The sequence below is a fragment of the Dermochelys coriacea genome, chromosome 13 (assembly GCF_009764565.3).
Source record: "Dermochelys coriacea isolate rDerCor1 chromosome 13, rDerCor1.pri.v4, whole genome shotgun sequence".
Classification (NCBI taxonomy): Eukaryota; Metazoa; Chordata; order Testudines; family Dermochelyidae; genus Dermochelys; species Dermochelys coriacea.
In genome coordinates, this window is record NC_050080.1 from 12739823 (window position 1) to 12811911 (window position 72089).

The 72089-nt window shown below is 41.0% G+C and overlaps 1 protein-coding gene and 1 long non-coding RNA gene across 3 annotated transcripts in view; both read left to right on the forward strand.

Moving 5' to 3' along the window:
- The first annotated feature begins 1859 nt into the window (after positions 1–1859).
- Positions 1860–58468, forward strand: BMP7 (bone morphogenetic protein 7). The gene is made up of 7 exons (XM_038369711.2): positions 1860–2721; positions 26879–27071; positions 47212–47360; positions 53538–53735; positions 55563–55639; positions 56318–56428; positions 57855–58468. The coding sequence occupies exons 1-7, from the start codon at positions 2268–2270 to the stop codon at positions 58002–58004; spliced, it is 1332 nt and encodes a 443-aa protein (XP_038225639.1). The 5' UTR covers positions 1860–2267; the 3' UTR covers positions 58005–58468.
- A 12106-nt stretch (positions 58469–70574) lies between these two features.
- LOC119841909 overlaps positions 70575–72089 on the forward strand; it is a 13397-nt gene continuing 11882 nt past the window's right edge. For both annotated transcript variants that reach the window (XR_006275301.1, XR_005288645.2), the window contains exon 1: positions 70575–70704. This is a non-coding gene — a long non-coding RNA (uncharacterized LOC119841909). The remainder of the gene's footprint in view (positions 70705–72089) is intronic.

A 72089-nucleotide genomic window follows, 5' to 3' on the forward strand; every position in this document is an offset into this window, starting at 1 on the left:
CCTGTCCTGTAGTAGGTAACTTCTGGGTACTCTTCTGGCTCTGTCAATCTGTTTCTTCACTTCAGCAGGTGGGTACTGTAGTTGTAAGAAAGCTTGATAGATATCTTGTAGGGGTTTGTCTCTGTCTGAGGGGTTGGAGCCATTTCTTGAGTCCTCTTTGCCAATTTTGATGGTTCGACTATCATGTTTTCCTATTTTTAAGATTTTTTCTTTCCCCTGTTGCTGAGTGAAAGACCCACACACAAACAAGATGGGAACCAACTGGCTATATAAGAGAAACAGCGGAAGTGACATAGTGCTGTCAAATGCACAAAGGAAACAAAATGAAAGGAAAAAAACCACTGTCAAATATATTTCAGTTATACACTTGGCAAGCATTTTCACACAGAAAGGGCCTTATTCTCAGAGGTATTGTGGGTACTCAGCACTTCTTGGGATCAAGCCCAAGATTTGTATAAAAGTTGTTACACAAAATAAAGTTGTGTGTAGTATTGCAGACAGTTGAAATCACAGAGTTAAGTCAAAGCGAAGGGACTCTGGAAGATCAGAAGCAAGAAACAAGCTTTATGTAAATTACCCACTCCTTCCCGCTGCTTGACAGCTGGTTGGCAGTGCTTCTCAGGTAGTATACAAGATTTTGAGAGCTCATTCTTGTTGCCTCCATTGGGCACCCAAAACTCGCATTGATTTAGGCGTTATGAGAAGCAACATGGTCCAGAGGAATGAACACAGCGCTAGGAGTTAGGAATCTTAATTCTGGCTCTATCACATTACTTACTCACTAGGTGACATTGGGGTGATTTACTTCAATTATATGCCTTAGTTTCCTCTTCTATTCAGGCCATCCCCTTCACATAGGCATCTGATGCGAAATAGCTAGTTACTGCTTATATGATGCTTTAAATACACAGAGCTATATAAGTGTTTGTAGATGAAGAAGGTGTAGTGTTCAGGATCAAGTATTGAGACTTTTGTGTATGATAGACTCATCAAGAAACATCAAAGGCATATACTGCCAAAATGAGTGGAACTGACCTACTTTTTTCATTCCCCCTTTCTTCCCAAGAGTGAATTTGAAAGTCAGCATGTACTGTGAATTATTTTCTCTCCTCTCTTTTCAAGTAACTGTTGGGAAGCAGTAGTTAAAGTTGGTGACTAGCTGTTATTTATTTTTTTTATATCACAGTAGATCCCAAAGGGCCCAATCATGGGCCCCAATATGCTAGAGGTTGTAGAGACAGGTAGTAAAAGACAGTCACAGCTCCCTGCTTTTAACACTTGATAATCCAGTTTAAGTCAAGATTCAACAAGTGAGTGTCATAGACAATAGAATGGGAAGGGGTGACAGGAGAGTAGTAAGAAAATATAGTGACATAAACTAGCAATGTGCAGAAGCCCATGGTTCAAAATCATGTAAATGTTATTGTTATTAATTTTAAAGTTTCTCTATCATCCTATAGTCCCCCAGTCTTCCATGACACTTCCTTATTAACCCCCCCTGCTTCCCACTTGCCTGTGGAAAGTGACCCTAGTCTCTCTGCCTATTATATTTATATCATTACATTTTAAATGTATGCATTTATTGTTTTTCGCCTTCTGGACAGTGTTATTATATATATACAAATTGTCTCAAAGGATTGCCCCCCCTTCCCTGTACATAAACCACCCCTTCCCCCTTGGGTGCTTTCTCTTTAATCATGTTTACATTAATTTAACTACTTAGAAATGGCTCACCCTTTTTTCCAATCCAGCAGCTTCCATAAACATCCTGAAAAGCAACCTGATCAGATGTTTCTGCTCTAGGCAGTAACATGGATTTTCTTTTCTAAGCAGTTTGGAGAGAGAGGGAGGGAGAGGGGGAGAGAGAGAGAGTTGTGTGTTGAGTTTTGCTGCCTGCTCCTCCCACAAGATACAACCTCCTGCTGCCAGTGCTGTCTGCAAAGCAGCATTTCAAACAGTACTTAGACAGCTTGTGAGAAGTGAAGAGAAAGAGAGAGAAAGAGATCAGACCCTAAAGGAGAGGGTGGAAAGCAACACTCAGGATTTACCTTTTCCATTTATCTCTTTCATATCACATGGATTTTACAAACTACACAACCTCCCCCAGAGCCAGACTTTTATCATGAGTGCACTGAAGCTGGATCTTCCCTCTCAACCCAAGTGATCAGAACTTTGTGGGGCAGGCACGAGCTGTCTTTAATGGTAAAGTATTTATTCCTGCTCCCCAGCGCACTGGATCTCTTTATCTCCCCTCCACAGGGAGCTGCATGAAGGAGGAGAGGAGAGAGATGCATGTGGTGTGGCTCAGGCAGCCTGCCTCCTGGCTGCTGGTCCTGTGGGCTGCTGCTCCCTTCTTGTGGCTGCGCTGCATCCTGGCTGATTTCACCTTGGACAATGAGGTGCACTCGAGTTTCATCCACAGGAGGCTGCGGAGCCAGGAGCGCCGGGAGATTCAGCGGGAGATCCTCTCCATCCTGGGTTTGCCCCACCGACCCCGGCCCCATCTGCACGGCAAGCAGAACTCTGCCCCCATGTTCATGCTGGATCTCTACAATGCTATGTCGGTGGAGGAGGAGACGGCAGGAGCAGCAGGAGAGGAAGGAGAGGGATTCTCCTACCCTTACAAGCCCATCTTCAGCACGCAGGGGCCACCCCTGGCCAGCCTACAGGACAGCAACTTCCTCACTGAGGCAGACATGGTTATGAGCTTCGTGAACCTGGGTGAGTCTCTAACCCCAGTCCCGGGGAGCTCTGGGATGAGATTTTTTTTTTTTTTTTGCGGGGGAGGGAGTGCCTGAGGTTGGGATTAGTGCCTGGGGGTGAGATGGGGCAGATCTCTTTTATGGGCAAAGGGAGGACAAGAATCTGATGGCACAAGTGTCTCTGATAGGGCCAAGTGTCTCTAATGGTGGGCACAGGTGGCCCTAGTGGCAGGTGGCTCCGATGGTAGGGCAGGGAAAATAAGTAGCCAGAGGAAAAGCTACTTTTTATGTGATATGTAAATGGCAGTAATACTGAAATTCATCTGGGCAAGGCTCAGTCTCTATTTCACATCATTAGGATTTTTAGAAGCTCATTTGTTGTGCTGAATCAGCTCTCACCCTCCATGCCCAATTCTTCCTCCTCCTGATTATTTTCCCTGTCCCAGAGCTGGGGGTCTCCGGGGTGGGTCTTTGCAAGAGCAGGTCTGGCCTGCATATTGAACTGCCAAAGAAGATGTGAAACGAGCACAAGCCCATAAGCTGCCGCTTAGTTCAAAGCACTGGGCTTGGAGGCATGTACAGGATCACAATGGCACCAATGCTGTTGTAAATGTATAGAGCCCAGTGGAGCCGGGAAGACAGAATTAAGTAAATGGAAAGGGCCAAGCTACTGAGAGTCTGTTTTCTTAATTGGCTGAGAGGGATTCAGTGGTAAATCCTTATTTACTCCTGCAGCTCTTTCTATTGACCGCAGTTTTAGGCAGCTAATTTGCCTTCTTTCAGAAGCACATGTGGATGGGTTTATGCAAATGACGTGAAAGTTGTCATGCTGTGCACAGTGCACTAGGCCTCTAATTGGATGCCATGGTCCAAGCTGAGTTCTATTGGTCTGCTGTAGATTGTATGGCCTTTTGGACTAACTGCTCTGGATTTGAATAAAGCACCGTCAGGGCCAGCGTTCTATTTTAAATATATAAGTATAGGTCGGAGTTTGCTGTATCCAATTTTAGCACTCATCACGTGTGGCTCTGAAACCACTGAACGTACAGATTGGGTGCCTAAAAGACAAAATCTGAACCGTAGTTTCAAAACAAGATCAACTCAAACTTTGCCTTAATGAGATGCAAGAGGGATACACCTGATGCATAAAAATACATAAACTGGTACAGATTGAAAGCACCCTTATCTTTAATACTGTAAAAAAAATCCATCGTTGTTTAGGACTTAACAGTTGTCACTATGTTTCACACCATGGCCACCTAGAACTTCATGGTGGCAACAGAAATTGAACTGTAATCCTTCTCCTGGCACTTGACTTAAAGGAGAATCACTAGTAGCAGGATAAGCTCTATGCCACACAGTTGAATAGTTATGATTATATACAGTTACCATTCCATTGCAATCTTGGTGATATCTGGAGATGGAGTATTGTATGCTGGACTTCCAGTTTCCATGAGTCACACATCCATATTAAATACCATGAGCCTCACAGGAGGGCTCTATGAGCTACATTTGGCCAGGGTCTCCACTTTTTTGAAAGTGATAATAGGTTCCATTTAGAATTATAATGCTTGTCTAATCTCTTTTAGATATTTAAACCAATCATCAATAATACATTTTAAAAACAAATATTTGAACATCCAAAATTACAGTTGGTGGTCAAATATTAGATTTAAAAGATAAGAGATCATGTTAACACTGTGCTTTGCTGGTACCTTAGTTTTAAGTATAAAGTACAGCCTAAGGCTGAGAATGCAGGGACACTCAATAAGCTCTAACAGAAAACAAAAGATGTTGAAATAATGAAACTAAAATTCACACTTTTCTTTTTATATTGTAAAAGTAGGATTTTGTGAAAGGGATAAGCAATTAATATGAGTCAACTCCAGATAAAGAAACATTTATCTCCAGGGGAATAATTATATCCTTTATAAAAGACAAAGTTAGTTCCAATATAGCTCTCATAAGTACAGCTCTAGGAACCCAGTCTCATACTCATTATGTAAGGAAAGGTCATCTTGGAAGTCCATGGCAGTTTTATATAAAACATATTAAGGTTCAGGCCTTAAAGTAAATTATATTGCACACAAACATTTTAGCCCAAAGTGTAATTATAGTGAAATTAGTCAACTTATTATACAATATAGAACAATTTTTGGATAGCTCCTGTTCTATAAGAGTATCACAGAACACATCAGAGCGATTGAATATGTGTAAACAGAAGTTACAATGTAACTTTAAGATTATTATGCACTCCATCACAACTCTTGACTTTTGTAGTTAGTTTAGAAAGCATAAAAGTATTCTTCAAGCAAAATGGTCCATTATAGTTTTATTTAATTGCTGTCAGGATGGCCAGTCATTAGTCAGAAGAAGAAAAGCAGTACTTGTGGCACCTTAGAGACTAACAAATTTATTAGAGCATAAGCTTTCGTGAGCTACAGCTCTTCATCGGATGCTCACGAAAGCTTATGCTCTAATAAATTTGTTAGTCTTTAAGGTGCCACAAGTACTCCTTTTCTTTTTGCGAATACAGACTAACACGGCTGCTACTCTGAAACCTGCAATTAGTCAGAAGGTAGGCAATAGTCAATGGTTTTATATAGAAAGGTGGAATTATTACCAACAAGGCACTCTTGAGAGGTTTATCTGTACTGTTTTGTTCCCCTGTCAACAGTGCATGCCAGGACAAGTTTAAAAAGGACATAGATCTGCAATAGCTTTCTTCATCACTGTGCACACCTTTCATCCCATTATAGTCATAGTTCTTTCATCTGTATCGGACAAAGCCTGACTTGTTTATGGGCTTCTTAATGAATTAGACTAGCTACTAGCTCACATTTATAGTCAAACACAACACTGCTTTAGTATGAACAGTTTTCTATGACATACAGTGAAAATTAGATCTATTGTAGACTGATTTTTTTTAAAGCTTTTTACAATGATTCCATTTAAATCAGAGCTGAATTGCTAAATGCAGTCTGTATTAAACTGTGTCCTAGTTTTGTAAGAGATACTCTGTGGGTATTGTATTTCACAGGTAGGGTTTTATTACATTCTAAAGCCAGCACAATGGGGAAGTGTCACCGCATAATAAAATGTACATCTTAGTAATGAGGGAAGTGAGAGTAAGTAGAGAAGTCATTACTAAATCTAAGCTTCAGTAAACAAACTGTGTTATTGCAGATCTGTGTGACTTCCAAAGGTTAGTCTAGTGATATACTTTCTCTCTTTGAACATGTTTCTCCATCCATCTAGAAAGACAGTTTTTGTTGGGCTTAAAAAGCTTTACATATGATAATAAATTACAAGATATGAAAGAGGAGATAAATTCATTGACTTCTGTGGAGTTAAATCAGGGCTGAATTTGCTCAAAGAGTTTACATTTGACCTTAGTGGTTAGGAATCAGAATACAGGTGCTTTATTTCAAGGATAGCTTGAAACAAACTAGGTTTATATTGAGCAAGTAGCATTATTAGAATAGCTTGATAATTAACTAGATATAGTGCTAGATCCAGTTAACTCAAGGGCCAGTTTCTGTTCTCAGTTACACCAGTAGTAAGACGGATGAGGAATGGGGCTGTGTCAGGAATAGGCTTGGATGTAAACAAAAGCAGAATTAAGCCACATAGTCTGAATACCTAATTCAAATAAATAATGACGAGACTTACAAAGGTATTACTATCAATTTTATTCCTCTGGATTTCATTTCAAAGAAAAAGTGTTTTCTTGCACAACCTTAATTTTAAAATTCATAAACAGAAACTTATGAGAAAACACCTCCTAGGCTGCAGAGAGCTTTTTTTCTAAAAATAATTGGATTGTATTTATGTTATAGTCTTGACTTAGTAAATGGTCCTTCCTTGACTTTTTTTTTTTAGTCTCAGCATGAGTGATGAGCAATCAGTTAATTTGTCTCATAGCTGATTATAAAATGGACAAAATTGTTTAATCCTTGAAAAAATGAGATTAAAAAAACAGAAAATTAGTCATTCTTGGAAGAAGCATGTGAAAGTGGCTTTTGTTAATGTAAATCAAGAAGCTGAAGAGCCCCTAAGTTTCATTTTATTTCATACCATCTGGCTATCCTTTTTGTTGACAAGTGTTTGGCATAGAGAACCATCTCTTTGCCCTTTAATAACAGGCTTTAACACTGTAGGGTATTAGAAAAAGATTCTATAACAGTTAAAAAATCTCCTTTGGGGAATACTTTATAAAGTGAGCACGGGCTGCAGGCATTTGCAGCTGTAACCTGGCTTGTGTTAAAATTTGGAAGGGGCTGCCTTACATTCCAGCTCACTACAGGCCTTCACTGGTGTACAGCCAAAGGTTAATATAGATGTCACACGGTTTTGCTTTAGAGAGTCTTAGATATAAAAGTACGTGTACAGCTGTGTTTTTAGTAACCCTTTCATAATCACTTCTTTTAAACCTCATTTTCCTGCTTATATAAATCAAAGATTTTCAAGGATATTTGACCTGGATTTGAACTTTTGATTTTTGCGTATCTCCCACTTGAAACAAAGCAGATTAAATCTTGGTCCTGAATGTCTGCTCATGATCAGATGATTTGGTCCGTATATTAGGCCAAACCATCAGATTCCCCCTTCCCTCCACCGCTGCCCTCTAGTCCTATTACAGTTCTCAAGCCTAAACAGGTATGCCCTCTGATAGTTTCAGACAGTATGGATTTTGCCAATGCTTAGGTGGTGTGGAATTACCTTATGGGGAAAAGTTTGTAGCAAATGACCTCAAACAAAAATAATGAAATATTGTGTCTGTGTAGCAAGGAGCTATCCAGTATTCTTGGACTGTAAAGACCAATCCTGCAGGAAAACACTGAATTTCATTCTAGCTTCCTTGTCTGTAAAATGGGAAATGAGACTAGCAGTTAGTTACCTGCCTCACATGGGAGTTGCTCAGACTGACTCATTATGTAGGGTATGGACTGTAGCTGACTCTGTGAAGTGGGTAGGAAAGGGAACATGAAGGCCTCTCATTCCCTTGTACTTCTGTGCAGGACAAAGTCACAATCCCAGTCCTTGCTCTTCCAATGGCTACACTGGCAAGCCGGAATGGATGGGACTGGAGGACTGGTCCATTATGTCTGATCCTTGTCAAAGGATGTAACTTTGGCCACAGCAGCATACTTTCTTCATTGCTCCCATGCATAGTATCCCTGGAAGCTGAAGCCCGTAACAGGACCTGTAGTTTAAAACAGCCACAATGTAAGGTAAGGTAATTTGAAGAAAACAAGCCCTGAGGACCAGATCTTGTGATCCCACAGTGAGAGGTGGTTGTTTTTTTCCCCTCAGGTAAGGACTACAGTGCCTTGCTTTATAGAAGTGCCAAACACTGTATTATAAACCATTGTTTTAGGATATGCTGCCCCTCTCTTAGGACACCCCCCCCCTTTTGCTTGTGTGAGAATTGTCTCTACCATTCTCTCTTCAGACTAAGTTTAACAGCCTGTTAGCATACATCATGAAAATCAAGCTATAAGTTTTCTTTTGTAAATAAGCTTGAGTACAGTTTGGAACAATTTTGTCGGTGGGGAAGCTTGCACAAATGATTGGAAACATTAATTAAAAAAAAGATTAACTATTAAAGCCTAGTCAGGGCTGTTGACAGGCTTCTTTTAAATAGAACATTGCTATGTTTTAGTTTAATACATTCTGGCAGTGTCACCGGGGTTAAGGCTAATACAAGGATGTGTGGATCCTGTCATGTTATTGTCAGGAGGAATGTGGGGATTAGGTTTAAAAGTGGCAGAGGGTGAGTGGTGCAGCTGTGTACACTTATTATAAAAGATTTAAGTCCCAGTGGTAAAATCAATATATTAAATTGCAAGAGCCTCTGTTTTTAGTTAGGTTAAATCAAACATGTTGGTAGTGCTAATATGGTTTCTATCCTTGGACCAAGTGAAGAAATGCTAATATTTATATAGAAACTGCTAATATGTGGTTAAAATGTAACACATTTAGTTTTACATATCTAAGTTATTCTAAGTTGATGAATACCAGCGAAATACTGAGATGATGGATGAAGTCATCTGAGTGATTGAATAAGTTAAGGAAATATTAATAGTGGCCAGAGAGAGAGGTTACCTGTTGATATACATCATTAGGAGGACATAGTATTTTTAATTCCCTGCCAAATACAGTCAACTTCTTCCAAGCCAGAGTCAAAATATTCAGTTAGATAAAAATACATATTTAAGTTATTAATTGTAAAAAGTATCACCTTTTAAAAGAAATTAGTGGACTGTATGTTTAAAAGTTAGTTTCAGAACTAAGGTTCTGATCTTGTAAATGTCTGAAGTCAGTGGGACTACTCAATGGGACAACTCACATGGATAAAGCTAAGGACAAGCATAAATGTTTATATGATTGGGGCCTAGGCGTAGATTTTTGGCTAGATCTTCAGCCATGTAAATTGTCATAGCTCCATTGGATCTGCCCCCTTACACTCATTTACACCAATGAAAATCTAAAGTAACTACATTAAACTCACTCCAGATTTACACCAGGACAACTGAATTCTGAATCTGGTCAAGCATTCCTATACAGAAATAATCAGCATGCGGTATTTTATTTTGGGGCTTCAAATAGTTTTCTTTCCTAATCTTAGAAATTAGTTGTTTAGAGAAAAGGTTTCCCTTACTGCAAATAATCAAAACATGAACCAGATCCTATTAGTCACTGCTTATCATGATTATTTGAATCCAGGTCGTTGAAATACCATTGAATTCCTTTCTTTGTAACAAGCAGAATTTAACAAAATATTTTGTTTGACAAAAATGTGATATATTTTAATACAAGACATGTTTCATATGGAAAACCCTCAGTGATGAAAGATTACTGGTATCAAAATATCTGAACCTCAGGACAAATGAACAATGTGGTTTAAAGATTGTAGAGCCAAATTCTCTGTTGGCATAACTTGAAGTCAATAGAGTTATGCCATCAGATTATCTGCCACCTAGATTTTTTGTTGTGTAAATGTAAAAACAAGAGGCTTTATCTTTCCTTAAAAAAAAAGTATCTTGACATATTTATGAAAATTCAAGTGGTTATTTTTGAAGCCCATACTCTCAGGATAGAGCTTCAGGACTGTATTCAGGATATGATGCTGATCTGATTTACATTGGTGTAAAAATCAGTGAAACTCCATCAATTTAAGTAGAGATACTCCAGATTTGCACTGAGATCAGAATCAGGTCTATTGACTTCTACAAGAATGCCTGTGAGTAAGAATACAGAATTGGGCCCCAGAGTAACATTCTCATGCTTTTAAACATTTGTGTCAGCTACATGTTGAGTGCAGTGAAAATCCGTTAGAGATCCAGATTGAGTGGATTGAATTAATGGCAACTCTCAGACTACAAGTTTTAGTGTAATTGCTTTATTGTTTTGGAATCAAGATGCTTACAATCTAGTTCCTGTACAAACATATTTAACGTGTGTTAATACGTCTCAAAACCAGACACTCTCCGCAAAATTCTGCTTTTCATTAATTGACATCAGTAGCATGGTACAGTATTTCAAAGTGCTGGCCAAATATAAACTGTGTTTCTAATTTCCTTACTTTCCTGTGTTTGGAATGCCAATGTTAATTTGTTCCCATGGAAGAGTGAGAGCTGCCAACCACATTTTTATACAAATGGCTTTACAGTGCAGAGCTGCCAAAACTAAATGATACTTAGGAATTTTCATGACATTTTGTAGAGAGAGAGAGTGTGAGTGTGAGAGAGATGTATGGGTTGTTGCACAATAGCAACCGATCATCGGGAGAAATGTTTGAAGTGATTTATATTTTGTTTAGCTATCAATTAATGTTCCTTCTCATTTAGGATCTAGTTTTTCTTTCTGTCAAATGTTATACAGCATATTACTTGTGCGCCAAAGATAATCCTTACATAGTGAATTTCGCTGATAGCTATCAAGAGTGATTTTGTGGATGCAATTATTCCTGGCATGCTTTTATTTATTTATTGGCAGCTTAAAAGTGACATTTTTGTTATCTGATCATTATGATACAGATTCTGTCACCTGTACCTGCAATAATAATACCTTACTCCTTGAGTAGCCCCATTCATTTCTCTGAGACTAGCCAGTAAGGTACTGCTCAGCATGAATAAGGATGACAGAATTTGTACATTTAGATTGCCAGTTTGATTAAAAATACCAAGAAAGGGTTTTTGTTTAAAAAATAGGAGTACCTAAACCAAATTATTTGCTTTTTTTTTAATGAAATTAAATCAGAGGTACTCATATTTACTTAACATATGTTGTCTCTTACACAAAAAAGAGGTAAAATTTTGATTAAATGCATCTATTTTATTTTAAATTTAACATGATAAAAACAAGAGTTGGTTTTTTTTCTTTCCAGGAAGGTATTCAAAAAGTACAAACTGTCCATGTTTCAGTACACTTCTGTTAATGAGTGCTATGGTTTTGTATCTTACAAATTTCCCATTTTATTGGAACAGGTGCAGTATTCTACCATCTGTGCCAGTGTTGCACTATACCAACAAACAAAGAGTTGTTTTGGTTCAGTGGATTTAAAAGTCTCCTGAGAGTAAATAAATGAAACAGAAAGAATTTAGAAAGTGCCTAGTGAAGGAAAGGCACTTCAAGTAATGTGCTTTGTCACTCAAGTCTTCTCATAAATTACCTTCAACTATTTCCAAACTGTCTGAAAAATTCTATCTATAGAGTATTAAGTTTCTGTTGCATCTCTGAGATCACATGTTATTCTTTACCATCTTTATCTTCCTGGAACTGCTTCCAAGTTAGATTCTTTTGTTTTCACACTGAATTAAATTTTATGCTGAGTAAAAACTCTGTCTTGTTTTGAAAATAGAAGAGCTGTGAATTTTCAATGTTCAGATTTTGAATTTTGCTGATTCTGCCCTTTTAAAGATGATACAAATATTCCTCAAAGTTTGTAAAAGCTCATTTTGCAATGAGATCAACAAGCTCATACTTAGCTCATGGCTAAAATAACAACCACCACCAGCCTTCTAGGTTCATCTTGAAAGTGTTTAGTCAGTGTGTCTGGAAAGGCTTACAGTTAAAGTGCCTGAAGGGTGGGGATGAGATATTTCAGCATGAAGCCAGTACTATCAGGTCCACCTGGCCTGGAAAACTATGCAGGCTTTGTAGTAGAGAAAAATCCTTTTACTTATATCTTCATGGGAAACTCTTAAAAACCACACACTGCCATCCTCTTTTTTAAAATTAGCATGATCCTCATTTGACTATGTTCCTAGTGAGGGAACAACTTCACATAGACCAAGCCAATTATCATTCCAGGGATTGTTTTTTAAAAAAGGTTGTCTTTCCATTCATAATTGCTTTCAAGTAGGAAAAAGTTTCCTTTTTTTTAGCCTGCGTCTTAACAATGAATCAGATTCTGCTCTGAATTACACCTCCATGCAACCCTGTCAATGTAATCAGGCCAAGATCCTCAGTTAAACTGGAATAGCTCCACCGAAGGCAACGGAGTCAAAACAATTGACAACAGCTGAGGATCTGGCACAGCGTCTTCATCAACTTTGATGGGGTTGTAAATCAGGGCATGATTTAACTCCATGAATGCAGCCACTGGGCTAAATTCTGCCTCCAGTTATCACATCTTGTTGGAGTCAGTGGGATTGTAGACATCCTAACATTTTGCCAATTTGTGGTCTCTACAGCTCAATGGCAGTGAAGTAAATAAATAAAGGACCTGGAAGAAGTACCAAAAATACTTGTAAAATAACATGGCATCAATATTTGTGAGTAGTAATTTAAGTTAAGAGGTAAATTTATTTTACTTGGGGCCTAATTCATGCCTGAAACTCCAATTGACAATGGGAGCTTTGCTTCCAAGTAGAGATGCAAGATCTGGTCTATCATTTTAATAGCATTATACAAGAGCTAAAAATTATAAATAATGAATTCTGTTTCTTACAACTTATTAGGATTTGAATGATTATTTTAATATGTGATTTTTTTCTTATCATATATCTATTATCTATAAAATCCAAAATGGCAAATATTCATAACTAGCAGGAACTGATCACCAGTACCTATTATGCTGGCATACAGGAAGCTAACCAACCCCCTCCCCCCCCAAAAAAAATCTCCCAGTTTTCAAGAAGTTTAAAACTAATTGCTGCTACCATTCAAAAGACTCTGAACATTTCAGTCTTGCTACCTTTATTTATTTATTTATTACTATGCAATAATTATAACCCTAAGGGGACTCTCTAGAGATTAATAAAGAATACTGTCCATCACTTTTCGTGAACCTTGTGTGGTGCTATAAACATTCTGCTGGGTTTAAGTTCCCCTTTCTGAACATAGACTTAAAAATTCAGTAATTGTTAAGAGAAGGGAGGGGTTTTGTTGTTGTTTTAAGAAAAAATGTAACTTTAGCCTCACAGTCTGTTAGCTACATGGAACAATAAATGTTTATTTGAAACCGGGAAAATCCAGGGCTGCTGGTGGTTGGTTGTTTCCTTCTAGAGGAAACAATAAACATGCCCACTTGTATTTTAACTGCTTTACCACTGGGCCCCCTAATGACACAAATATACTTGTACTAAGCTTCAGTAAGGAATAGCTGAAAATAATCACTATTGATCTCAACATCCTTGACAGTGGAAAGAGAAGATTTTGAGTAAACAGCCATTTAATTCTAGGACAGGGTCACTAGAAGATCAAGATCTTTCCATACTTGGGCCCAAGTCGAATCTCTTATCCTACATGGTGAAACACTCTGTCCACCGAGACAGGTGAAAAAGGGATGCTAACCACACATATGGTCAGATCCTGTTCCCATTGAAGCGAAGGAGATTTTGGTAACTGACTATAATAGCTCTTTCAACGCAGTGGCATGGATTATAATAAAAACTGCAGGAATTTTTGACTACATGACCCACAGAAACCGGTCAATGATTGTGCCACATTAAGGCCAACCCAAGGAATGAAGAAACAGGCATGTATTAAAGAATCCAGAATAAAAAATACTCCAGCAGGCCTAAATCTCTTTTAGGTATCAGTAGCCTTTACTTTGCTGATAAATCCATTTCATTATAAATGATGTAGTATACATGATTGCTTATTTAAGTCAGCGTGTCCAAAGTTTTTATGATTTTTTCCCTTTCTTTAGTGATAATTGGCAGTTAAAGTCCTAAGGCAAAGTATTACAGCACTTGAACGTGACATGTTGGCAATAGTCCAAACTGGAGGAGAATGCTCTGTGTTCTGGTCCTATGGGGGACACTTAACTCCCCTTGTGCATAAATCCATTCTTGCACTGTTTTGAATAATGCAACACAATAGAGTGTGAATTATGTTGCATTCATTCATTCATTTCATTCATATCAAATTGACTTGGGGAAACTAGAGTACTACAGCAGCTAATCTAATACAAAAGTACTGCAATCAAAAAAATTGTACCTGAAAAAAATTGCTATTTGTTAGGGATTGACTCCAGGAGACCGCTTTGGTCCAATGTTAGTGAGATCTCGTATATTATGCTAAACTTCTAGCAAATATGTCTCTCCCTATTCCCAGATGACCTTAGTAATAGAGGGTAGGCCAACAAAATCTGAACTCTAAGGGACACATGGCCTAAAAGTATTTCTGAAGTAAAACCCCCAAAATGGCCATCAGCGTGCAAAACCACCATCATTCTGTACAATGCCCCAGTAGACCTATGCATATTTTTGTATTCTTAATTCGCCCATCTCAAAATTCCTGAGCACGTATACTAAATTATTAAAATAGCACTTAATTCGTTGCTCTTTGTCAATGAAAACAATTAATCTTTATTTTAGCTTCCCTTCCCACAAAGGAATAAGCTATATGAATATGCCCAGGTATCATCTCAGGCAAAAGCCTGAGAGAATACCTGGGTCTTAGACTGAATAGTGAAGGTCTATGCACTCCAAGGGCTGTCTTCAGCTCCCAAACTTTCAAATCCAGAAAGCTGTGAACAGGAGCAGCCCAGTTGATCTGAATTGGCCTGGTGGCACACAAGAAGAGTGGGGTCTCCAATTAAAATGTGAAATGGGTCACTTAGCACTACTTGCAGTAGTGAAAGAAGCTGACCCCTCTGGCTGGAATAACTAAAATGAAATTCTGCTCTCAAAACAGCATTTTTAAGATCTTTTGTACATAATGCATCATGGTATGCAGTATTCTACATTTGATCCCAACAGAGAAATTGCAGAGAAATATGCAATAGAACTCCACAGTATGGGTCCAAAGGAAGATCTTTACTCTTACTGAGTTTTCACTTCCAGGGTAGCTATACCTTTCCCCTGAATAGTTTGCAATCCCCCTGGCACAGCAAGGATCTGTAATCTTCCAGAGACTGCTTGACCTAGAAAGATGCAGATTTTTGTTGCTGCACAGAGAGGCTCAAAAGGTCTAATCTAATACTGTATCACAGCACAACTCAGAATGTATACATTCCAAGCTGTAAATTCTATCGATTACAATCAAGGACTGAGATTTGCATCAGTCACATATCTGATCTCTCCTGCTTATTTTGTAATGTCACATAAACTACATTCTCAACAACACAGGAATTTGGGATCGAAGCTAGGAAACCCAACCGGCGGTATGATTTAAAACCTGGTAAACTGATTCTTGGATTTTTTGGGTGTGTAACCATAAACCATCAAAAGGTCTCAATCCTGCAAATCCTCAGGGCTTGGATGCCCTCTGTGCTCCTCCCAGAGGGTCTTTGTGGTTGGCTTCAAGATTTGGTATAATGTTGGGTATACTGTATTTGCAATGACAATAAAACATTTAAGGAGGAATTAGATCTGTGTTATTTATCTGGGCAGGTGTTCGGAAGATGAAGGGAAAACATGAAAATGAAATTAAACATTTCAACATAAAGAGGGCTATTTCCACACAATTCCCCAATACAGTACTTAGTTAATATCAGTGCAGAAATGGGCATATTCCATTGACACAAAAGAAGCATATGAAGATTCCATCAACTCTCTTTAAGGCTTGCCAGTAGATATACAAAATATATATGTGTGCTTTTAAAAGACTTTTATTTTGAACTCATGATGTGAATCTATGGTATTAAAGAAAGCAGAACAATCCTTTATTTAGCTGCACCTGCACCTTAATGCCTAATGAGTTTAGTCTGATGGAATCCAGACCTCAGGAAGGATTATAAATTCTCATTTGATTTCATTTACTTCTAAAATACCTTAAACCAGCTGTACCAGTCCAGAATGCAGTCCTCCTTTCTATACTAGTTTTGCAAATGTTGTTGCTTGCTGTAGAAGGTAACTTTATGCTATATAGTAATATACACATACTAATAAGGAACAGAAGGCTGTTTAAAAAATAATCTAGTTCTAGTGGAAAGATAATTAGAGGTATATGAGCTTGAAACCACTACCTTGTGAGTAAAGTTTTTTTTTTCAATTTCTTCATGCTCAGCAAGAAGAATGGAGAAGAAATTAAAAAATCATAGTCTGAAAACAATGTTCTCTCCAGTTGGTGCAACAGTAAATACAGAAGGAGAAATGGCCCCAAGGCATAGTGTTCTTTCAAGTGTAATGATCCCAAGTTGCCATGAGTTTATGACAAGATAACTTGTTTTAGTATTGTCAGTAGCAAAAGATCTAATAGTTGCAAATTTAATGTTGGTAATGTTCAAAAACTCCTGGGTAACGTGGGATGACAGGATGTGGTGGTTTCCAGTATCATCTGATCTCATCACTTCCTGTTGCTGCAGCAATTCTAGGAAGCCAGGTGGTTCAGCACCATTCTTAGGAAATCAGACAGGTAAGACTAGCTCTGCCATTTCAAGCCTAATGGGTAAATATGAGAAAGGGCACAAACACTTTGTTTTAATATCAGTCTCCAGGCTACGCATCCTTGCTTGCTGGAGTTCAGCTCCATTTGGGAAGAATTTGCTGCTGCTCTAGACATAATTAAACCCATCTTCCCTCAGCCCTCCCTTTTGGTACATGTACAATGACACCATTGTTCAGAGTTCTGCAGCACATATGCTGACATTAAAGTGTTTAATCTTGTAGTACAGTATTCCATTATTTCTTGGACATCTGTACATAATAGAAATAGTCTGTTTTAAGGGATTTGTTGACAAAGAAATGGCTAATGCTGATGCATGTGCAGACTGAAAACATCTTTCCCAATTCCATCCGGCAATAGGGAGGTTGCTTCTTTCCAGTCCTGAAGCCTAGTACAGATGTGATATGCACCATTGCGATTAGCAATCTTGAATTTATAACAAGGAGTGAGTGTTTTGGAAAACTTTTGGAAGCTCCCTGCTTGGTTGTCAGCTAGGTGATATAATTGGCAACACTATTTTTATGATGAAAAACTAAAAAAATGAAGTTATGATTAAGGGCAAAACATTAACTCCAGAGGTTTGTTTCCCTGTAGCACAAATACTGAACCTCATGAATTTACAGCAATAAGTACTAAGTACTTCTCAATCTCCTGTTTCTAAATGGTGACTCTTGGGGATGGAAATCAGGACTTGGGGGAGAGGGTCTGTTTGTTCTGATCTTATTTTATGCGATTGAGCTGAATCAGGCCCCTGGTTTCTATGCTCATCTGTGCCACTGATTTACTGTGCCATTTCAGATAAGTCACTTACCCTCTCTGTACCTCACTTTATCCATATGTATAATGGATGTAACAATAACGACTTTCCTCGGAGGGGTATTATGATGCTTAATTGTTGCAATACATTTTGAGATTCTAAGATGAGAGCACAAATTATTCGTCTTAAAATGGTTCCATTCCATAGAGTAATTGAGTACTGGCAAATGATGAGCTCAGCACACAACCTTCTGCAAAGGGCAGTATTGCACTGTCCCTGAGGGAGCATCAGGAGTCACAATCACTGTGTAACTGGTTAGTGTGTATATGGGTTGTCCTCTCCATCAGGATGGTGCTCTGCTGGAGTGCTGGCCATCCTAGCCCAGGGGCTAATGCAGAAGGGGCACATGACAGCACTCCTCCTACTTCTTTTTAGGTGATATGCTCTCCCAGAGGGTGCAGGCACTACTGTTATGATCTACCCTGTGCATGCTGCTCAAGGGGGCTCCTTGTGGAAACCCTCTCTCCTTGCTCACTCATGCAAGGGCAAATCAGAGCCAGGCCATGGAAGAAGGAGCTGAGGACTATTTGCAAGTTACTGGCACAGCACTCAGCACATTGCAGGTGCTACTAGGATGATGATAATAATATTAAAGGGAACTTGTGATTTTAAAAGTGGCAGGATAGTGGCAGTTGCTGATGCTGTGATGTATTACGGAATTTTAAATAAAACTTAGTATTTTTCAAGTAAACATATCTCACCAATAAAAATCAAGACTGCATTTGTTTTTCTTTAGTTTTCTCCAAGTAATTCAGTCATTTTTAGAATGGCCGGAGAGCTCGCAGCAGTCGATTTGACAGCGTCCTCCAAATACTGTATTAGCACGGTTATAAAAAAAAAGGGACATTTCACATCAATATTCACAATCTAGGGCATTTTCTCTCCTCAGTTTCCAGAATTCCCAATGTAAGGTATTTCTTTAACTGCTGTTTCAGCTCCCTAATCTCAGTATGTTAATCTTTTAGCCAAGAGGACTGAATGAATTAAAACCAATCACAGATCCAAATTCTTGCCACTGTAAATTTACCACAACAGCCCTGTAATTTTTGCTGTAAAGCGCAGTGTAGAGGGAACCATGTGCCTTTAGTAGACTGTGGCTTGGAATATCATTATTGCAATCCCCTTTATACTCTCTCTTCTTCTTAGATGAATATAGGGACTGATTCAGCACTTCTTGCTCAGCCAAGATTCCCATTGGCTTCATTGGAAGTTTTGGGTATGCAAAGAATGCTGCATCTGGCCCATAGTTTGCTTTCTTCAACCTTGGACCTCACTAACTTAAAGAGAAGGGGCCAACATTTTTAAAAGTGACTAGTGATTTTGGGTACTCAGCTTGAGATACTTTAAAAGAATTCTGATTTCCAGAAAGAGCATCCCAACTTCTAAAAATCAGGCCCATTGAAGGTGTTTCAAGTTGAGCATTCGGAAATTGAGGCACTCAAACCCATCATTTTTGAAAGTGCAAGCCTCTGATCTTTTTAAAATGAACTTAATGCAAGAAAGCTTCTGCTAAGTTCAGAGTATTTTGCTAATTAGATTTTTTCAGTATTAAAACTGTGCAAGTGTGCAAAAAATTGTGCATGCAAAAATCAAATAGATGTATTGATGTATATAAAATTATCTGATTGAATGTGCAGTTAGCCAGTTTTTGCACTCAATCACCCTAAATGCTTGCACACATAAGGCAGGCAAATATGTACCAAAATGGTGTGAAAATCTTAGCTGTAGTGATCACCTAAGAAACAATTTCTGTTTCTCATAGATCTGAAATTGCTAAAAGAAAAGATTTCTCCTTCCCATTTTAATCTATACCTACTTCTGTCAGCGGGGTCAACGACCATAGGCATACATGGCATATGAAAAGATATTAAACAAGATGTTTGATGCCAAGATGTGGCAGATTTTTTCATTGGCCTGTGTCTGAATCCCTGGTAGGTTTCACAGGCAACTGGGTTGACGACTCTGGAGCAGAGACTATTACATGTCTTATAAGCTGCTGGTGGGGTGGTGGTGTCTTTTGGAATCTATTTTCCTTTGACTTATCTTTCAGCCTCAGGAATTCAGGACCTTTAATCTATTTGAGATTAAAGTCCTTCACAAATCCCTCATGGCCTTTTTTGGGATAAAAGAAGTTACAGGCATCCTACTGCACATTCCTTTTGGCACTTTTTTTTTTAAACTTTGTGAATTGGAAAGAAGCAACATTCTAATTTCTCCATATAATAGAAAGTCATCATTGTATTTAGAGATCAGTAAGAGTTCAGAGACTTTAATAAAATCCCTTATACAAAAATAATAAACACATTTTCTAGTGATAATTTTGTCATGTATGTTTAAATATTCAAAATACTTTCCAAATGCACCATCAAAACATTCCAGGAGGATTAAACTATGGATTTACCAACCCATGCAAAAAATCTGCTCACCCATTCTTTGCTACGAATACTAATTATAATAATACCTAGCTCTGACATAACACATTACATTGATGATTATGAAAAACTTATGCGTTTTACTTGTGCATAAAAATAATTACTCTCTTTAGGTGAGCAGAATTTTGCAGTGCTGAATTAGGGTCTGATTCAAAGCTATGGAAGTTAATGGAAAGAATCCAGTTGGCTCCAATGGGCTTGGAATCAGACCCTTAGTGCCTTTGAATGCCTTTTCTTTTTAAAGTTCATATGAATTGTTGCAAATTATTCCTCTAATTCATGGTACCTTTGACTTACATATTGAACTTGTCCGCACTACAGTTGAAATAGTGCTATCCTGTTTGTCCTAGCAGGGTTTTAGCACAGTTTCCTTCTGCTAAATAACATATGTGCTATGACTGTGCCTATACTTAAAACTCTGGCCTACTTGACATCAGGTATCAAGCACAGATCACCATCGTCCATGTAATCAAAGGAATTGCCCTGTTGACGTCAGAGTCAACAGAGTTAGTTTCTATTGTAACAAAGCATGACTGAGTATAACACAGGCTGACCGTGCTTTATTACAACTAGTATTGAGCATGGTTGGCTCTGTCTGTATGAGTGGGACAGTCATTTTCCACATGGGTGAATGCATCAAGGGAAGCAGTGTTTTGAAACATGAAGTCAAACAGCAGATTTTTACATGTTCATACCGTGTAGAATGATGCAGTCTATAGCACTGTTGTAAGAAAAAAAACCTCTCTCTACACACTAGTCAAGAAAACTGTGCTCGATCTCTGCTAACTTGTTTGTTAACGCTGAGGTGAAGAAAAGAATGAAGTCTGATATTTTCTCCTCTTAATTTAGGTCATGATCCTGCAAACATGTTTCAGACTTACTCTTTTCTTCTCCTCATGCAATTGGGCCATTGCATGTCCTCTTGAACACAGAAAAAAATTGCTTCAATGAGAGCAGCAGTGCACGAGCTAAACAGCTTCTCTGACCTTGTTGAGAAACAGAGCTATAGAGGAGGTACAACTTGAAAGTTTTACATAGATAATAATTAATAAAACAAATGTGGATGTCTTGTTTATCCCTCCCTGCCTTCAATTCTGACATTATTATAGCTGCTGATATTCTTGTGAGCTGCTTGAGTTACAACATAGGCTCTATTTCTAACAGTTTTCAAGACAGCAAACACTAAAATTGGATCAGAATCAAAATAGAGGAAAAAAAGATATAATGGTAATCAGAATGATGTGATTTTTAACTGTGATTTCAAAGGAGCTTAAAAGAGTTAGGCACCCAGTTCCTTTGGAATTCAGTGAGAAAATGGTATGCTTAGTCCCAGCCTTAATGTCCTATAGCTTGAAAACCTCTAGGCCTGGAAACAAGATTTCTAGCTTTCCAGTGAGGTACATTTTACCCTAGACACAGAGATATCAGACATTAAAATGTGGTTCATTGGTAGAACCTGCTCATTTGGCTTGAGGTTTAACACCTAGAATTCTGAATGTTTGATCAGGGTTATTTTCAAGCTCTGTTAAAATGAGTGTATTTTGATGTTACAAGTGTTATGTCTAAAGCAATAAATTTAGGGCTGTGTCAAAACACTTAGAAATAATCTGAATCTGTCAAGCAGATTTTGCAGCTTTCAAATGCCATGGATTCTTTAGCATTCATATCTCCAGTATTCCCATACATTTGGATCAGTGCTCAGTCACCATTACAACTGAGCACAACTATCCAGTGTGTTTTAACTGTTCACTGTCATTTCATGTTATGCCACATTGCCTCACCTTGCATCACTGCAATGCAGAAACATAGCAGGTCCGAAGGAACATAATCATCAGACTTCACAGAGAACACAGGCCTTTTCTGTACTGGATAGTCACACAAACTATTATTCAAATTGTTGATAGAAAATCAGAGGCCAGATTTTCAAACAAACTAGATTTACTTCTGTGTTTCCAACCCAGGCCCGACTCATTTGCTATGGAATGGGATGGGGGAAGGGAGTTCTGGCCACCCCCCAACTTTTCATATGCTCCACTTTTTACCCCCAGACATTGCAGAATATAATATAATCACAATAATGTTTGATATGCTGACACAATTTTGCCACTCCCCTTTGCCCTCAAATTTTTCTGAAATCATGCCCCTGGAACCCCCGTGTTTACCTGCTACCATGACAACTAAGTTTGCTGTTCTGTTCTGTTCCCCCTCCGCAAACACTCCACTGGTGTCCTGCTCCTTCTGTCATGACCCACTGCTCCTTAGCTCATTGGTGCTAGGATTTCATCTGTTCCTCAGCCTCTCCTTTCCCACTCAGACAAAGGCACATGTCAAAGGAGTAAAGGATGCTAGAAGATCATCACCTAATGTTGCCTCAATGAACTGCAACACATGTTCTCTTGAAGCAATTACAATAAAGGTTATGGGGTTCTTCTTAGCCCACCATTCAACTTACTCTGGATGAGTGGATTTTGAGCCTATTTTAACCAAACATCTCATTTGCACACACATTTTACATAAACTGAGAAATGCACATGCAAATGGAGAGAGGGTTGCATTTGTATATGCAGTTACCTGAATGTAATGCATACTTTCATACACAATTTTACTGGATGGTTTTCTTTTTTAAAGGCAGATAGTTACTAGGGTACATTCTCCCATTTATTTTTATATGAGTTGTGTCCTCTTCTTATTTTATGTCCTCTATTTGACCCAGAGCAGGGTGCAGCAGGGAGAGTGGCAATGCCAGCTTCCTCTCATATTGCCCTGCCATATGTCATGGTAATCCCATCATCTGTGTCTCTGCTGAGGTTTCCAACAAAGGGGCAATGGTTACGATTGAGCACTTGTCTATTAGGAAGTGGACTGAGAGCATCAGCTAAACATCTTTGGGATAGTAATGATTTTCACTAACTACTGACCTCGGATGAATGTGAACTCTAAATCTGTAGGTGAAAGCCTGTATTTCATTAATTATATATCCCACAAATTTCAATAGACAAGGTAGGCCACCATGACTTCCAAGAGAGTCACTGAAATATAATGGCTCATGAACCCCTTAGATTAAATCCCTCAGAATGCCTCAAAGATTCTCATGATGGTCCATTGTGTCAGCAGGGATCACTGACATTTTATGGGCCTAAGAGAGAAACTACAGTCACATGCAAAGAACTATAACAATTCTATTGTCTCACTGTAACAGTGAACACCTTTCAAATAGAATCAGACCATTTTTTCTTTCCTTTTCTTGAAAATACCTCTAGCTAACACTTCTCAGGCAATTAATCAGAAACAGCCATATTGCAGTATTGTCAAAGGTCTAACTAACACCCACCAAAAATAGGAAATTCAAAACTCCCCTGCTCATCTCATGCTGTTGTGCTTAAGGTATTGCTGGGGTCTAACAAACAGTGCCTGATCTTCTATAAAGAAAAGGAGTACTTGTGGCACCTTAGAGACTAACAAATTTATTAGAGCATAAGCTTTCGTGAGCTACAGCTTGATCCGATGAAGTGAGCTGTAGCTCACGAAAGCTTATGCTCTAATAAATTTGTTAGTCTCTAAGGTGCCACAAGTACTCCTTTTCTTTTTGCGAATACAGACTAACACGGCTGCTACTCTGAAACCTGTGATCTTCTATACTGTATCATATGTGCACAAATATCAAAGCATAGCACCATGAATTAAGGATAGGATTTCAGCCTTCATTATGAAGTATCTTGCTCTTATGAGAACAAGGTCAAACCCTTAGCATTATTTTAGCATAGATTTTGGTGTTTAATTATGTAATAAGATTTACTGCAGTCATCTAGCAGATGTTGATTCAGGGTCAGTGTTTCTCATAAATGAGTTCTGAAAGGATTTGTTACTTCTGGGTGAGCAAATACATCCAGAGTGCAAAGAAAAAGAGGGAAAACAAACACTGAGTTGAAGGGTTTCTTGGGATTCTTTCTTCAGTTACATATCCACATATTTTCATGATTTTAATGACTATATAGCCATAGGAATGTTTCTCTTAACACTAGAGATGGCCCAAACCAAAACCCTATATCCAAACATCTCCAAAGTCTGGGAAAGTTCAAAGTTTGGGGATCTTAACTTCGTGACTCGAGGCCATTGATTTTTTCATAGTAGTGGGATTTAATTATCATAGGACTCAACAATGTGTGCTTTAGTTGCAATCATAAGAATTTTCCTTTTCATATGTACCCAGTGAGTCAGGCATCAAACAGCCATTTTTGCACCCGAATGTAGGGCACGAGATGTCCCAGGCTTTGAACAACTATGTGCCTCAAACATTCAGGACAAGCTTGTTCTGGACAGAGAAAATAAGTAGCCCGCTGCTCACTGTGTGTGAGATCACTCTGACCCTCCAAGCCCAATTCACAGAGGATAGTTGTTTGTTATAGCCCCTAGCTACAGGGCCCGGCGCCTTAGCTCAGGTTGTAGAGGCCAATGCTTTCGGATCCAGACTCTCCGTTCACTCTATGAAGTGTTGGCTAAGATGGTGGCCATCACACATGCATATTCATACTTTAAAAACACCCATTGCATCTTCCTTTGAAAATTCATGCATAAGTGTTTTTGGAAGTAGGTATATCTGTATATCCTGCTGTTGGAACTTTCTGAAAGACAACCTACTACCAGTGAGCTTATCCAGAAATAAAATTAAAAACACCCCATATAATATCAGTGACTCAATAGTTGTGGGTACAGGATCCATTCTGTTCTAACATCTCTCTCTCTTTCTCTTTTTTTTTTTTTTACTCCCTTATAATTTATGCACAAACAAATTCCTTTGGGTCTGAAATTATACTCTGTCAGTTTAACAGTGAACTTTATTTTGTTGGGAATAGTTTTGAGTAAACCAGACAAGGCATTTTTAATAATCTTGTACTTAGCACTCATGTGGCACTTTTCATCTTCAAAGAGTTTTAGATTATTAATAAATTCTCACACCACACTCCGTGTTCAGATATAGGGAGACGAAGTGACCTATACAAGGCTACATTGGGCGTCAGCAGCAGAGTTAGGATTAGAACGAGTGGTTTTAGAGCAATAATTGTGTTCATTCAGTGCATGCTTAGAATGCCCAACATGCTAAAGCATTTACTGAAATTGATTGCTCTGTCTTGGAGAGGTTAGAGGGAGTGAGGGGTAGATACATAAAAGCCTGCACTAAGATGAACCCCAATTATTACTGTCAACTGTAATGGTGTGTCCCTTAAAGGCTACCATACAGCAGTAAACTGAGAACCACAAATTGTTAGTAGATATAATGTATCAGTTGAAGAGGAATGTAAAGCCAACTGTAAAATAGTATTGGACTCACTTCTGTGGATGTGGTTGGATTTACTATTTGATTCCACAAGACTATCCACAATCCATTCCACTGCAAGGGAGTGCCTCACTGGTGCTTCATCAGTAACTGTAATATTATAGAACATATGTACAATATAGCACTGTAAATGTAAATAGCACTTTATACACTGATGATTGGATCTCTCACTTGGTGTAAATCAGGCATAACTCAGTTGAAGTCAGTAGATTTACATCAGTGCAAAAACTGCTGTCCGAAGAGAATCGGGTCCATAGAAAAGACCATTGTTGCCAAGAAAATCTTAAACTTAAATTACCTGAGTTGTGCATTTAGAAGCAGTGAGGTCTACTGGACAGAGCACTGGACTAATACCTAGGAGACCCTGGTTCTAATCTCAGGTCTCCCACTGACATGCTCCATGACCTTTGGCAAGTCACTTCATCTCCTTGTGCCTGTTTCCCCAACCTTCCGTTGTCTATTTAGATGTAAATTCTTCAGAATACAGACTGCCTCTTACTGTTTGTACAGTGCCTAGCACAATGGAGCCCTTCTCTCTGTCAGAACCTCTAGATATTACCATACTATAAACATTTGCCATTACTATTGCTATATCAGACACAGTGTACAGTGTAAGGGAATATTAGCTGTGGTCCTGTGTACTCTGTACCAAGTTGGACCTAAGTTCTGCAGAAAGGCTCCTGCTTTATTCTCTAGTGGCAAGTTCTTCAGCAGCCCCGAGTACAGTAAAAAAAAAAAAAAAGACTTTTAATGCACTAATTGTGGAAATTAATGATAAAATAGGCACACTGCACACATTTTGAAATTAAATTCACTTTATGCTGCCTTCACATATTCAGTCTGCAATGTGCCACACATTAAAAACCCATAATTGCAATGTAAGAGCTGCTGCAAGGAAGCTAGAAGTTTTGACAGTAAAGCAGCGTGAAATGGGGGCATTTAACATCCAGAAAGGTTGGGAGGTGATTTGCATTATTGGCACTCCAGAAGCAGAGGTTTTAACACAGGGATGGGGCTAGGTCTCCTCTTTTCCTCCCTCTTGCTGGCCGAGATGGAGGTGACTTAAAAGCCTTGTTGGGGGAGAAGCTTGAAATCTTTATATTTCAGAGTTAACACCCTGATAATGAATTTGATACTTTACACATCTCAAAGCTGGTGTCAATTTGCAGACTTAGGAAGGCACTCAAATTGAAGGTTTTTTTGTCACAGCCTTTATGGGCTAGAATTGATTACAAATGAAAACTTAAGACATTGTGGAACACAATTCAGTAACTTCACTGGTTCTGCAACAAATTCCACTGGCACAGAACATTGGGTACTAGCATGAGAAAGGTCGTAAGAACTAGAACATCTTCTGCTGGGATTTCCAGAAGCACTTAGTGTTGGTCTCACTCTGCTCCCATTGTTTCAAGAGTCAGTGCTTCTGAAAAATCCCACCCTTCAATTTTAGATCCTTCACACTGCAGTTTGTACATTGCTAGTGGCAAATGCCCAGAAAGAGTTATCGAGCAGAGCTCTGCCAAAAATCATTACAAGTCAAAAGTCAGCATCACTCAATGCACTGCCTGATGACAATTGTTTCAGCAATCACTCGTTTCATATTCCACATGTGCTAAAACTAGTAAGAAATTAACAGCAGAATGCAGTGAGGTAGTCAAATATTCATGCCTTCTTCTGTTGGAGCTAATTGCAAGCTACTTGGTAGAGAAACTAAACAAAAGCTGGCTAATAAGCTGTTTTTCTGTTTCAGTGGAGCATGACAGAGAGTTCCATCATCAGCGCTATCACCATCGGGAGTTCAGGTTTGATCTCTCCAGAATCCCAGAGGGGGAAGCAGTGACTGCTGCCGAGTTCAGGATATATAAGGATTACATCCGAGAACGGTTTGATAATGAAACATTCCAGATAAGTGTCTACCAGGTACTACAGGAGCACCCAGGAAGGTGAGTGACTGAAAAAGAGCATACTGAGTATATTGTATAACTGTCAGTGAAAATACAGGGCTAAGTTCTACTGCTCCTAGTTAATACAGGGTTGCCAACTTTCTAATTGTACAAAACCGAACACCCCTGCCCCTGCCCTCTGCCCCACCCCTTCCCCAAGGCCTTGCCCACCCACTCACTCCAGCTCCCCTTCTTCCATCGCTTGCTCTTCCCCCACCCTCACTCACTTTCACTGGGCAGGCCCAGGGGGTTGGAGTGTGGGACGGGGTGAGAGCTCCAGCTGGGGGTGCAGGCTCTGGGATAGGGTTCAGGGTTCAGGAGGGGACTCCCAGCTGGGGTTGAGGTGTGAAAGGGAGTGCAGGGTCTGGGAAGGAATTAGGTTGCGGGAGGGGGTTCCAACCTGGGGTAGGGAGTGTGGGTTTAGACTGGGCAGCGCTTACCTCAGGCGGCTCCTGGTCGGTGGCACAGCAGGGCTAAGGCAGGCTCCCTACCTGCCCTGCCTCCGCACTGCTCCTGGAAGCGGCCAGCATGTCCGGCCCTGTGGTCAAAGGCAAGGCCAGGTGGCTTGAACGGTGCATGCTGCCTGCGCCCCGCCCCCGCAGCTCCCATTGGCCGCAGTTCACGGCCAATGGGAGCTGTAGAGCTGGCGCTGGGCAGCATGCAGAGCTTCCCTGATCACCCCTGTGCCTAGGAGCCAGACATGCCGGTCGCTTCTGGGTAGCTGTGCAGAGCTAGGGCAGGCAGGGAGCCTGCCTTAGCCCCGCAGCACCGCTGACTGGACTTTAAATGGCCTGGTCAGCGGAGCCACCAGGGACCCTTTTCGACTGGGTGTTCTGGTCAAAAACCAGATGCCTAGCAACCCTAAGTTAATACCAGTGTAAATCCAGAGTAACTTCACTGAAGTAAAGTAACTCTGGATTAATATAGTGAGGTAAACACGAGCAGAATTTGGTTCCTTTAGGAAGTATGTATAGTTTGTTCCATTTTAGATATTGGAAGTGCCAGAGCTTCAGGAAAAATGTATTTATATAATTTTGTAGTTTGGTTTAGAGATCATTCATTATGCTTGAATGCCAACAATCTTAATGGTCTACAGCCTGACACCACTCAGTACTCTGATAACCCTTTGATTGCCATGTGTGGTACCTACTCAGGGGTTACAAAGCTTCCTGTGGTGACATTAATTGCAGTGTGAACATTCAGTAGAATGTAAGTACAGCATACCCCTTAAGGAAGTTCTTAACTGGACTGTCCCTAGCCCTGGAGCAGTAAAGCAGAGATGGGAGAGAAGCACTGCATGTATGTGTCTGTACTGGGAGGGGAAGGCTGGAGGAGAGAAATTGGATCAGAGACAAAGTACTGTAAAATTTTAGAAAGAACTGCCCTCTTCCTCTGGCTGCTTATGGATTCTGGGGTGGCAAAAACCACATCTGAATACTTCCTCTCTAACCCTATAGGGTATCTTATTTACTGATCTTTATTACAAGAGTCATTTGAGATCCCTAATTAAAAACAGACAGATGCCACCATGTTCTTCATATCAACTGATTAGTTTTGTGTGCGCAAAACTAGAAAATGAGCTCTTTTATCCATTCTAAGCAATTATTAATTTATGCCATGCTCCCTGACAAATTTGTCAAGAGACTTGAACAAGAACATGTTTGTTTAATTTCCTCATCTGTTTTTAGTCCAAATTAATCAACAACCTCAAAACCATTTATCGGTAACACTTCAATGCATTTGCTCATATCTCTTTTACACATGAATCCCATTGACAGTAGCAAAATCCTTCCTTCAGTTATGCATATAAAGTGCTTCACAATTATTGATCAGAATGTTATTCTCCACAACTACTTAACATGTACTAATAACGTTACATGTACCTGAAATAAAACTATTACACAGCCAAACAACAGATCTCAAACAAAACGAACAAAAGAAATAGTCCAATGAGAATGCTTGCTTTGTATTTTTTAACTATTTATTGCAGCTGGTCAAAAATTCAGGGGAAAATTAAACAAAGAAATTTGCTGTCTAAGTAAATGTTCATTTCAAATTTATTCTACACACAAAAGTTCTTTCAAATTCTCACTTGCAATGTACAAACCAAAAAGTATGCTGGCAGAAGTTGGAGGATATGTTTATTGCCCCAGTTCTGGTTAGCCTTCTATGTCCCACAAGATTTGAAGAATGGCATCTCCAAAGGTTCTTTGCAACTAACTTTGCAGAAGGGTGTAACTAGACATGACCGTGTGAATTGGGAATGTTTCACAAGTACATGCATTTACTCATATGCAGCTACTTGGACTGAGCAATGGTTCTTGCAAACCATCCCTTGCAGAAGTTATTCTTATTCCTATAAGCGAAGAATGTGAGAGAGTGGATGCACTGCCTATATATGAATCCATTAGGTAGGGAAGATGAGTTTGGGAAGAAAAGATGATCTTGTGATTAACACATGCCAGTACTGTAATACATAAACTACAATACATAAGATGAGCAGGCACAGTGGGGTACCCACTCTCTCCAGGGGTTTTGTGAGGATTAAAGGTCATGATCGATGGCTAAACTCAGTCCAGGTGAAAGTGGGTGCATCTCCATGGAAGTCAACAGAACTCGCCTACTTAGCACAGGATGGAAATTAGCTTTAAATGTTTTGAAAAGCACTGGTTTGTACATCTTTTTGGAGGTAGATTTGTAATTACAGAACATGTATGCATCTGAGCTGGAAATTCTACATTCCATGCCCTATTTTCTCATGCTGCTCACAGGGCTGGTAATCTGCAGCTTGGACTTTCTCTTTTATCTCCTGTTGCAACAAGATCAGCATTTTTTAGCCACAGTCAATATGAATGGAGGACATGTGACTGACATGGGTAGCTGTGTGATCTGTTTTTCTAGCTGAACATCTGGCTCTTTAGCTAGTATTTACAGGGGCTCCATAAAAATCTTTGGGATACTTGAGACATAGGCAGCCGTGGATCTTAAACTGTCTGTTTCTGCTGGAGAGCAATTTCCTGTTGAAAGAAGAAAAGGAGTACTTGTGGCACCTTAGAGACTAACAAATCTGTCAGTCTCTAAGGTGCTACAAGTACTCCTTTTCTTTTTGTGAATACAGACTAACACGGCTGCTACTCTGATTTCTGTTGACTTTTCTTGAGTAGATAGAGATGGCCAGAAAACAAAAATATTTTCACAAAAAATTGGTGAAAATGTTTTCTCTGCTTTGCATTGAAATTATATTTCAGCTAAAATTTTCCAACCAGCTCTGTTTATGACCCTCCAATCAGATTAAAGCTGTATAAACAGTCTAGGCTATCAGGTTATTGTGTCTCTGGGCAGGTGGAGAGAGAAAGCAAACTCTCTCCAGTGTTGACTTATAAACACTGTTACAACTTTGTTTCCTTGGTTGTTTGTTTCCGTTTTTCTAACCAGGTTAGAGGACTATACCAGTCTCATGTAATTAGCATAAAAAACCCTAAGAAAATCTAGACATATACGCAAAGGTTCTTTTACTGAGAGCACAAGTACAGTGTCCTTTTAAAGTTAAATGCAAAGATGAATTGGCCTTTTGCTCTCCCAGTACTGCTGGAGTTTCCATAATGCCAACTTGACCATTACATAAGGATGTGAGTGTGAATGAGAAGGGCCATCTAACAGCAGATTCTCCAGGCTTCTTCCTCTTATGACTTGCCTCATGTTTACTAGTGCGCAGGAGCTCACCTCTATACTATACAGAATCTATAGCCTACAGCAGTGGTTCTCAACCTGCGGCCCATGGGCCGCTTGCAGCCCAATCAGCACAGAGCTGCGGCCCATGTAACATTGTCAGGGCCATAAAAGTACTATTGGATTCAGCCTACATAACATATTGTGGGCCTCATATGTGGCCCATAATGGTAAATAGGTTAAGAACCACTGGCCTACAGTATCCTGTCACCTTTCTAATACAGTGGAATAATACCAATTCAACTATCAAAGGAGCCTCCACAGCTGCAGAAGCAGGATTTACCCAAAGATCTGGGTTGAGGCCCCATAAACATTTCTCCTTTGAAGAATAATGTATGTATGCCAAAGGCTTGGTTTTCAGCTATGCTCCAACCTCCATTTTTATGGATGCAGTTTTTCACCCTGTATTTGTTCACCCACAATGCAGATAAACCCAGAAGAATGGCCATAATGGGTCAGACCAATGGTCCATCTAGCCCTGACTGCAGTCTTCTGACAGTGGCCAGTGCCAGGTGCTTCAGAGGAAATGAACAGAACAGGGCAATTATTGAGTGATCCATCCCCTGTCATTCTGTGCCAGCATCTGGCAGTCAGAGGCTTAAGGACACCCTTAGCATGGGTAAATACTAGTAGCTGAGCAATTAATTACCTGCTTTGTAAGCTCAGACAGGTTGGTAGATATCTAATTAGTAATATTTGTACTTGTAGTTTATTGTATTTTTATTGAAGGCACGGTTCTTTCTGGCCAAACATATCTGCACCCACAAACTAAAACTCATGTCTGAAATTCTGGGCCTTAGTAATATTATTAACATTTGAATGTACTATTGGAAGCTCTGTATTTACCCACACACTGTATAATGTACATAAAGCAACCGTATCAGTGAAAATAAGATCAAGCTATGTTCTTTGAATCAAGGCTGGATGCCTTTCTGGAAGTTAAGCTTTAGCCAAACATAAGTTATGATTTAGTAAAACACAAGTTATTGGGCTCAAGACAGAGGTAACTGGGTGAAATTTAATGGCCTGTGATATACAGGAGGTCAGATTAGATGATGTAATGGTCCCTTCTGGCCTTAAACTCTATGAATCTGATAATTCATTGCAAGTTGCAGTTTCAATGTTGGCACAATTCCCTCTAAAAAAGTATATAAAATGTTCTTCAGTCTCAAAACATCAGGCACTACCCTGAAGCAATGTCTTGAATTTCATAAACACTGTGAAAGCAGTTGACCCTTTGACTGATATAACAATGTCTCACAGTTTCCTTGGGCATAATTTAGTGTCCAGTGATTCGTGTCCAACTCCCATTTGGTCTTCATGGTTCACTCACCTAAGAACTTGGGAAGGAGTTTTGCAAATGCAAGAAATTGGATCAAGTAACATGCCATGCAGCATGATCTAAAGTCCCTATTTCTGGTTGCACAAACAATGGTAGTGGAAACTAAAGTTTACAACCAGGGTATCCCTGATTGTACAAGCATAGTTCTAGTTCTTTGTCGCCGTCAAAGGAAAACATAGTAACTCCTTTCATCTCTGAGTGCTAGAGAGTATGCACTGGTAAAATGCACAAGAGTGGATAAGAGGCACTGAAGGTAGCTTATTATAGATACTAAAATGGGAAATGTTTTCATATAAAGCCACTCTCCCAAACAAATTGGGGTCAAGACTGATGCAGCAAATAAGGCTCAAGAGGAGGATCTCAGTCCATTTGTTAGACATTGGTGAGTCCTGGGAGAGTCCTCCTGCACTCCAGTTTGAAAAAGTCTTCTGATATTGTTTGCAGATCACATTCCAGTGGGATATGGATTCGGGAGTCTGCACTTTGTTGCATTTATGTTGATACCATGCAAACAATTTTTTTCTAAAGTAAATATCTGTTTCCCAAAAGCTCTCCTTCCCAGTACATTATACAGTACATTATACAGTGTAAGGGCCACCAGCCACATTTTCAAAGGTACTTAGGTGCTGAAAGATGCAGATAAGGCATCTAGTGGGACTTTCAAAAACACTTACACTAAGTAGGCACCTAACCCCAATTGAAATCAATGGAAGTTAGGCACCTAACCTTCTTGGTTGCTTTTGAAAATCCCCATTGAGTCTTCAGCACCTAAATACCTTTGAAAATCCTGGCCCCAGTTTCACAACTGGGTTTCAGTGGGACCCAGGATTTGGCACTATGGGGAGAAATCTTGGCCATATTGAAGTCAGTAGCAGTTTTGCTGTTGATATCAATGAAGCTAGGATTTCACCCTATGTGAACAACCTTTGATCATTAAAATTTAGTTGTGACATGTTCACTTTGCAGCTGTTACGTGTTGTTCAGTCATTTCCAACAGATTCATAGTTAGTGTACTAGCCCCAAAGACTTGCATTAAAAATAAGGGGTTGCCTCATGCCTTCCATTGTTTGACATGCATCTACAATATTTTAGCTTATGTTTTAAAATATGCCAACCTTGCTCCCACCCCAACTTGGCACCCTATTCAATGGAGCCTGTTTCCATCAGGGCATAAGGAATTTAAATATGTAACTCCACTGACCATTAAAGCCTTTGACTCTCACAAAGACTAAGTGGGCCTATTTGAAAGTAACCAGTGTGATTTCTCAACGGATCTGAAGTCAGGTGGGAGGATGGCACCACATTGAAATTCGAGGTTGGTTTTACTGTAGAGCACCAGTTCTCTAGCAGTGTTCTCCAACTTCTGGACAGAGTTTTAGGTGCAACTGCTGAGATCATGTAAAAAGCCATCATTTATGCTTAGGGTTTTGATTGAGTAACTGCCCATACCTATGCATGCTGGTAAGTGCACTAATGCACTTAGAGGCCCATTGACAGTATTGCTGAATTTGGTTCGCTATTTATGAACACCCCGTGTGAGAAGCTGCAGCCTGTAAACCCATGACAAATCTTGGTGTCACTTAGCAAGGTAAGGCTCATCAGAAGCACTTGACTAGCTGCAGGAAACATTTTGCGTATCATAGAGGTTCCTAGCCAGCCAAATGATGCACTAATGAAAAGTGATCCACAAACTCCATTGCTGAACAGCAACTTCTGCATTTAAACATCAGCTTTTTAGATAGTATTTTCCCTGCACTATTCCTACCATAAAAAGAAAAGGCGGACTTGTGGCACCTTAGAGACTAAAAAATGTATTTGAGCATAAGCTTTCGTGAGCTACAGGGTACATCCGATGAAGTGAGCTGTAGCTCACGAAAGCTTATGCTCAAATAAATTTGTTAGTGTCTAAGATGCCACAAGTCCTCCTTTTCTTTTTGCGGATACAGACTAACACGGCTGCTCCTCTGAAAATTATTCCTACCATGTGTCTGGATAATATGTTGTGCCTCTCCACAAGATAACTGCTGCCAAAATTTAAGGTGCGTTTTTGGAACCCAGATTTTATGTGGTACCCATGTCACTTTCAGAAACATGAATGCAAAAGGAGCTATCACTTAGCAGTATACTGATAATATTGGAACCTGCTGAAATCTTACTTGGAACTTTTTCACTAAGAAGGCACTAAGAAGTTTGGCAAGCTGGGTTAAAAACAGCTAACCACCACCTCCCACACACCTTTTTCATTTTTGTGCATTTCTGCCCTTGCTGACTCAGGCTGAATCTACCTGGCTGAAACACCAAGAAAGGCTAGAAAGTAGTATCAGAAAAAAGGTCTGTTTGTAATATTGCTGTGATTTGCAACTCAGCTCTCTAGCCTCAGGAGATACATTTAAGCATACAAATTTTGGTAGCATGTCTAGTGGGCAGAGCACAAGTCAGGAGACTGAGGTTCCAGTCCTGACTCTGTTGCTGACTCACCAGCTGAACTTCAGTTAGTCATTTAACTTACCCATACCTCATTTCCTCCTTTGTACAATGGGCTTAACAACCTGTTTTAAAGGGAAATTGAATGCTTGATCCATATTTGTGAAGTGATCTGAAAATGCTACAGAATTGCACGGCTTTGTTTTTGTATTATTTGAATTCCTGCTTATCTCTAAGGCAGTGGTAAATGCCACTATATCTGTTGTGGGACACTCTCTGGACTATCAGTTAAGGACTGGAAAATGTAATACTAGAGGTGTCACACAGTATTATCACGAGTGCTCTTCAGATTAGCCAGCTTCTGCTCAAAACCTATTGGTGCTGTGTGCAGCAGTATTTGTTTGCCCTTCCTTGGAGGCTGTTACTGTTAGGAGGTGTTCAGGTGAGTTGTCAGGACCCCTAGCTCAGCAAAGGGACCGAATTTCAGCCAGTTACACCAGTCACCTTTGGCCTCACATCATACTGAAAGCTAACAACACTCCTTGTTTTCTTCCTGCTCCCTCTTCCTCTTGTCCATTCTTTTGTTCAATTTGGAAATGCTCATTAGTGTTCATTAACAAGTATCTTGAAAGTAACAATGACGAAGAAAGAGAGGCATAGGGGAGGTTGAAAGGAGGCAAAGGAAGAGGCAGCATTCAGTATAATTTAGGTCTATCTCTATATTTTATAGCATTTGACTCTATAATTGTAAGATGTTAATATACTATTCAGCCTTGCTATTGCAGTGCTGCTAACTCACCGTTTCACTGAGAGTCTCTCAACAATTCGTGTTTTTCTGAGAGGCCCAGCTCATAGAACCAAGTGATTATATGACAGTATGAGCTTTCATTTTATTTAAAAATAAGTTCCTAGCATTCATGCTGGCTGAGAAAAGCTGGAAAACATGTCCTGAGTGTACCCTAAAAGTTCAAAAAAAAAAGAAGAAAAAAACCCAAACTTACTATTTTTATTTTTATTTAAAAAAAAAACCCATGATTTTTTAAGCCAGTCTCATGATCTTTGAATTCTTGGCATTGACAATACTGATGACATGTATCCAAGAGGTAACAACATATCTTTAGATAGTTGCCTGTGACCCAACAGACTAATTCCTTTGCTGCGTTTGTTTAGGTGTTGAAGGCAGGGGAAGAGGACAACCAATATCAAAGGCAATGTGAAAGCTTGGGGAAAAGGGAGAATGCATTGTCTGGTGGTTAGAAAATGGGAATGAATCATGTTCTGAGGTGTATTCACTGCACCACTGCTATCTTTCTGTATGACCTGTTGCAAGCAGCGTTGGCAATAGCTTTGAGCAGTCAAAACATAATAAGGGTGGGAGTTGCCTTTGTGCCTATGAAAATCCCCTCCTAAGTTACTTGCCAGCATGGGGGAATCTTGGTTACAATTTTAGGTGAAATACTTTGAAGAGCATTCCAAAAGGAAAGCAGAATCCAACATTGTTCACATATATTGTATTTAATAGCACCATATTGGGAACTGAATTTCTCATTAATAGTAATTTACAATGAAATTTCCTTGTTTCCTTTGGTTTTCTTACACTTGTCTTCTCACTCCACTTTCTGCTTCTTTTCTATTGGATCATAGAATATGGTATATTTTTTCTGCCTTTTGTTACCTCTTTCCCTCCATCAGCCATGTGAGTTCTATCCTGACATTGTGCTCTCTCCCCACTTCCCTATATTTTTGTCTCTCACTTTCCCCTCCAATCTCACTCTTGCCCCTCTTCTTCTTTTCTCTTCTAATGTACCCCTCAATTTCTCACCTACCCATCCATCTGCATCCTAGGTCACTTACAGTCCCTCCCACATCCACATCCATTTGTTCACCAACATCTACCCTGCCCCACATATACCTATTCTTCTAGTCCCTCACGTAGGGCTCCTCACTCTTGCAGCAACATGTGGCAGGAGGAAGGCAAGTGTTGTAGTCAGCACAAGCAGGCCCTAAAATCCAGAAAATGACAGACCTACTAAGGGAATTTCCTGGACTACCAGGCAAAACCATCCAGGTCTTAGGACAAGTCACCTGCAGCCAGATTTTCAAGAGCGCTTTCTCATTTTGGATGCCTCAACTTTCTGATGTCCAGCCTGAGATGCCTTAAAATGTCCCAATTTTCTGAAAGTGCTGAGCTTCCACTGTCTCAGATCTAGGCCTCTTTAAAGGATTCTCAGATTAGACCCCTCAGAGTGGTAGCTAAAGTCACTAGCCACTTGCCAGCTGCAGGCTCTGAGTTTTAGAATTGCTATGTCCTTGCCACTTCCATTGACTTTATTTGGAGTTGTGGGTGTTCAGCACCTATAAAAAAAAAATCTAGTCCCTAACTCTGTCCCCAGTTTTCAAAAAGATAAACTGGGGCACAGATCCTACTTCCCGATCTTTAAGGGGTGGTGGTTTGTAAGGTCCTTTGAAACCCTCAGATAAGCATAGCTGTAGCAAGCAGTGCAGAGAACATGAGCAATTTCTTTCAGTCCTGACTATAGAAGCTTAGTTCACAAAATTGTGAGTGTTCTAGATCTGTTTATAGTTAGTAGACGAGGTTTCAGGAGATGGCATTCAAGAATATGTAGCATAATTCCTGGGGTTTGCAGAACTGATAAAACTTTTAATGTTCAGCCAATGGTTGCCTCTGTGCAGCTCTTAATGTGTGAACTGTGGCGCTGAGGTTACATTGAACTGATGCTAAATCATGTGATAACACTTCAGGTTGGAGAATGTTAAGTAAAGCCACCCCCAAGGAAAGAATTATAAAGAGGGCAAGTTTGGGAAGCACACAGAATTGGTGTCTCAGAATGCAAACTGTTAATGCTTGCTGTGATGCAGAGTGAAACTGCTTCTGTATTTTAATATACTTTGTCTAACGATTGTGTTTAAAGAGCTTGGCTTGCCATCTGCTAGTTGCTGCTCTGATTTTATTTTGCTGTGTGTCTTTGGTAAGCAGGCCATTTTATTTAAAGGGCAGGTTTTTTTTAAAAGAACAAGAGGTTTCTTTTAATTGGAACAAGCTCTGCCCTCTTGAGCCCGGATATTCCGCTTGCAACACCATTCAGATCTTCAGCCCAATTTTCTCCATTGGTTGCAGGCTAGAATGAAAAGCACTAACCCATTTATGCTGTGAACCTCTCCAGAGAATATTTGACACAAGCCTTTTTTGGGTCTCAGTGTTCCAAGTGTGTGTGGGAAGGATGATTCCCTTCAGCATGTCCCTTTGATCTCTCTTACTGAGGATTTCCCCTCCAGGCCTATTATTTGCACATTGCTGTAACTACAGGCAAACAAGTACTTTATACAATTTCCCAGACTGACTCACGCCTGCACTTACTGCGTCATGTTGTCTAGTTACCCTGATTGCATCACATCAGCATGGGAAGCTTAAAGGCTGGTTTTTCTGAGTAATAAGATTGCAGGACAGCAGTAACTTATTATTATTGCTATTATTGTCAAACTGCAACCCACAAAAAAGAAAAATCGAGCAAGCTAAATCTCGATTAAGTAAACCATTTGTTAATCATAGGCTGGAGACAGGAGGCGTAGTTTAATCATGCGGTGTGTTAACATAAAAGCCTTGCACCTCTGGAACCTTAGAATCAGATCCAATGAAGTGAGCTGTAGCTCACGAAAGCTTGTGCTCAAATAAATTTGTTAGTCTCTAAGGTGCCACAAGTACTCCTTTTCTTTTTGCAGATACTGGCCTACGTCACAAGTGAACACACGTGTAGTGTTTTCTCATCTTTGTTTCCTATGGAACATGTTTTGTCTTAACTTTGTTATTACTTACACCCCAGGGCAGACTCACATTTGTGTAATTGATTTAAACATATTGTGATCCCCTCTACACAGGCAAGAAACAGCTCTGTAGCACAGTCCCCCAACAAGTCAGATTGTGATGTACGGATGGAGCCTAAAGCCTGGATTTTCCATAAGCAAAAACATTGTTTAAAAGAACAAAAGGTTTTTTAGGTGACATCTTCCCAATTCCCCTCCCCGCCCCTTGCCCCCCCCCAACAGCAAGGAAATGCAAAGTTATGGGATACATCTGAACTACACCCTAATACCTATAAGCAACACACTTCCACTGAAAGTAAGAGACTCTGCCTCTTCACGAGGAATTTCCTTCTCTCTCCCGCTGATAAGATCTCCCTCACATATAACATGCAATATTAGTTGGAGCCTCAGCAACATTTGTAAATATTCCACATTAACACATGCAGAAATTAAGAGTGTTGTGCATTTGTGGGGGAAATACGAAATTATCCTTTCATAGGCATTTGGTGATGTGGTCATTTGTCCTTCAGGGCCTGGAACTGGATAATTAATTTCATATAAGCCACTAAACAGCTATCAGGTAGTAACTACTGACACTTCTATTATTCAGACTGGTGACTTAGCCTTGGTCTACGAGTTTAAGTCAAATTTAGCAGTGTTAAATCGATTTAACCCTGCATCCGTCCACACTACAAAGCCATTTTTGTTGACTTAATGGGCTTTTAAAATCGATTTTTGTACTCCTCCCTGACGAGGGAGGCCCAGATAATCTTCATCCAAGAATATTAAAGGAATTGGAACATGAAATTGCAAGCCCATTAGCAAGAATTTTTAATTAATCTGTAAACTCAGGGGTTGTACCGTATGACTGGAGAATTGCGAACATAGTTCCTATTTTTAAGAAAGGAAAAAAGGTAATCCGGGTAACTACAGGCCTGTTAGTTTGACATCTGTAGTATGCAAGGTCTTGGAAAAAATTTTGAAGGAGAAAGTAGGTAAGGACATTGAGGTCAATGGTAAATCGGACAAACTACAACATGGTTTTACAAAAGGTAGATCGTGCCAAACCAACCTGATCTCCTTCTTTGAGAAAGTAACAGATTTTTTAGACAAAGGAAACGCAGTGGATCTAATTTACCTAGATTTCAGTAAGGCGTTTGATACGGTACCACATGGGGAATTGTTAGTTAAATTGGCAAAGATGGGGATCAATATGAAAATTGAAAGGTGGATAAGAAATTGGTTAAAAGGCAGACTACAGCTGGTCATACTGAAGGGTGAACTGTCAGACTGAAGGGAGGTTACCAGTGGAGTTCCTCAGGGATCGGTTTTGGGTCCAACCTTATTTAATCTTTTTATTACTGACCTCAGTACAAAAAGTGGGAGTGTGCTAATAAAGTTTGCGGATGATACAAAGCTGGGAGGTATTGCTAGTTTAGAGAAGGACCGGGATATCATACAGGAGGATCTGGATGACCTTGTAAACTGGACTAATAGTAATAGGATGAAATTTAATAGTGAAAAGTGCAAGGTCATGTATTTAGGGATTAATAACAAGAATTTTAGTTATAAGCTGGGGACGCATCAATTAGAAGTAACAGAGGAGGAGAAGGACCTTGGAGTATTGGTTGACCATAGGATGACTATGAGCCGCCAATGTGATATGGCCATGAAAAAAGGCTAATGCGGTCTTGGGATGCATCAGGTGAGGTATTTCCAGTAGAGATCAGGAGGTGTTAGTACCATTAAACAAGGCACTGGTGAGACCTCATTTGGAATACTGTGTGCAGTTCTGGTTTCCCATGTTTAAGAAGGATGAATTCAAACTGGAACAGGTACAGAGAAGGGCTACTAGGATGATCCGAGGAATGGAAAACCTGTCTTATGAAAGGAGACTCAAGGAGTTTGGCTTGTTTAGCCTAACCAAAAGAAGGTTGAGGGGAGATATGATTGCTCTCTATAACTATATCAGAGGGATAAATACCAGAGAGGGAGAGGAATTATTTAAGCTCAGTACCAATGTGGACACAAGAACAAATGGATATCAACTGGCCATCGGGAAGTTTAGACTTGAAATTAGACGACGGTTTCTAACCATCAGAGGAGTGAAGTTCTAGAATAGCCTTCCAAGGGAAGCAGTGGGGGCAAAAGACCTATCTGGCTTCAAGATTAAACTTGATAAATTTATGAAGGAGATGGTATCGTGAGATAACATGATTTTGGCAATTAATTGATCTTTAACAATTCATGGTAGATAGGCCCAACGGCCTGTGATGGGATGTTAGATGGGGAGGGATCTGAGTTACTACAGAGAATTCTTTCCTGGGTATCTGGATGGTGAATCTTGCCCATATGCTTAGGGTTCAGCTGATTCCCATATTTGGGGTCGGGAAGGTATTTTCCTCCAGGGCATATTGGAAGAGGCCTTGGGGGTTTTTCTCCTTCCTCTGTAGCATGGGTCACTTGCTGGAGGATTCTCTGCACCTTGACGTCTTTAAACAATGATTTGAGGACTTCAATAGCTCAGATATAGGTGAGAGGTTTATTGCAGGAGTGGATGGGTGAGATTCTGTGGCCTGCATTGTGCAGGAGGTCAGACTAGATGATCATGGTGGTCCCTTCTGACCTTAATATCTATGAATCTATGAGGGGATTAACACTGAAATAGACATCACCGGGTCAAATTTGGGTTAGTGTGGACGCAATTTGACAGTATTGCCTCTGGGAGCTATCCCAGAGTGCTTCAGTGTGACCGCTCTGGACAGCACTTTCAACTCAGATGCACTAGCCAGGTACACAGGAAAAGCACTGCAAACTTTTGAATTTCATTTCCTCTTTGGCCAGAGTGGCGAGCTCATCAGCAGAGGTCACCATGCAGAGTTCATCAGCAGAGGTGACCTTGCAGAGCTCATCAGCACAGGTGACCATGCAGTCCCAGAATTGCAAAAGAGCTTCAGCATGGACCGAACGGGAGGTACTGGATCTGATTGCTGTATGGGGAGACAAATCCGTGCTATCAGAACTCCGTTCCAAAAGACAAAATGCCAAAATATTTGAAAAAATCTCCAAGGGCATGAAGGACAGAGGCTATCACAGGGACCAGCAGCAGTGCCGCATGAAACTTAAGGAGCTGAGGCAAGCCTACCAAAAAAACAGAGTCAAACGCCCGCTCGGGGTCAGAGCCCCAGACATGCCGCTTCTATGAGAGCTGCATGCAATTCTAGGGGGTGCCCCTACAACTACCCCACACCTGTACGTGGACTCCTGCAAGGGAGTCTCACGCAACAGGTATGAGGATTTTGGGGATGAGGAGGATGATGATGAGGGGGACGTTGAAGACAGCACACACCAGGCAAGCAGAGAAACTGTTCTCCCCGACAGCTAGGAACTGTTTATCACCCTGGAAACAGTACCTTCCCAACCCAGGCTCCCAGACCTGGAAGGCAGAGAAGGCATCTCTGGTGAGTGTACCTTTGTAAATATAATACATGGTTTAAAAGCAAGTGTGTTTAATGATTAATTTTCCCTGAAGACTTGGGATGCATTCACGGCCAGTACAGCTACTGGAAAAGTCTGTTAACATGTCTGGGGATGGAGTGGAAATGCTCCAGGGACACCTCAATAAAGGTCTCCTGGAGATACTCCCAAAGCCTTTGCAAAAGGTTTCTGCGGAGGGCAGCCTTATTGCATCCTCCATTGTAGGACACATTACCATGGCAGGCCAGTAGCACGTAGTCTGGAATCATTGCATAAGAAAGCATGGCAGTGTGTGGTCCCGGTGTTTGCTGGCATTCAAGTAACATCCGTTCTTTATCTCTCTGTGTTATTCTCAGGAGAGTGATATCATTCATGGTCACCTGGTTGAAATAGGGGAATTTTATTAAGGGGACATTCAGAGGTGTCCGTTCTTGCTGGGCTGTTTGCCTGTGGCTGAAAAGAAATCATCCCCGCTGTTAGCCACATATTGGGGGGAGGGGTGAAGCAATCATCCCAGAGAATCGGGTGTGTGGGGGGTTTAGTTGGCTCTGCGCTGCACGTTAACCTGAAAACATCAGCTCCTCCTTTTAAATGGCCAATGGGTCTTTTTCAATTTTACTTTCCCTTTTTTTCCTCCTGCAGCAGCAAATGTTTCAACACTGCCACTAACATCTCCGTCCCAGAGGCTAGTGCAGATAAGAAGGCGAAAAAAAACACACCCGCGATGAAATGTTCTCTGAGCTCATGCAGTCCACCGAAACTGAAAGAGCCCAGCAGAATGTGTGGAGGCAGACAATGGCAGAGTCCAGGAAAGCACAAAATGAATGCGAGGACAGGAGGGACGCATGAGATGACAGGTGGCGGGAGCAACAGGAGAGGTGGCAGGATCAAGTGGAAAGGTGGCGGCAGCATGATGAGAGGAGGCAGGATGCAATGCTGAGGCTACTGGAGGATCAAACTGATATGCTCCGGCGTATGCCTTTCCTGAGGTGCAGGAAAGGCACAGACCGCCACTGGAACCCCTGTGTAACCAACCACCCTCCTCCCCAAGTTCCATAGCTTCCTCACCCAGATGCCCAAGAATGGGGGGGGTGTGCTCCAGGCACCCAACCACTCCACCTCAAAGGACTGCCCAAGCAACAGAAGGCTGGCATTCAATAAGTTTTGAAGTGCAGTGTGGCCTTGTCCTCTCCTCCTCCTCCACCTCTCCTGGGCTACCTTGGCAGTTATCCCCCTATTTGTGTGATGAATTAATAAAGAATGCATGAATTTGAAACAACAATGACTTTATTGCCTCTGCAAGCGGTGATCGAAGGGGGGAGGGGAGGGCGGTTGGCTTCCAGGGAAGTGGAGTGAACCAAGGTGGTGGGTTTTCATCCAAGAGAAACAAACAGAACTGTCACACCGTAGCCTGGTCAGCCATGAAACTGGTTTTCAAAGCTTCTCTGATGCTCAGCACACCCTGCTATGCTCTTCTAACCACCCTGGTGTCTGGCTGCACGTATTCAGTGGCCAGGCAATTTGCCTCAACTTCCCACCCCACCATAAACATCTCCCCCTTACTCTCACAGATATTATGGAGTACCCAGCAAGAAGTAATAACAATGGGAATATTGGTTTTGCTGAGGTCTGAGTCAGTAAACTGTGCCAGCGTGCTTTTAAACATCCAAATGCACATTCTACCACCATTCTCCACTTGCTCAGCCTATAGTTGAACAGCTCCTGACTACTGTCCAGGGTGCCTGTATATGGCTTCATGAGCCATGGCATTAAGGGGTAGGCTGGGTCCCCAAGGATAACTATAGGCATTTCAACATTCCCAACGGTTATTTTCTGGTCTGGAAAGTAAATCCCTTGCTGCAGCTGTTCATACAGACCAGAGTTCCTGAAGATGCGAGCATCATGTACCTGTCCTGGCCATCCCACGTTGATGTTGGTGAAACATCCCTTGTGATCCACCAGTGCTTGCAGCACCATTGAAAAGTATCCCTTTCGGTTTATGTACTGGCTGCATTGGTGGTCCGGTCCCAAGATAGGGATATGCGTTCCATCTATTGCCCCACCACAGTTAGGGAATCCCATTGCAGCAAAGCCATCCATTGTGACCTGCATAGTTCCCAGAGTCACTACCCTTGATAACAGCAGCTCAGTGATTGTGTTGGCTACTTGGATCACAGCAGCCCCACAGTAGATATGCCCACTCCAAATTGATTCCTGACTGACCAGTAGCTGTCTGATATTGCAAGCTTCCAGAGGGCTATCGCCACTTGCTTGTAAACTGTGAGGGCTGCTCTCATCTTGGTTTTCTTGCGCTTCAGGGCAGGGGAAAGCAAGTCACAAAGTTCTATGAAAGTGTACTCACGCATGCGAAAGTTTCGCAGCCACTGGGAATCATCCCAGAGCTGCAACATTATGCGGTCCCACCAGTCTGTGCTTGTTTCACGGGCCCAGAATCGGCGTTCCATGGCATGAGCCTGCCCCACTGCCACCAGAATGGCCAAATTGCTGGGGCCTGTGCTTTGAGAGAAGTCTGTGTCCATGTCCTCATCATTCTCGTCACCACGCTGCCATCACCTCCTTGTCTGCTTTTGCAGGTTCTGGTTCTGCATATACTGCATGATAATGTGCGAGGTGTTTACAATGTTCATAACTGTCGTGGTGATCTGAGTGGGCTCCATGCTTGCCATGGTATCGCGTCTGCAGGAGAGCAGAGTTGCAGGGGAAGCGGTGGTTGGATGATCAATTCTGAAGACCTACTGCACCATCTGCTGCCAGGACACAACAGCTGAATGGGCTGCACGCTTGCTGTGGTATGGCGAGACAAGAGCAACTGAGCAGAGTTGCAGCAGAAGCAGCCCTGCGAGACCACTAGGAGAGCAGAGTGCCAGTGGAAGCGGTGGATGACGACGATGGTTAGCAGTCCTACTGCACCATCTGCTGAAAGCAGTATGGGGCGCGCAGGAAAAAAGGCGCGGAACAATTGTCTGCCGTTGCTTTCATGGAGGGCGGGGCGACTGATGACATGTACCCAAAACCACCCACGACAATGTTTTTGCTCCATCAGGCATTGGGAGCTTAACCCAGAATTCCAATGGGCAGCAGAGATTGTGGGATAGCTACCCACAGTGCAATGCTCCAAAAGTCGACGCTAGCCTCGGTACTGTGGATGCATTCCGCCAACTTAATGCGCTTAGTGCATTAGTGTGGGGACACACACAATCGACTGTATAAAATCAGTTTCTAAAAAATCGACTTCTATAAATTTGACCTAATTTCGTAGTGTAGACATACCCTTAGATTAAAGCCATTACTTACTGTATAGCTTGACCTATCTAGGTTGGAAGGATTGCCATGTGATCAAGACACTGGAACGGGACCCAAGTGAATGAGGTTCAGTTTTCTGCTCTGCTAGATTCTTATCTTGGGCAAGTCATTGCATTTTTTTTTGTTGCCTCAGTTTCCCATTTGTAAAACATGAAGGATAATAATATTTCCCTACCACACAGTGGTAAAGTTCATATACTTTTTTGAGGCTTTTGGGGGCCATATAAATCCTCTCATTTTAGATTTTTGTATCACATGATGTTCCAGGCAAACAAGGGGCCCAGAGTGAACTAAAGACGTTAAAAAAGTTTGTACTGACAAGTCTATAAAACAGATTAATCTGGCCCTCCCCAGGCTTATGGAACACAATAAAAGAACTTTCCTGATCCCTTTACAAGGTTTTTCTTTACTCAAAAAGCTACAGTTACTCTCCAACATCTATCTGCACGCTACAAAATATGAAAGAATCTCCTATAGGGCTTGTCCGGACACCACCTTGCTGTCTCCATCCTTCTTGTAAAGACTTTTTCCTTTTGGAGGTAGCTAAACCATTACCCAATTTTCTTCTTATTATTATCATCCAAGTTATTTCTTTGCATTGGCGTCTGATGAAAGAGATCCATTCCTTTTTAGAACCTTTGTAATCCTTGCATGGTGACAGGTTTCAGAGTGGTAGCCGTGTTAGTCTGTATCAGCATAAAGAATGAGAAGTACTTGTGGCACCTTAGAGACTAACAAACTTATCTGAGCTTAAGCTTTCGTGGGCTACAGCCCACTTCATCAGATGCATGCAGTGGAAAATACAGCAGGAAGATATAGATATACACACACACACACACACACACACACACACACACACACAGAGAACATGAAAAAATGGGGGTTGCCATACACGCTATAACGAGAGTTATTCATTATAGTGTGTATGGCAACACCCATTTTTTCCATGTTCTCTATCTTCCTACTAGAAAAGGAGTACTTGTGGCACCTTAGAGACTAACAAATTTATTAGAGCATAAGCTTTCGTGAGCTACCCCCCGATGAAGTGAGCTGTAGCTCACGAAAGCTTATGCTCTAATAAATTTGTTAGTCTCTAAGGTGCCACAAGTACTCCTTTTCTTTTTGCGAATATAGACTAACACGGCTGCTACTCTGAAACCTATCTTCCTACTGTATTTTCCAGTGCATGCATCCGATGAAGTGGGTTTTTGCCCACCAAAGCTTATGCTCAAATAAATGTGTTAGTCTCTACTGTGCCACAAGTACTCCCCGTTCTTTTTGTAATCCTTGCAATTTACCAGATTTTCAGTTGCAGCTCATCTCAGCGGTAAATTGTTGAAGACCCAGAATGATTACCACAGCCCCATCTGAGTCCTTGAAGTATTCTCCAATTCTGATTAGTTTTGATTTCTTGTTCTCAATTTCTGGTCCAAAATAATCAGAGAGTGTGTCTATTTATTTAGCTTTTAAACAATAGATTGAAAGGACATTACCACACAACGTAATGCTGCGTTATGATCCTTATTCAATTGTATGTAGCCTCAACAGAGCAAATTTTTAAAAGACATTATATATGTTAGTGTTTGCAAAAGGCACACAACTATGCTCCAATTTGCTTGCACCGTTGCCATGATTATGCACAACAATCAGGTTATTATGCATGGAAAAAGGATAATTAGGTGTATTTGCATGCCCAATTACCAAGTTTCATATGCAAATACAAAAACTGTTCACATAGTTGCCTGGAAAACATTTAAAAAATTGCGTTAGTAGGATTAGCTGTAATTACATATTAGCTGTAACAATATGTATGCTCCAAACCACATTAAATCTACTTTAATCCATCTTCCCATTGTTCAGGAAAAAAGGCTTTTAGGTTGGCATAGTTGTCTATCTGTGACATAACTTGTGTATTGTGATAAGGGCTACCAGCTGTGTTGCTTAAAGCAACAACTTGAATGGCTATTTACCGTAAATTATTTCCATTTGAAAATCCAAGTAACGGTTTCTTTTTTTCTTCAGGGATTCAGATTTGTTCCTGCTTGACACTCGAATAATCTGGGCTGCAGAGGAAGGTTGGCTAGTGTTTGATATTACAGCAACCAGTAATCACTGGGTGGTAAATCCACAACACAATCTCGGTCTGCAGCTATCAGTTGAGAGTATAGATGGTAAGTTTCAGAGAGTAAATGTCATCAAAAAGTCTCCATTTTGGCTATAGAAATCCAGTCAGGACTAGTCTGAATGCACTCAGTAGTCATTCATTTGAGTGGGATTTCTCAAGATTGTCTTGAATTTTCTTAAGATGCAGATGTTGGAAAAGAATTACAAAGTTACAATATTAACCCATCATCCGATTTCTGAACATATCTAAATCACCACCACCTGATTTCAAGACAATCATAAATCTGTGTCCAAATCCAGTAAAACCATAAGCACATGCTTTAGCTTTAAGCATCTCAAAAGAAACTATTAAGATGCTCAAAGTTAAGCATCTGCTTTAGTGGATCCGAGCCCTAATTTGCACACACAATTACCATGATTGTATGTGCAATCTAGTAACATGCACATGACTAATTTGCACATGTATTTACTTTATTTGTACTTGAAGTCATGGAAGCTGCACAAATAAATTGGCCATTCTTTTGGCTCAACCAAACTTATAAATACTCTGGCCCTAGTGGTTCACTGTTTAAAATTGATGGGGGTGGGGGGGGGAATTTGGTAAATACTTTTTCCAGCGGTGTCTCTGTGGGTGGGGAAGGAAATGTCAGGAAAGTCTTAATTGCTGAGGTTCTCCAATTATATTACATTAGAAAGTGAGAAAAAAAACTGTACAGGCTAAATCCTCAGCTGATTGATCTAGTCCATGTTTTCTCTTTAACACTAGGTAGGAATCGTTAAGGCATGACCTCCTTCCCCACCCACAGAGACACCATTGTCCTCTTCCATTTAGCAAATGATTTTCTCCCTCTCTCCCCAGCTGCAATAGTCCCAAACTGGAGCATCTGAAATACTGGTCGCTGTAACTGTAGCAAGCACTCAAGTGAATCAAAGAAAGTTATTCCACACACAGCTTCTTCCCTGATCCTCTGTGCTGCTCCTCCCCACCCAGGCCATTTTTCTTTGCTCTGTGCTGTCTCTTTTTTGCCTTCCACCCCGCCCCAACACATATCTAGATTTGCAAGTCTAGTCTGCTGAGAAGAAAATGCTTTCACATAAACAGTCCAATCAATTTTTACCAGTGAAACATGAGGAATGGCTTGACACACTATGTACTCTGAGTTCTTCAGCCAGCTTGTGATGCAAGCCCATGAGAGTTAGGAAGAGAGTTAGGAAGAGCATCAGAGATACAAAACTGGTCTGACCTTGGACCTGATCCAATATGGCAATGTCTTTGTTTCTATGTTCATTTGGTAAAACTGACTGTGGCCTCCTTCTCAATTATCTTTCAGAGTTTGCTTGAGTCTCAAAAGACTGCTCTTTATGAACAGAGAGAATTAATCCAACCAGAAATTTAAAAGATTTCAATTGCTTAAGTTACGATGAATGCCTATGGATACTAGGTTTCAGAGTAGCAGCCGTGTTAGTCTGTATTCGCAAAAAGAAAAGGAGTACTTGTGGCACCTTAGAGACTAACAAATTTATTAGAGCATAAGCTTTCGTGAGCTACAGCTCACTTCATCGATACTAGAAAATACAAGCCATGTGTCTTGGGCAGAATGAACCACTTTGTCTTTATCTTCTGATTATGTTGCTAGGTGCTTAGCCCTTGCAGTCTAGAAATATTTTCCGGGCTCTGTGTGTATTCCATGTGGAGAAAATCATGGCTATAGGAAGTAGTGAAACCTTGGCAGAGTGAGCATACAAGGGAGCAATAGGACTTACATAAATTGTGACTATGTAAGCAATAAGTCTGACTATAGTATAACTTAAATTATTTACATTAATAACGTATTGCCTTAAACACTAGAAATGTGCATAGCATTTTATAAATAGATATTATGCTCTTAGGCCTATGGAATAAACAGCAGATAAGATCATAGCAGTTGCAATAAGGGAACAGATGATTAGGACATCTTGCCCAGATTTTCAAAATCCTGAATGCAAAAAAGTACCACAATTGTGCATGCATTTATGGTAATTGCTCAGAAAAAGCAGGTAGGTAGACTGTTAGAACTGGGCCCATATACAAACCTGTCTCCGAGCAAAAGCTTGGGGAGAGATTTTCAAAGGCCTAGAATGACAATTTAGGGGCCTAATTCCCATCAACTTTCAATGAGAGTTAGACACCTAAATGCCAGTTGTGCCTTTGAAAATCTCTTCCTACAAATAGGCTTGGTTTTGGTTTAAAACACACACACACACACACACACACAGGAGAAATGAGACTGCAAAGATTTGTGCCAATTATAGGTTTAATTTTTAAAATGCAAGCAGCCAAATTCAGTCCTGGAGTTACTTTTTTTCAGGGATGAATTTGGTCTTTAACTTTCAAGACAAACTTGTGAAATATTTCTTCAATCTATTTTGATAAAGCACAGAATTATTTTCCAGAATTCAAGCAAACATTTTCTTCCATTTTGAGCTGCAAGGGTAAGTCCTACCAAGCCCAAGTTTCATTTGGGGTTCACACAAACTGCGCACTCCTGCAGTTTCACCTGGTTGTCATGTCACGACTCTGTAGACTTGCAAACATAGCATGACTTTGATGCAAAACTATAAATTTTTGAATGTAGCTAACCTTTCAGTGGATACAGCCTGAGTTTAAAGTGTGTAATGAAACTGAAAACCTGGCAAGTTCTGTCTAGAATTTGTACCAGTTATTTTGTGTGTCTCTCTCTATACATGAATAAAATGCAACCAGAATAGAAGGGAAGAGTCAAAAGTACTGTCCAGATAAAATAATACAAAACAGATTAGTTCATTTAACTGTTCTTCATATTCCTTTACAATCATGCCAGAGAAGTCCGTCAAAAACAGCAACTAGTGGGGAATTAAAGGATGTTTGTTTACACTTAGAAAGTTGGGATAAACTCGAACAACAAGTGAGAGAAACACTAACATGATTCATTAGCCTTAGACATCCCGTCACCCTAAGCTCTGAAACACTTCACGCCCTCATAATACATAGAAACAACAGCTGATTATTTAGGTTTACTTTGCCTATTACTTGTTGCTTCATATCCTGTTTTTCTTAGTTAAAAAAAAAAGCGGCTTCTTAAACACAAATGGTCTGCATTCTCTGAGTGAGCTATAGCTCACGAAAGCTTATGCTCAAATAAATTTGTTAGTCTCTAAGGTGCCACAGGTACTCCTTTTCTTTTTGTGAATACAGACTAACACGACAGCTACTCTGAAATCTGATTGGAGAATACAGCTCTATTTTGTATTAGATAAGTACATAATTGGTTAATTAGGAATAGATGTCTTAAATATTTTTTTCCTTGAAATTTGGTCCCTGGCTGTAGGTGGAAGTTGACATACTTAGTTCTAGTCACTTAACTGTGGATCCCCACCCCCACAATTTAATGAATGAGGAACACAATAGCTCTATGATATGGGTCTTACTCAGAACATTTTTCGTTTTTTGGTTTTTTTTTAAATAGGGCATAAAGCAAAAAAGTTGTACTCTGAGAGAGAGATTTGCTACAGCAAAAGTAACTTTCTGTCACCAAAAAAACTCAAGCCTCTCCCTAAATTAATGCATTGGCCAAATTCTGCTCTCCGTTACCCTCATGCAAACCCATTGAATCAACTAGGAGTGGATCTAGGGCAGTGGTTTTCAACCTATTTACCTTTGTGAGCCGCATCTGCAGCCCACAATGTGTTATGTGGGCCGCATCCAGTACTATGTGTATGGCCCTGAGGATGTCACGTGGGCCACAGCTCTGTGCTGATAGGGCCGCAAGTGACCTGTGGGCCAGAGGTTGAGAACCACTGATTTTGGGTCACTAACTGCAAGCTGCTGAAGTTCTTGTTAGTGAGATGATGCAACTAAAAATAATTTACTCTCTCAAAACCATGGCCTTTTTAAAATGGCAGTGCAATCAGAAAAAGTTTCATGTTGATAATGGGAGGTGGGGAGGAGGAAAGAGGGCGGAAATCAATGCAGTACTAGATGAATTCTGGCTCATTTTTGGCTAAAACTTGTTCTTGAAAATGGAATACGGCCCTGATCCAGAAAAGCATGTGTAGTTTTTAAGACCACAAGTAGTTCCATGTACTTCAGTAGGACTACTCATGTACTTAGAGCTACACACATGCTTAAGTGTTTTTTGGGATCAGCCTCGCTGTGTAAAATGAAGACTATCTGGCCAAATTTACAGGGCCTAAACGGAGAATGAAAATGATACAATCAAGTGGAGGTGCTCATGCCCACCAACACACATACCTTTACATATATAAACAGGTATTTATATGACTCGGCACATTTCACTGGCGAACAATATACGACTTAGGTCTCATTCATGGAAAGCCTGACCCAGTGTCCTATCCTTAGGAGATAAGTTTGCCTGATCCCATTTAGCATATCTACAGGTCTAACCCTATCTCCTCCCCACATAGGGAACCATAAGGGGTTGTAGCCATGAGATGTAGGTCATGCTTAGTTGCCAAGCAGTCATGCTGATGTAACAAACACTTTATGATTCTCTGTGCAAATCCCATGTACACCAGCTTTGCACAGGGAAAGAATTTGTCCTTTTGTGTTGTGAATTATTTAAAACAAATTAAGAGTGAGAGAAGCAAATGTAAATTGGCGATTGTTAGCCTTGAGCTGTGATCAGGTGCAATTCTTTTCCATCTTAACATTTTTATGTACTCAAAAAGCTGCTAAACTTGAAGGGATAAAAAGATCTAATAGAGACAGTGGTTCTTGAGACACTGGTGTGGGCCATTCCCTTGTTACGGAACAAATGCTTTAAAAACAGCAGTTATGGAAATTCACCTTAGAGAACCAGGTTGTTTTGTTGCCATTTTTTTCATATTGCACTTAGAAATCAGTAAGAACCGGAGGACCAAAGCACTCAGTGGATTGCTAATGGAAATACAGATCCTTTCACTTCCAAAATGCCAATGCCAATGTGGTTCAGCTTGTAACTGAGGGCTTGTCTATACTTAGAGCGCTACAGCGGTGAAGCTGGACTGGTGCAGCTGCGCCACTGCTGCACTTAGTGAAGACGCTACCTATGCCGAGAGAGAGCTTCTCCCATTGGTGTAGCTACTCCATCTCCCCGAGAGGCAATAGCTATGTTGACAGGAATAATGTAGACCATGCTAAGACTAGCCTCAGCTGTTCTTTGACTTACTTGGCAAGTCCCAGTTCAGTTCCTAACAAACATCACAAAATCCACTATCAAAACTGGCGTGAATTAAACACCATCATCATTACTACCAGAGTCCTAAGGTTGGTTGGTTATAGAGATTGAGGTGGTCTCCAGGCAATAGTCCCTTCACAACACAATTGAGACACACTGGGGTAGGGGGGAGGGTCCAGGGGCAAATTTGTACAGCAACTATCTATACCTTATCTTTGTAAATAGTTGACTTCAGTCTCCTGGACTATCAATCAGGCACCTTTGACCAAAACTAAAGTTAATTTAAAAATCCTGTGTCAGAAAAGGAATGAGCAATAATCACAATGTATCGATAACCAAGTTATCTGATTCAGTACTGCTGCTTTCAAAGTAGCAGCCGTGTTAGTCTGTATTCGCAAAAAGAAAAGGAGTACTTGTGGCACCTTAGAGACTAACAAATTTATTTGAGCATAAGCTTTTGTGAGCTACAGCTCACTTCATCGGATGCTGTGTGTGACAGATGTGGCAATAAATAAAATGTTGCTAAATATCTGAACTATTTGTTTCTTTCAAATGCAACATATCTGGAACTATATCAACATTTAATACAAAGCATTTTTATTTCAAGTTAATAACCTTCCAATGGGAATTGAGTGTTTCTATGGGCTGAGGTTTATGGTTCCTTTTATGGGATCACTTCAAGTTATAGGTTGGTGAACTTAAAGAAACCCCTCTAAAGAATGCAGGAAAATCTAATGCAAAGCTGATTTAGGGTAAAATAATTATTTGTAGAAGCATTTTATTTGACTTTTACATTCAAATATAAAATGAAGTTAGTTGTACTGAGATATTCCTTTCAGAAGTGGATTTGCTTATTCATTTTAGGCCCACTCCATCAGTGGATCCAGGCATTTGGGCTTCAATGGGAATTTTATATGTGGGATATAGGCCAGTTGTCTCAATCATGTTGTCTTCAATATTGCTGGTGGAAATGGAAAGTTATAGCAATTCCTCTTATAGGCTGATTGTGTTGTTGATATTTCTGTTAAGGACAAAGCATCAATCCCAAACTGGCTGGTCTTATCGGAAGACATGGCCCACAAAATAAGCAGCCTTTCACGGTAGCATTCTTCAAAGCCACAGAAGTGCATCTCCGCAGTATTCGTTCCACAGGAGGCAAACAAAGGAGCCAGAATCGATCGAAAACACCAAAAAACCAGGAAGCTTTTCGGGTGTCCAACATTGCAGGTACAGTGAAGGCTGCCAAGTCAGTTTGTCTGGGTACTAGATATGTCTGTATTGTTTTGTAAAGACCAGAATGAAACAAACAATCTCTAATGTGCTCAAGCAATATGCTCTCTTTTTCTCTTGAATATTCGCATCATCCAAATGTTTATCTGTCACTGGTTTGAAGACTAGAGTGGTTTTTTTTTACTAAATGTTTCTTGGAAAAATGCTGATTTGTCATAAACAAATTTTTTGGTGTAGGAAAAGGTCAGTTTTCACAAATTTCTTGACTCAAACTATTTACTAGTTATAGTAAAAAATAAAATAAATAAAACATGGTCAAAATAGAAATAATGTTTCAATTGACCTGAACTGTATTTTAGATCTTCAAATTAATATTTAATCTCAATTTTGGCCAGAGAAAGTCAATTAAAGTGGAACAAATAAGGATGAAAAGTCAATCTCACTTTATAGCCCAGTGGTTGCAGTACTCACCTGAGAGATGGCAGATCCCTGTTTAAATCCTTTCCCCAGCAGGCAGAGAGGGAACATCAACTGGGGTGGGGGAGAGGGGTCTCCCTTTTCCCAAGTGAGTGCTCAACCACTGGGCTACTAGGGAGGTCCCCTCCTTCCCTGGCTGTTTTATGTAGATCTTGGCTGCCTCTGAGTACATCTACCACACTGGGCCACAAATGCTAGTTGTAGAAGAACGCCCATATTCCCGTTTGTGAATCCCTTTGGGGCTTGAGAGGAGACAGGTTCTGGACCCCTAGTGGGCAGCTGTAGCATGCATGCTCAGAAGCAGAAACATAGGCACCTAGGGAACTTTTAATGCAAAAGCTTAGATGCAGAGTGAGCTTACGCCTCGACAGCATTAGGCAGCAGCTGAGCAAGAGTTTTGAGAATCGCAGTGGCACCTGAAAATGGGACTTATTTGCCTAAGTCTGGGGGTGAAGTACTTAAGTACCTTTGTGGATCCTGCCCAATGGGTCAACAGTCAGAACTTGTGATGCATTGGATAATGGATTCCTGCTCACTCTCCCGTGATTCTATTGCCTTTGCAGGACTAACAGGTCAGCAGTAGACAGTACTCAAAGAAACACAGGAATGTTGAGAGGGTGCCACTCTTTAGAGTCACTTTACTATTCTTATTCTCTATAGGTTCTTATACCAAGCTCATCACTGTATACGTGAGAGTGCCTTCCTAGTAGGGTGACCAGATGTCCCGATAAAAATCGGGACAGTCCCAATTTTTAGTTCTTTGCCCCGTTTCCCAACCAACGCATGGTCGGGACGCCATTTGTCCTGATACTGCAGCTTTGGCCACAACGGCCGTTTTTTTTTGGTGCTTCGGCAACTCAGCTTGGGCTGCTTTTTTTTTTTTCCTTGCCCCATGTGTCCCGATATTTTGTGCATTTTCATCTGGTCACCCTACTTCTCTTGCACGATGAAAATAGATTTTTGTTTTGCAAACTAGAAGCCCACACAGGAGAGAAAAAGCCCTGAAAAAAAATTCCCAGGGCTTTCTTGGCTTTGCGTAGAAACCAGATGGGCATTTTATATTTATTGAATCCAGCCATTATTTTACTATTAAAATACAAGAGACTGAAACAGCTAAATGAAAGTGACAAGTGCTGTAAAGCTGTGCATGGCTGCAAAAGGCAAGCCACACCACATTCCCCATCGCAATGTTGCCAAAGATGTCAGTGCTGGGGAGCTTCAGACTTTGAGGGATTAGTCTTAATGGGCCCTACTTTCATTTGAAAATGGCACTGAAACATCCAGTTGTACAACACAATCTCACTTGATGGTTTCATTTTTTTTTCACCCCTACACCCCCCAACTCAGAAAACAGCAGCAGTGATCAGCGGCAAGCCTGCAAGAAACACGAACTTTATGTCAGTTTTAGAGATCTTGGCTGGCAGGTAAGGTTTCTGTGCTCAGGCCTGGGAGACATGATGCCTTTTCAATCAATCATTTGTCATTTGGCTAATCACTTTCACTCATGGACCACATTTTTAGCCTCTGATTTTGTGTGTAAATGTCTCTGCTTACAAGAATGGGTGTGCATTCAAACATGTTAATTCACTGCCCTTTGCATACACAAAAGGGGCGTTTGCCTGTATGTTGGCACAACTAATTGCATGCACAAAAGGGAACATGCAAATTGGAGGGCAATTTAAGAGTGGCTGAAAATTTGATAAAGCCCACAGCTTTATGGCTAATTTTAAATTCAGAGCACTACTTTCTGGCCCTATAAACTCCTTCTGTAGTTTCAACTGGACACAGTGTTCTTCACTTTCTACTGGAGAATTCCTTTAGACACTGGTAACCAGCTCCTACTTTGTGCACTGGAGGTAGCTGCATTCCAATAGTGGATGAAGTGATCCTTCTGCTATATACAAAGTATTCACTTTATCCTGAAGGATCCCACTGCACTTTACAAACAGGTGCTGCAATTGATCATGTTGTTACAGCAGCTAGTTTAAGTGGAGACATTTTCCACTATTTTTTGACTGCCTGCATGTATTTGAATTGATTGAATAATGTACAATGAAATTAAATCCATCTTTTCTCTATGATCTAACATCAATTTAATCCAGGACTGGATAATTGCTCCAGAAGGCTATGCTGCATATTACTGTGAAGGAGAATGTGCCTTCCCATTGAACTCCTACATGAATGCTACAAACCATGCTATTGTACAAACACTGGTAGGTGCAATTTAAGTTGAATAATGAAGGCTGTTAACTATGATCAATACTTCACTGGAATAATTTCATGCAAGCAAACTCCTCAGAACTAGCCAGAAAAGCAAGGTCTGTGTTAGCTCATAATGCCTTCAGCATCTGGCTAAACAGGTCTAGCGGAATGGCCTGAATTAATAGTTGGCCTGGAAGTAATCTCTTTGTTGCAAGCATTAACATGCTCCATAAGTGTAGAGGGGCCCTAGATGTAAACACAAATGGCACAGTCTCACTGCTCCAGAGGGGAAGGGCAGGAATGGAGGGCCCCAGGTAGGGGAGGGGGGTCAGCCTCCTTTGCACAAAATTCCCTGGAGATCTATTGCATGCAACTGCAGGGAGTGGATTAGGGAAGGGCCTCTAGAACCATAACAGTACAGATCAGCCCTACTTCTGCTTCCTTTCCCCTTTCGGCTGGAGAGTAGACTGGGATGGAGGATTCCTTGATCCCCCAAGTATAGCCCAGTTAGTGGGTTTGTTTTTTGGGAATAGGCCAAGTGCATGAAGGACCTACTCTAAAGCCCATTGAAGCCAATGGGAGTCTTTTTCATTGGCTTCAGTGGGCTTTGGACCAGCTCCCGAGAATAGATGAAGAGGAATAGCTGCAGGATCTTATCTCTTCCAGATTTAAACTGGCAAGTGAACAGTGTCATCAAGTATCAACCCTAGAGAACTTCCACCTGCTTGTAACAAGTGCGACCTTCATCACTCGTCCTTAGCTGCATAGCTACATGCTACTGCAGGAGTCTAACGGGCTGGAAATGCCATTGAAACTAATGCTTTTTTTTTTTTTAATTTATTTGCCTAAAGGTTTTTTTTGGGAGGGGGAAGCACCATTCAGAAAAGTTAAAAATGTACAGAGTCCCCATCACTTCCCCTTCTCCCCATCCAGTTCTAGTTGAAACTCATCTTCAAGGCCCTACAAAAGGCTGAGCTTGATTCAAGTTTGGGTCAGAGCTATTTTAAAATGAATCAGTTTTCCCAAATGTATTGGTGATACACTCTTCTGCCCCCCTCCCTTACTGCTAACGTTCATCCTCTTCAGCACAGGGTTGCAGCAATACAGAAGAAGCATACACTAAAGTCCTTCCTGTATCCAGTGCCTGACTATTCACTGGACATAGAAAGGACTTCAGTTTCTAGACCTGTCAGCTGACTAGACTTCATCAGCTCTACCCTTGCAAGGAAGGAAAACCAAGGAGAGACAGATCTTCCCAATTTAGGCATGCCCAAGTGTGCCTGTGAATCTCACTTTGTGTGCATACCTTGAGGTATTTTTGTACACAAGTCAATGTGTCAAAGGCATACATGCAAGTTGGAAGGTTTGCCCCCCCCCAAAAAAAAGGGGGGGAGGGGAAGAAAAAAATCTTAACATTGTTTCCTTTCCCCTTCCCAGGTTCACTTTATAAACCCAGAGACTGTGCCGAAGCCATGCTGTGCTCCTACACAACTCAATGCCATCTCAGTGCTCTATTTTGATGACAGCTCCAATGTTATCTTGAAAAAATACAGGAACATGGTGGTACGGGCATGTGGCTGCCATTAGGTTTGGAGGAATGAAAAAGAAAGAAAGTGGCTGTTAAGAGTGTTTTTATATGAATTGCAAAGAGATGCACGTCTCCTGTATTGGACTTCCTTAAAAAAAAAAACTAAACAATTTGTAGGGACCATGCTTCTGAAGGTGCAGAATCAACAGGAGATAGTGGAACAAATTCTGGAATCCAAGTGGCATTTGAGTAAAGTTTGTATTAGCTTATGATAGACATGAGTCTGCAAACTGGTGCTAAGTGAAACAAGACAGAGGAATCGTTTAAAAATCAAGCCCATCCAAAATAATTGCTCTTACTTCTGCAAAATGAGCCTTTCAGAAGATGGCTAACTCACCAGTGTTGATTGTGAACGTTTTTTTTTTTAAACAAATCCATCCAGGGTGAGTATCTGGTGTGTTTATGCACAATGTAATAAATGTTTGTTGTTCCTGTAAAAACTTGTTCACAGTAAAATGTTCCTGAGGGGGGGAGGGGGGAGATATATTTTGTTAAAGGATTACCTCCAACCCTGGGTTTATCCAACTTCATAATCAGGAGAAAAAGACTAAGTACATGAACTTCCAGTATTAAATTTTGCACTAGCAAAAAATATCTGGATAATCTCAAATTTAAAAAAGGACAAAAGTCTAGAAATCTCTTTTGGAATTGAAAGAATTGAAGAAAATAACTCCAAAGCACAAGGTTATCTTGATATATATTTTCTATGTCAGGGAGAATATCTATTTCAGCTACCAACAAGAATTTAAATTTACTCTGTACTAAAACAGCTAAGAGCAAAATTTAAATAATAATGAATAAAGCCCAAACTGTTTTGTAACCCAACTCTCAACCTGGACATCTCAAACACTTACAAGGTTATGAAAGGCAAGCTCAAAATCCTGCTCCTATAGGAAAAATATCCATTGATTTCAATGGGTGCAGATCAGCCCGCTGCAATTTTGCAAGTCTGTAGGCTTGATCCTGTGAGGAGATGAAAGCAAATGGATGGTGCTGAATGAACACCCAGCACTGTGCAGGATCAGGTCCTTAATATGGAAAGAAACAATGACATTTGTAATCTTGGTTCCCTGGGTCTGTATTTTCTGGGTGACTCCTATCTTACTGTCAGTCTCATCTGTAGTAAGAAAACTGCTTGGCTCCATGAATAAGTAACTGCTCTTTTACTTTTAAGCCATAGTTGAAATCCAGACTGGTTGCTTTCCTCCTTTAAAAAGTGGGGGGAGAGAACAAAAACAAAAAAGCTCTATATGAAAATGAGTTGGAGCTTGTTTCTTTGGGCCCAAGTCTAATTCCATTGTAGTAGATCTGAGTTTTACCACTGGATTTCCAATAGCAGCAGGATTAGGCTGTTGAGGAACAGGAGGAGTCCCATGGGCCTTGGATCAGGCCCTGATCACCAGTCAGCATTACCAAATGCACCACACATCTACAGTGGGAATCAAGAGTCTGTAGGTCTGACTTGGCTCTAACCCTTGTTACATGAGATTTAACTGAAATCTGGATCTGGCCCAATATTTACTAGGTCAAGCTCCAAAATGGTGACTGAAATATTCTCAGCCTTTTCTGAGAAGTCCTTAGATGAAATGTCAAAGAGAAATGGTTGGCCTGTGACTGCCTCAATGTGTCCGTTGTTTTAAAGGAGAGATGCATAAAGTCATGCAAATCATAAATGCCACTCAATGTTGTATGTGTATAAGCCACCAATGCAACATATTCTAGGTTTCTGTGAAGCTTGCACAGGGAGTTAAGGTGCTACCAATGAAGTTAACATTGGATGGTCCGAGCTAGTTATTGTTTAGTGTAGTGAAGGTTGAGTTTGCCACTAGTGCCCAAGAGTACTGGTATATTGCAGTTCAGTCCTGACCACCCTCTCTCTCTCTCTCTCTCTCTGTACTGGATCCATATATTATATATCCTGTGAGGGTTTTTTTGGTTTTTTTTAACATCACTACAGGATCTCTGTTGCTAGGCTATACATCAACTCCATTGTTTTGTACATTTTATGTAAATAATTGTCACAAAAGTGGGAAAAAATTTATTTATTTCCATCTCTGAATTCCTTTTCAATCACGCATTCAGGAAAATGATTCTCATCTCTTCTAAACACATTTGTTTCCTTATTTAAGAAAATATTTATTAACAGTTGGCAAAATATATGTACACATTTCTGGTTCTTTTCATAGAGCAGTTGTTAGAGGCATTTTGTACAAACTAGTTGAATAAATCATTGTGACTTTACAAAAGATATTCCAATAACTTTGTGTATGTGTGGTTATTCCCACTAAACCTAAAGGGTATTTTGTTGTGACTAATATTTCATGGTGAGTGTCAGCTATTCTGCAAGAGTGCTTCCATGTCCACCAGTTTCTGTACGTTGGCATCATGGGCACATGGTCAATATCTGCTGCTGCTGCCTAAGTATAAATACAGTAGAGGGAAGAAAAAATATGAATATATTTCACAGGCTGCATTGCAAAGATCCATGATTGAATTATAGTGCAGCTGTCAGCAGCTGTTTCAAGGAAGCAGGGGGTAAATTAGTTCTGTTTACTGTTAACATAGTTCAGAGTTTAGTCATCCCAATAAAATTATAGAGGCACAAGAAAGGGAAAAAAAAAACAAAAAAACACAACCCCCACCCATGAGCCAAGAAACTGACATTTTCTAATTGAGAGAGTGTTTTAGCATATTTCAGAGATGCTGCTGACATGAGGTTTCCTACTATTGGTACCACACTGTATTGCAATGGAGGTTACTGAAAAGGGGGGAAAAAAAATCCAAATCCTGCATTCAACAACATTTCTAGGTTCTTGTTTACTTTGAACTATGTGCAGCATTATACCAGTTTATGTAAATATATTTGCTGGCCTATTGGATGAAATCACTAAGATCTTAAAATAAACTATTTTACAAAGTTCCTCCTCTGCCTAGGGGGGGTCCTGCAGTTATTGGCGGATTGTCTCGCCTCAGAAGTTCACGGCAGCCCTCAGTTTGGCCACTTTCGTGGCTCAAATCTGCCGTTCACTCAGTTAGCCTCATCACTGGCCAGCATGGGGAAAGGAAGAAGAATAATCCTTGTAGTCCCTGCTGATCCACCTAGTGAATCATGGAACAGGCCAGAGATTTTCCCCTTTGGTGGAACCCACAGTCCAGTTCAACTCCTCCAGTATCAAGTAGGGAGTTGGGGGGGGATGGAGGAACCCGGGTCCAGCCTCTACTCCAGTTTCCAGCCCAGGGCCCTGTGGATTGCAGCTGTCTACAGTGGCTCCTGTAACAGCTGTGTGACAGCTACAACTCCTTGGGCTACTTCCCCATGGCCTCCTCCCAACACCTTCTTTATTCTCACCACAGGACCTTCCTCCTGAGGTCTGATAATGCTTGTACTTCTCAGACTTCCAGTAGTATGCCTTCTCACTCTCAGCTTCTTGCACCTCTTGCTCCCAGCTCCTCTCACACACCACAAACTGAAGTGAGCTCCTTTTTAAAACACAGGTGCCCTGATTAGCCTGCCTTAATTGATTCTAGCAGCTTTTTGATTGGCTGCAAGTGTTCTAATCAGCCTGTCTGCCTTAATTGTTTCCAGAAAGTTCTTGATTGTTCTGGAACCTTCCCTGTTACCTTACCCAGGGAAAAGGGACCATTTAACCTGGGGCTAATATATCTGCCTTCTATCACTCTCCTGTAGCCACCTGGCCTGACCTTGTCACAAACACCGTTTTCCAAAGAGTCTCACTTGGATCACACACAAAAAGTGGAACCCCTCAATGTTTAAGGGCCTGATTCAAAGCTCAGTGAAGAGTCAGTGGACAGACTCTTTTTGACTTTAGTTGGCTTTGGATCAGGGCTTAAATACCCAGAGTGTATTTAGAAAAAGGTTCATTTTCTTTCCTTAATTCACAATATGGGCCTGATTCTTCTTATTTACAACTAGTGCGAATCCAGAGTAACTCCAGTGATAGGAAAATCTGACCCTACTAGAAGTTTTGCCATTGGCTTCATTGAGAGAAGGATCCAGCCAATATGTTTAAATGCCACTTTTCTTCAGCTTTGCCACACACAAAACTTAGCAGGCGCTCTCAAACTTCATTACACCGTGACCCACTTCTGTTAACAAAAGTTACTACATGTCCCCAGGAGGAGGGACTGAAGCCTGAGCCCGCCCAAGCCCTTCTATCCCAGGGGAATGGGGCCAAAGCCTGAGCCCGGCCACGTAGCCTGAGCCTCACTGCTCCATGTGAGGGGGTCAAAGCCAGAGCCCAAGGGCTTCAGCCCCAGGCCGGGGGCCTGTAACCAGAGCACCAGGGCCCAAGCCCTTGGGCAGTTTGGCTTGCGCCCCAGGCCCCAGCAACTCTAACACCAGCTTTGGTGACCCCATTAAAACAGGGTTGTGACCCACTTCAGGGTCCCAGTTTGAGAACCACTGACTTATTAGATATGCTCAGCAGCTGCAACCCCTGTCTGGAAGCCAAAAATCCACTTCTCAGTTTGTTAGCCTCCCATCAGTCCATAGTGCTACTGCAGCTTTGTCTCTGAACCTACTGTTTTGGAAAGGGAATTCTTAACACAAATATGAATGTTACTGTAAACTGGCATTGGCCATAAAACCCCACTGAGCCCAGGCTTCAGAGTGGTTAGATTTGTCTGATTAATGACATTATAAAGCACATTTAGAATATTCTATAGGTCAGTTATTGTAAGTTAGTTTCTGACTGAGCTTCCAGGATGTTATTTTTTGCTTCATGAAGATTCAGGAGTTCAGCTCCATTATAGTCAGTCATTGTGCTTAAGCTGATAAGATGCTACAATCTTTACTCAGGTAACATCCCTGTTGCTGCCAAGGATTTCAGAATTTCATCCAGAGTTTTCTATTTCACTCTTTTTAGCTTTGCCTGCAATTGAAAGAGACACTTTTGGATGGAAGAAAGCCAGAAATACTCTGCTTTTGAGTCAGTGATTTGCATCCACAGTGTATGTTTGTCCAGCTACTTCTATTGACAACTTCCATTGTTGCCATGGACACAGTAGTCTCTGTATATTAGCTATTCCTCCTGGAGAGAAAGTCAGCCCAATTAAGCAAAAAGAAGCCCGTTTGAAGTTTTTATTTATCATATAATGACTGAAGAGCTTGAGGCAACAACTATGGAACTTAACACTATGGTTCTTCATTACCCGGGTACAAAGAGAGCCACAAGTGGGTCATTATGATTGCTTTAAGAGTGGAGTCTGATTTAAAAAGAAAAATAACTTATCTACTGCTTAAAAATGTGTGCTATTTCCACTCCCCCACTCTACTCTTATGCTCGTCAGCTGACACCTAAATAACCTCAGAGATTTTAAAGACTTTAACATGAAGGTTTATTTCAACCCACACAGTATCTTAGGTTTTGTCATTTGTATTCCTTTGCTTGTTGCTGGGTCTCTTATTTGCTGACAGTAAGTGTGAGGTGGTTTAGAATGTTAAAATGTGAGTATTGCTATCTTAATGCAGACATTAGAATTGATAAAACGAGTAAGATCCTATCTAATGAATGTCCCTTCTTTCACTGAGGACCATAATATGGTCACATGTTTAAGGAAGTAAAATACAGAAACTAGATAGAGGATTTTTTTTAAAAAAAAAAGATAAGGAAGAATGAACTTAAGTCCTCTTTCCTGCTAACTTTTAAACAAGTGCTTACTTTTGCTCATGAGTGGTTCCACTGAAGCCAATGGCAATACTCATATGAGCACAGTTACATGCTTAGCTGCTTGCAGGATTAGGTCCTATGTTAATTATCAGTTGGTTTGCTCAAATCAACATGATCCCAGAAGCGTCAGTTTGGGCATCTACATGGAATGCATATACTGCTGAATTGGATGGGGGGGACTTTGGGGGCTTGACTCTCTATTACAGTGTGTGTGTGCGCGTGTGTGTGTGGACTGCCATGTAATCAGAAACATGCACTTCTCCATTTCCAATCGGGGAAGTAAAGTGATTGCAGAAGCAGTTGCACCAGCGTTCAGTGTTAACAGGCTCTCCATAGATTCGATAAAACCCGAGTCCTGGGCTAATGGTCTTATTTTAGGCAACTCTTAAAGGAAGTGGGGATTGTGGGAGCATTAACGCATCAGTCATCTTTTGCTTTGTCAGCACTTAGTTAAATCAAGCCCTGGCTGTGGGTTTTGTTACCTTTTTAGTCCTGCACATGCAATTTCAGCTGAACTGTGAAATGGAATAGGATTGTGTAGGGCCTGAATGCACTTATTGGTTTGGAGTTCACCTTTTTTCCCCCCCTTTTAAAGGGGGAGAGAACATGGTGCTGGTGACAGCTTCAGAGCAGGGAGTATCAACATATAGCAGATGACAAAGTGGTATGAACTTTGACTTGATTAATGAAGGCAAACTGTTCAATGCAGGTGGATTTATTTCTAGGTTATTTGCCACCAGTGTGTCAGATCATGAACTCTTCTGAAAAATCCAGCAATTTATTTTGGTGCCCGATCGGTCTTAGAATTCTCTTGCAGATGTTGGGACCACAGACTAGATTGACTTTAACAGCTGATTTTCCTAACAGCAAGGCTGTTTTATTTCTGAAATAAAAAAAATTCAATTGCACCACTGATTCCAGGTTAGGGTGACCAGACAGCAAGGGATGGGCCAGTAGGTGCCTATATAAGACAAAGCCCCAAATAGCAGGACTGTCCCCATAAAATTGGGACATTTGGTCACCCATTCCAGGTACAACCTATCTACAGTTTTGGTTTCACATTACTACTGAGAAGTCAACAGTAAAAGCTGGTGCAATACTATACACACATACCAGGCACAGAACATGTAACTATAAATACTGGTAGGGAGTCTGGTCTACACAGCCTCAGGCAGGGGGTGATGTGGAGAAGTAGATGAGAATGTATCAGCACAAACTCTCAGAATTGCTCAGAGTGCTTGGGGTGAGGGGGGGATGCACTCTCCCCTATCCGTGACAATGGTGCAGATCTACCTCAGGTACTTCTTTAGCTCCCATTAATGTCGTGCCTAAGTGCCTCACAATCTTCATCCTCACAAACCCTTGAGGCAGGGCAGTGCTATTATTCCCCCTTTCACAGAGGCACAGAGAGGGTAAATGACCTGCTTGAGATCACACAGTTCTCTCCCCCGGTGCACAGCTTCTGCTCTGCAAGCCAGTGCAAAGAAGGGGGCAACAGGGTATCTCCAGCAGCACAGCAGGGTGTGAATGTTGTTTGCCAGTGTAGGGGATACATTCAGGGTACATCTATATGGCAAACAAAAAAACAAGACACCATGGCCCGGGTCAACTGACTTCAGCTCATGGAGCTCGTGCTATGGTACTTTAAAATAAGCAGTGTAAATGTTCAGTCTGAGGCTGGAGCCTGACTCCAAGATCTTCCCCCACCCAGCCCCCCTCCCAGCCTCCAGACCCCAGGCTCCAGCCTGAGCACAAATGTCTACACTGCATTTTAGTCCCGTGGCATGATCCTGAGTCAATTGACTCCATAACCCTCCAGCCTTTCACAGTCCCATTGCAGGGCTTATTAGCTTTGACAGTTTCCTCTCTGCTCCTTGATGGCTGCTGGATACAAACCTTGTGATGCTCTGGGGAGTGCAAGCAACTCTGGGCCATATGACACCAGACTTCCAAATGCTTCAATACAAGAGCAGTTATGGCCAAGCATAGCTGTCGCTAGAGCTGCTGGGCCTTGTGATGGTGCAAAGACCACTGGTGGGTTGTAAGCAGAGAAGGAGACTTGGGGTTAGTGTAGGGTCATTAAGATGTGGGGGGAGGGGGAAAGATGGAGTGGAACTATTGAAGAGTCAAGGAGAAGGTCAGGGAGGGAGCTTCAAAGAGCCAGGCATGCACCCAGCTCTCTTGGTGCTTATCTAAAGCAAAGTCAACTTCCAAATCTTTTAATCTTTGTTTGCCCAGCACTAAATTTCACATTCATCTCCGCGTGGCATTGCCCAGGAATTTTCTAGCTCCTAGGGTGCTGTGGCGTGTCCTAACCACTGCTGTGGTTTGAGTACACTTGTAGCCCTACTGCTTTTAAAAATGTGGCGGCTTGACCACTTACCCAGAGAGCAGGCAAGCCAGACCGTTCGCTTTCTTTGGAAAACCACGTAACCGCTTAGTGTAGCCTAGGATGGAAACTACCCTTCTGCATGTTTACTTTGTGTACAGAGCAGAACTGCTTGATTTTTTTCATTACCACCACTAACCTGGGTGAGGTTCTGGACTTGTTATACAGGTACAAAACCCATTACAGTCAATAGTAGTAGTAGTCTCCCTCCCCCTGAAATGGACACATCCATAGAATCACCTGTACATACAGGTGGATGTAAACCCACCCCAGTACTGACAACTCTTCTGCTTGTATTGAGAGTCTCAATATTTGAGGTTTTCCTTAAAGCCCCAGCTCCTGCAGTCAGGTGATTATGTGAGTATCTGAGGTTTAGTTTCAGTTTGTGTTTACCCTTCAGGACTCCTAGAAGGGTCAGGAACAATGCTGTATGCAAGATCACCAGGAAGTGAGCCTGTTGGTGCCTAAAATTGCTCTTTCCCACATTTGGATTCAGAATTATAAGAGCTTTCAATGAAGTTTTACTGCCTTACTGGAATGACTAATGAACAAATAATTGGAGCAGGGGGACTGAACCAGAGGGTCTCCCACCTCAAAGGTGGGTGTCCTAACCACAGAACTAGTGTCATTCCTATTCTCTCCCAATGATTATTTTAATATCTATTCACAGTGGAACAGTCCCTAGGCCAGTGACAGGCTATGTAGCCCCAAGATTAGGGTATCCACCTGTGAGTTGGGACACCCTGGGCCTGCTCCAATCGCTCTTGTTATTTATTCACAGTGCAACAGGAGGGACAGAGAGTCCAACAACAGAGTGTCCCATAACTCAATGGTTAGAGCATTCAGCTGAGATGTTACAAACCCCTGTTCAATACCCCATACGTGGGGGAGAGAAAGGGGACCTGAACCTGGGTTTCCCTCATCCCAGGTGAGTGCTCTAACCACTGGGCTAACAATTATAAGGTGAGCACTGCCACCAACATCTTCCCTCCTTCCCGCCATTTTGTGTGGAGTGATAGGTGCTTAAGCCTGGAAGGGAAGCACCTAGCTCCACTAGGGATCCACAAACTGCCCTGGAATCAGATGGCTTAGGTGCCTCTCTCTGAGCGAGGGGGGCAAGGCTCAGCCCACACACAGATCTGCTAAATCCCTGGCCACTCCTTTGCCTACAAGGCCATCCTTCACATCAGACACACAGACTGAATACCTTCTCCTACTGTAACATCACAAGCCCTTTTCCCACATGAAGAAACCTGTGAGATTCCACATTACAAAAAAAAAAAAAAAAAAAAAAAAAAAAAAAAAACCAATAACTGATTACAGTTTTTCCCAGTTCAAACAGAAGAAAAAAAAATTCCTTGATTTTTTGCAGCAATTGATAATCGTAGTGTCCCATACTTTAAATCCACGTCTACAGCGTCTGCCCTAAGTGCTTCTTTCTGTCTGCTTTGGTTGTAATCAAAGCCAACACAGAAGACCATTTTGACACCAGTTTTACATTGACGAAACGCTGGTGTTGTTAGTGGATTAGCTCCTAATTTACCCTGGTGCATGTGATAGCAGCTTCACGCTGCAGGTATCTTTTGAAAATTGAATAAGGATTTGCCATATTCAGTATGAAGTTGGTTTGTGAATCTAGAAAGTTGGCCCATTTTTGCTTACAATGCAGCACAGTTGTGGGCCTAGTGTTGTAGGCTTGCACTTATGGAGTCAGTCCTCTGTATTGCTATGTTCCCTATCTTTCAGGGAAGGCTGCTAATCCCCATCCTGCCCTCAAATCTTCCTTAACACACAAGTGGCAGGAAGAACCATCCTGTATCTTTTTTGCAGGGATTGACATTGGTCCATTCTACACAGGTTTGCTTGCAAGTTCACATTCAACCAGAGCCAAGTCTCTTCCAGAAAGAGCCCCTTTCTCCCCAAGACACCCACAGTTGCCCCCTCTTGGACTTAAATTTCATAGTCTCCTGATGAGAATGGTGCCCTGATATCCCCCTCCTCTGTCTGTGTTTCCTCAGCTTTGGGGGGAAAAAAAAACAGGCCCACAACACTCAGAGCAGTAAGTGGGCCATTTAGGGATGGGAATTTTCTTGTTGTTCTCCTGAAGAAACAAGCCCAGTGATTTATTTGGAGAGAAATAACTAGTTCAGGTAACAGATCAGGCTAATTTCCTGAGATTTTACCCTTCTGATCCTTTCATTTTCTTAAACCATTTACTTGATTCCATTGACATAAAGAGAGGCACCATCAGAAAACACTTGTGGTGACGGGAGTGGAATTTCTCGGTAGAGTTTATTTTAAGCGACACATTTAGAATATCTAGATAGCCATGGAGCTATATATAGATATGGCTAAATTACAGAAAGAGCCCCTATACTTCTGCAAACCACAATGCCACAAGGACAGATTATATGAATTATGGTCATTACTGAAATTGCTAGCTAAAGAAGAAACATCCAGACACCATACAGGGCCCTAGCAGTTTGACTGTAAGAACCATTATAATTACACAAAGTATTTTAAACCGGGCCAGTACAAACAAGACCTGGAAATGGAAAATACCATGCTAGTCATTACGTCTGAAGATTAATGGCAGACATGGGAAGTGCATTGAACTAGTTAGTCGTGCCCAAGCAGTGGATATGAAGTCATGTTCATCACCTTTGACTACCTTGGACTACCGCAAAAGAGAGATTTCCATAGTATCACCCACAATACATTGTGCTTTCAGCTCACATTTTTTGGCAGTCTTTCCAGGTGAACTCAATCACTAGCAGAGATGCACTGTATCCCTGACTGCGAAAGCAGCAGTAGCACTAACTTCATGAGGTCCAAGAAAGGTACAACATGAAAAGACAACAATAGAGACCATGTCACACAGTTCTTAGCTGGGAGTTTCCACCTTTCTGACAATCTGCATGGAACAGCCCATTATTAGTTAGATATTCAGTGGTAAGAGGCTCCCATAGTGCTTGGTGGTTTGTCCCAGAATGGCCCTCAGTGGTCCTTCTTTTTATAGCTGCTTGGAATTTTGCCATGCAGAAGTTTTCCAGATCCAAAACTAATTTCATAGACAGAATTTGTCATGGGAATAGGGCAATTTCCTCAAAATTTGAAATTTTATTTTAAAAAAAAAAAAAAAAAAAGGTTGTTTTGACAGCGTGAAATGTCAAAAAATTAAGATTCCTGACCAGTTCCACCTCTCTGTGCCTTTTCCCTGGTATATGGAGCTTCACCTCACATCCCTTCTCCAGAGCAGGTGTTCGTTGCCTCCTTAAGAGTCACACAACTGCAGGTTTTTAATTGCCTTGGAGAGCCTATCTGGCCTGCAAAATTGGACTAACAGTCACAATAGGAAGCCTGTTTCTTGTGATATTTCAACCCAAGGCCCTGATCCTGCAAGTTGATCCTGACAGATCAGAACAGAGCCATCAGATTGCAGGGTCACAGCCCCAGTTATACACAGGAGCCTCAGAAATTCATCCAGGATACCCTGCTGCTGGTTAGCTGAAGGTGCCATGAGAACATCTGTCCTCACAACGTTTTATCACTTGTCTTCCTGGTTTCAGTCTTGTAATACTATTTCTGCTGTAATTTACAGCATTGTAGCTTCCATTCGCGTTATTGTGATGTTTTGGGCAGTTATTTTAAACTAATGTAATTTTTTAAAAATGGGGGCATGTAAGATAAAGCTTACCTCTCCAAAATCAGGTGCAGAACCATCCCTCAGCTTCTTCCAGCTCTGTCAGCTTCAGAGTCTTTCCCAGCATGGTAGGATGATTCAGGTAGATAATTTTAGTGGTTTGGCCCTCCAGATAGAGGGAAAGTCCTTCCACTTCCAGGGTAAATAAAGTCCAACACAGTAAATCTTTGTCCCTCAACAAAGCACAGCCTTCATCCCTCAGAACTGGGCTCTACTGAGCAACCTCTGCCCGCTACAGGCTAAGCCGTTCAGTAGTAGTTTGTCCCTCAGTGCATGACTCCAGGTTCTTCAGTACAGTCCTCTGTTCAGGGTCCCAACCTTCAGCCCCAGCTGGAAGGGATTTACAACAGTGCTTTGCCCCTCATTCATTAGTGATGATCAGCTCCCTTCCTCCAGGTAGGACAGCTGATGTATAAGGGAGCCCAGGCCCTGGCTCTGGCTCACATACTCTAGCCCCAAGGAGAAAACTGATGAAACAGCCATCTACAGCCACCTCCAGATTTCCATTCCCTCCACTTTTTGCCAGAGCTAATTCCTACATTGCCTTGCCAGCCAGCAGGCATGCATCCCAGGCCTTACATCTGGCCTTCCAAGTTCTCTCTCAGCAGGGAACAACACCAGGCCTAGCCCAGACACCAGCCTCTGTAGAGCTTCCTGTCCTCCCAGGTGGTCTGTCCAGCTCCCTCACAGCAAGAAATCACCAACAATCCTTGCCCAGCCACTGGAAAACCACCATTACTGTTATCTCCTTCTGCTGCTAAGCGTGCCAGGATCTGCCTTTTATCATGTTTACCTTGTCCCAGGAGGCTTTGCTGCTAGCCCTTAGTCATGTGATCTGGAGGGAATGGGAGAAATCAGCACAGGTCTAAGATGGAAATTAAATCTCCTAAAGGTGTAGTTTGCCCTCTGACAGGGTGGTGAGTACTAGTAAGTGCATAGCACTGCAATAATTTATACAATGGTAAAGAAATGCTAGCTGAGATTTGAACTTCAAAAATCACAGGATCATAGGACTGGAAGGGACCTTGCTAGGTCATCCAGTCTAATTCCCTGCACCGAGGTGGGACTAAGTATGATCTAGACAATCCTTGACAGGTGTTTGGCTAACCTCCTTCATTGGTGTTTTTTAAGAACAGATTCCACAATCTCTCTAGGTAATTTGTTCCAGTGCTTAACTACCCTGACAGGAAGTTTTTCCTAATGTCTAACCTAAATCTCCCTTGCTGTAATTTAAGCCAATTCTTATCCTGTTCTCAGTGGTTAAGAGAAGCAATTTATCACCCTCCTCTTTATAGCAACTTTTTACCCACTGGAAGACTGTTATTATGTCTCCCTCAGTATTCTTTTCTTCAGACTAAACAAGCCCATTTTTTTCAATCTTTCCTCATAGGTAATGTTTTCTAGACCTTTAATCATTTTTGTTGCTCTTCTCTGGACTTTCTCCAGTTTGTCCACATCCTTCCTGGAGTGTGGTGCTCAGAAGTGGACACAATATTCCAGTTGAGGCCTAATAAGTACTGAATAGAGTAGAAGAATTATTTCTTGTGTCTTGCTTACAACACTCCTGCTAATGTTTCAGTTCAGGTTTGGATCAGTTCATATTTGGAAAAAGCAATAAAGCTGAGGTCCTGACCAACTCATTAAAGAGGTCACCAGATTTCTGCAAGAATAGGATGCCAGCCCCAGTATTCTGGCTAAATTTCACTTGGGGTAACTAGAGTCTCCCAACTTAAAATTAACTTTGTAGATTTAGTTGGATGTAGTTTCTTTTTTACTCCCTGTCCTACGTTGCTGTGCATTGTTGAATAGTTGGTGCCAGAATTTAAGCATATAGTTGCATGTGTAATTGCACACCTGGTTGTGTATGCTTAATTTGCAACAATTGAGTGAATGGAGATTTCAGCCATTTGCATTCATCTCTGTGGTAATTTTATGTGAGAATTATATGTGGAATTGCACATGCTTTTCAACAGGCACAATTGCATACCTAACCTTCTGAAAATCTGGCCTTTGCTGTCGTTCATCTTCATTGTCAGTGCATTCAGTGATGGTGGCAATAATTCCTCTTTTTATGGTTAGTAATATGTTTGGGATACTTTTTAGTAAAAGACACTAGGTAAATGGGAGTCACTGTTATTCCATGAGAAATGGTTTTTCCTGCCACTAGTAAAGGCAAATCTTACAATCCCTTTGCTGACCTACGACCAGGATTGTTCTTGAGATATTCACCTGCAAAGTTTTCTGATAAGTGCTAAGGTCCCAAACTTGCAAGGAGGGCAGTGGGATTAATCACATGGTTAAA

Coding starts and splice junctions, on each gene's coding strand:
- BMP7 (XM_038369711.2), top strand. CDS start 2,268: ATGAAGGAGGAGAGGAGAGAGATGCATGTGGTGTGGCTCAGGCAGCCT. Junction 2,722..26,878: donor TATGAGCTTCGTGAACCTGG/GTGAGTCTCTAA, acceptor TTTCTGTTTCAG/TGGAGCATGACAGAGAGTTC. Junction 53,736..55,562: donor TCGGGTGTCCAACATTGCAG/GTACAGTGAAGG, acceptor CCCCCAACTCAG/AAAACAGCAGCAGTGATCAG.